The sequence below is a fragment of the Brassica napus genome, chromosome C4 (genome assembly GCF_020379485.1).
Source record: "Brassica napus cultivar Da-Ae chromosome C4, Da-Ae, whole genome shotgun sequence".
Classification (NCBI taxonomy): Eukaryota; Viridiplantae; Streptophyta; class Magnoliopsida; order Brassicales; family Brassicaceae; genus Brassica; species Brassica napus.
The window spans coordinates 42,214,049-42,274,996 of NC_063447.1; the positions used below are offsets into that span (position 1 = coordinate 42,214,049).

Genomic DNA, 60,948 nt, shown 5'->3' on the forward strand with positions numbered 1-60,948 from the left:
AAATCCAAGAAACGGATTCGTGAAATATGCATACCAGATAGTGGAACAACGCACACTATTCTGAGACAAAAGAGATATTTCTCTGATATAAAACCGACAAGAATTGTCGTCAATACAATATCAGGTCCTGCAGACGTGATTGAAGGAACTGGTAAAGCAAACTTTACTTTACCGAATGGAACAAAATTTTCCATAAATAATGCTCTATATTCTCCAAGTTCTAAAAGGAATTTGTTGAGTTTTAAAGACATATATCTTCACGGATATGATACTCAGTCTGCAACTGAGGATGGAAAGAAATACATGTATGTAACTTCTGAGAAATGTGGCAGAAAACACATATTGGAAAAGTTTCCAGAACTTCCTTCGGGGTTACATCATACTTATATCGATGAGATCGAATCAAATCTTGTAGTAGAACGGAACCCAGAAGAGTTCACGTTATGGCATGATCGCCTTGGCCACCCAGGAACTACAATGATGCGTAAAATCATAGAAAGTTCACATGGTCATCCACTGAAAATCCAGGAGATTTCTCAAGGGAATAAAATGACATGTGTTGCATGTTCTCTAGGAAAATTGATCGTAAGGCCATCGCCAACCAAAATCGATAAAGAATCACCAAAGTTCCTTGAAAGAATTCAAGGCGATATATGTGGACCTATACACCCACCTTGTGGACCATTCCACTATTTTATGGTATTAATTGACGCATCCAGTAGATGGTCACACGTTTGTCTATTATCATCTCGAAATGTGGCATTTGCGAGATTTCTAACTCAGATAATCAAACTGCGAGCACAGTTTCCTGATTATACTATTAAAAGAGTTAGACTAGACAACGCTGGTGAATTCACATCCCAAGCATTCAATGACTATTGTATGGTAATGGGAATTGAAGTTGAACATTCGGTTGCTCATGTTCATACGCAAAATGGTTTGGCTGAATCTTTAATTAAGCGTCTGCAATTGATTGCAAGACCATTGATCATGAGATCAAAACTTCCAACCTCTGTATGGGGACATGCCATTTTGCATGCAGAAGCACTCATTCGGATCAGACCGAGTGCATACCATAAGTATTCCCCACTACAGTTAGCGTTTGGTCGAGAACCAAACATTTCCCACTTTAGAATCTTTGGTTGTGCGGTATATGTGCCTGTAGCACCACCACAACGTACAAAGATGGGACCACAAAGAAGATTGGAATATATGTTGGTTTTGATTCCCCATCAATTATAAGATACCTAGAACCACAGACTGGTGACGTCTTTACAGCACGTTTTGCTGATTGTCATTTTGACGAAAATGTATTCCCAGTTCTAGGGGGAGAAAACAAAAATGTTGGAAGTGATATAAAATGGAGTGTACCATCATTGTTATATCTTGATCCTCCCACTAAAGAGTCAGAACTAGAAGTTTGACGAATTATGCATTTACAGAGTATAGCTAACCAGCTACCTGATGCATTTGTAGATACCAAGACGGTAACTAAATCTCATATACCAGCTGCAAATGCTCCTGCTCGTATCAAAATGCCAAATGAACAAGAAAAGGAGGATGACACACGAGAGCCAAAAACACGCCTGAAGCGTGGTAGACCTGTTGGTTCTAAGGATAAGAATCCTAGGAAACAGAAGAAAGCTGAAATATATGATGCACCCAAAATAGCAGAAAATATTTTGGAAGAAATAAATGATAAGGATTCTGATGAATCAGAGCATCATGAATCAGAGCATCATGAATCAGAGCATCATGAATCGAAAGATAATCATGAGATTTCTATTAATTACATCCATAATAAAAGGATATGGAATAGAAATGAACAAAATGACCTTGATGATGCTTTCTCATATATTGTGTCAAGTGAAATAAATGAAGAAATCGATGATCCAGAACCAAAATCTGTCTATGAATGTCAAAAGAGACATGATTGGGAACAATGGAAAAATGCAATACAAGCTGAACTTGATTCGCTTAATAAACGAAAAGTATTTGGATCTATTGTGCTCACACCTGCAGATGTGAGACCAGTTGGGTACAAATGGGTTTTCGTTCGAAAGCGAAATGAGAAAAATGAGATTACGAGATACAAAGCTCGTCTAGTGGCTCAAGGTTTTTCTCAAAGACCTGGAATCGATTATGAAGAAACGTATTCTCCAGTTATGGATGCCATTACATTTAGATTCCTGATGAGTCTAGCAGCTGATAAAAATCTAGAGATGCGTCTCATGGATGTTGTTACAGCTTATCTATATGGATCATTAGATACTGATATCTACATGAAAGTTCCTGATGGATTTAAAATGCCAGAAGCATTAAGTTCCAAACCTAAAGAGTTATGTGCAATAAAATTGCAAAGATCATTATATGGGTTAAAGCAATCTGGACGTATGTGGTATAATCGTCTCAGTGATCATTTAACAAAAGAAGGATATGTGAATGATCCTATATGCCCATGTGTTTTCATCAAGAAAACAATATCCGGATTTGTAATAATCGCGGTATATGTTGATGATCTTAACATTATCGGAACTCAAAAGGAAATACAAAAGGCATCAGACTATCTCAAAGGAGAATTTGAGATGAAAGATCTTGGACAGACACAGTATTGTCTTGGCCTACAAATAGAACATTCACAAAATGGTATATTTGTGTACATCAATCCACATACACTAAAAGAGTGTTGAAACGATTTAACATGGATAAATCAATCCCCTTAGTACTCCGATGGTCGTCAGATCACTTAACATTGAAAGTGATCCATTTCGACCACCTGAGGAGAAAGAAGAGATACTTGGTCCGGAAGTACCATATCTAAGTGCAATTGGAGCGCTGATGTACCTTGCAAATTGTACACGGCCTGATATATCATTTGCTGTGAATCTTTTGGCAAGATTCAGCTCATCTCCAACTCGAAGACATTGGAATGGGATTAAACATGTTTTTCGTTACCTCCAAGGGACCATTGATTTAGGCTTGTTTTATCCTAAAAGTTCAAAAGGTCAAATGGTTGGTTTTGCAGATGCAGGATATCTTTCAGATCCACACAAAGCCCGATCGCAAACAGGATACGTTTTTACGATCGGAGGCACTGCTATATCTTGGCGTTTCCAGAAACAAACGCTCGTGGCTACTTCTTCAAATCATGCTGAGATCATTGCACTCCATGAAGCAAGTAGAGAATGTGTATGGCTGAGATCAATGAGCCGACACATCTGTTCAAGCAGCGGGATTGGCGAAAATACGGAGCCAACTATTCTATATGAAGATAACGCGGCATGTGTTGCTCAAACGAAGGAAGGATATATCAAAAGCGATAGAACCAAACATATACCTCCGAAGTTCTTCTCATACACTCAAGAGCTCGAGAAGAATAAAGAGATTGAAGTAAGATATGTTCGATCATGCGACAATGCAGCCGACCTCTTCACAAAATCACTCCCTACCTCGGTATTCAGAAAACACATCCACAACATTGGAATGCGTCATCAGAAGGATCTATGACTGTTCATTCGAGGGGGAGCTTACGTAGTTGTACTCTTTTTACCTTACTATAGTTTTTCCCATTGGCTTTCCCTGGAAAGGTTTTTAACGAGGCAACAAAGACGTTAAGCGAGAATGGATAGTGACACCGGCCCCCAAGGGGGAGTGTTACGAAAGTCAAAGAAAGCAGCAGCCACCGTTTTCGTTGAAAATATAAAAAGATGTGGGACCCGCTGCACTATTTGCACAGTAAATTTATTTTCTATATATATGATCGATTTCGATCATTTGTAAAATCATCATTCACTCTTCTCTTCTCTCTATAATAATCTTTCTATCAGTGTTATAAATTCTACGGGTATAAATTTTGCCCTTATTTAAATTCCCGCGATATAATAAAATTCCAGTTCTTTTTATAACATATTATAGTTTTTCGACTTCGTTATATATTAGCTTCTTTCTTGTTTCCTTGTGAGTGTCATTCCATATTTAGGAGCTCGAATCCATCATTTTTTTCAAACCATACTTTCATTAAAAATTTAGAAGAGTTTAATCCACAAGGTCAAGAAGAATACATCAAAACCAATAAAGACTGAACAAACTCAAATACTGAAAATTTGAATAAGCAAAATATAGATGGACAATACACATCATAACAACATATCAAAAGAAATCCTATAACAAAAGCTTATAATCATCTTGAATAATTGCATATCGTGTAACTTGAAAGATCACAAACACTACAACAAAGGCATGAGAGCATCAGCCAGGAAGAAGATCCTTGCAAAACTAGCTCGAATCCATCTTAAATGAGAAAAATGTTTTCTACCAAAAAAAGAGAGTGGAATTAGATTCTGTATGATCCCTGAGTTTAATCTGACGCTCCTGGCAAAACAATTATGCGATTGGTACAGTTTCCAGATTTTCTATTAGCTCGTATTTTGCGGGGAAAATACTACAAACTTAGTTCGCCATTTCGAGTAAGTTCTACATATAATCCTTCCTATGTATCTAGTATTTCAGCGGCTTGACATTTATTATTGCTGGATGTTTTCATAAGGAAGCCATCAAAGGCTTTCCACAAATTGAGATTTGGCCGTAGAAAAGTCAAATTGTATCCAGGAACAGGAGAATACAAAAGTAATAAGAGAGGCACACAGAGAGGGCACTGAGAAGTCGGCAAAAAAGTGAGTAGACATGGATATCGCGAACAGACTGACGAGCATTCAACAATAAATACAAACCGTGGAAGACAAAAATCTCCAATGTGGGATTCGACAAAAGTTCATTCAGGATATGAAGTTAATATGTGGGAGGATCGTTGGATTCCTACAACACCAGCTAGACTAGCACGGCGTAATGTCCCGGTGGTACATCTGAGATTAATTGTCAGCGGCCTTATCAAAGGAGAATTGAAGGAATGGGACGTCGAGATGCTTAAAAATTTTGTTTTTAAGATGATATGCCACTGACTCATAATTTGTCCATAAGTCAAACCACTTATCGAGAAACGTTTTGTTGGAGCTTGAGAAAAATGGTCAATATGCGGTTAAGTTTGGGTGGGGTGGCACGGAATATCCTAAAGATGGAACATAACATGTCTAATGGAGTCCAGTATCACCGTGTTACAAGCCTTTGCCTAGAGAATAACGGTTCTACATAAGATATGTTATATTATTTAATAGCTTATTACTAGCCATATAGCGGTAACAAGGAATCTGATATGTTGCCATATATGATGCGAAAATCATTGTTCTCAATGTGGGGACCCTAAGGAGTCAGTAACTCATGTCATCTTTGAGTGCCCACCGACCTAACAGACATGTGCTACCTGCAACTCCATCTATCCCGAATATTTTCCCGCTATCAAGTGTTTATGCAACATGGACTATATTTTTTTGGAGAAAACAGTTTTAATGACCCAAAACTAGATAGAGATCTGTATCTTTGGATAATTGATATTCTTAAAAAAGTTGAAAACGATAAATTATTCAGAGGGATAGACTGTACCTCCACGAACTAATCAGACACACAGTGGGAAAGTGCCAATCTTGGTTCTCAGAAAATGTGATTGTTCCTACAACATCACAACTAGTAAGTAACTCTGAATCACAAGCCACATGATTGGAGAACATATATTTGGTAGATGGATCATGGACTACTACCTCTAAATTCAATGGTTGCGGTTGGGTATGGATAGACATCTCTGAATAAAACCAGTTAATGAGGACAAAGAACCTAAGACACCATGATTCAGCTTTAGATTCAGAATTAGAAGCACTGCTTTGGGGGATAGAAAATATGCTAGTACATTCGACTTGCTAGAATTTTGGAATATACTACAAGGACCTGATCACAATGATTAAAGAACCACATGCATAACCAAATTTCTGAACAGAGCTGAAGGAGCTAAAGACTCTTCAAATACAATTCCAAGCATTCAAGATTTTGTACGTTCTTCAGAGGCAAAATCATCTAGTATTGCTTCATTTTCATATTATGATTGCGTTTAGAAGCATGTAGTATTGCATTCATTTATTTAAGGAGCAAAGATAAATCACCTTGTAAAGAACTCATGTTTAGAAATCAACATGGTACCCTTGTTACTCTCTTTGCTCTTTACTGTCCCTCTCTCTCCGTTTTTCTCTCTCTAAGTCATGAATGCTACAAAAAGTGGATGCAGACACGTTAAAAAATCTGTCTTTGTATAATAAACATGTTTATGGAACAACCTTTTTGTTATAAATAAGGTACTTAAAAAAACATTTTGTTCTTCTTTTTCTCAGTTTCATGTCAGATCAGATTAACAAAAAAACACAATAACCGTTTCAAAACTCATTTCTTTTATAAATTTTAGAGAGGATATGCAAGATAACACTTAGTTTACATATTTACAATTACAGTATAATAATATAAAAATACTTTAAGGGTTGAAAAACTGATATTAGTTTTGTTTTCTCAACATGAAACTATTAGAAAACATTGTGTAAAATGTTTAGATTTGTCTTTTCATTATAAGAATATATTTTTACATCTAAAGAATTATGTTTTCATTCTCTAAAATATATAAGTTTTAAGAGTTGTATCTTTTCACTATAAAAATAAATTAATAATAGGAATCGTAATTAATGTTAAAAGTTGTTTCTTCATAAAAAACAAAGATTAGGTTTGTTTTGCCGACATCAAACTATTGAAAAACGTTGTATAAAAATGTTAAGATGTGTCTTTTTCATCATAAGAATATATTCTTATATGTGTCTTTTTCATCATAAGAATATATTCTTACATCTAAAGATTGTATGTTTTCATTCTCTAAAATATATTAGTTTTAATATTTTTATTTTTCATAATAAAAAATAAATTAATAATATGCATCTTAATTAATGTTAAAATTGTGTCTTTTCATAAAAAAACTGAGATTGTTTGTGTCTTTCTAACATGTAACTATTAGAAAAGGATTATAAATAATGTTTAGATGTGTCTTTTCATCATAAAAATATATTTTACATTTATTTTTCATTATTTAAAATTTATTAGTGTAAAGAGTTGTGTCTTTTTATTATAAAAGACAAATTAATTTTTTTCTAAACTGAAATATCTTAATATGTGTCTTTTTATAAATATTGTCAATTTAATTGTGCAATGTTTATAATTAACGTGTCTTTTCATTCTAATAATGTGTTAAACTTGTATATGTTTTAAAATGATTTTCATAATGCATTAGAGTGTCAAAATATATTGTAAAAGTGTTATCTTAAAATAACTACTTTAAATCTGAAAAGTCATGACTATTGACATAGATCTTCAAAAAGCTATAAATAGTTCATGTTCATAAGTCTCTCATTGTAAATATTTCATAAATTTACTAAAATAGTGAAGAAAGAAAATTTTGTGAAGTTACCTGCTTATTAATTGTTAGAAGATAACGCAAATAATCCGAACCCTACTGGGTAATAACGCCAAATAACCTCCAATATCGTCTTCAAAGTAGTTGATGTAATATCAAGAAAACAGAAAAGATTACTAAGAAGAACATCACTATCGCAAAATAAATTGAATTAAACCTTCCTTTTGATCTTATTATAAATGTAGCCACCCATTTGACTCTTCGTTCACCAATTGCTCTAGGTGAAGATGGTTCCCTTTTTCTTTTTTCTTGCTTTTATGGTAGGTTTTTTTGGCGTAGTAATCAAGTCCCTGAGGCAGCAGCCCATCCACCATCTTCTGGTTCTTTCTCTTGATTATCCTCCTCTCTCCATCTCTAAAAGGAGTTGTTTACATTCAGGGTCACTTTGTGACTTTTAATTACACCATAAGTCACTTGTTGCTCCTAGGGTAGTTTTGAGCAACTTTTACTTACTTTTCCCTAACTAAACGCAACTACAAAAAGATTTCAGTTACTTTTTTGTTTCTTTTTGTGTTAATTACTTTTATTAACTTTCTGACTTTTTACTTTCTTCTTTTTTTCATTCACCATAAGTCATCTTCTTCTCCCACAAACACCATAGCTTAGGGCCAAATCACCTTCTTCTTCTTCTTCTTCTTGACCTTCATCCTCCGAAAAGCACCGCCGCGAAAACAAGATTAGAAATCGATCGGGAATCGTCTTCGTCTCAATCTCAGTTTGTGCCTTATATGAAAGTAGATAGAGAAATCTGATGAAGTTCCGCCGCAGGCTCAATCTCTGGCTCCGTTTCCGATCTCCTCCTTCGCGGCGAGTCTGAAATCGGTCGTCACCGGGTCGTAACTCTCCGTGCCATCTCGTCTTCCTCTGCGTCTTCAAATCGTTGGCTCGTCAAGCTCTGTCGTGCCTTCCTCCCTGACCTCTCCTCCTCTCCAAACGTCGACAAACCAAACCGGGGTCGATCCGATCTGTCGAACCTCAAAGGGATCGATTCCTAAACCAAGTTTCTTATATTTGCACGACTGGTCCTTTAACTTTTGTCTGTCTGTAATTTGGCCCTAAAAATTGCAAATTTGCACAACTGCTTTTCACTTAGGGTCCACAGTTCTAAGTATGCAATATAACCCCTACTTTATGAAGATTAGTATGCAAATCCAATCCAATCTTAAAATGAAAAGCTAAAACCATGAAATACATTATTATCTTTTAAATATTAGCCATAGGTACGACGATTCTTGTATATTTATATGTACATGACAATGACAATCGATGTACACAAATTTTTTATTATCCATATGTACAAGAATTCATACGTACACTATTTTTTATATCATTATAGAAAGATATGTTAATAATGTGTTAACTTATTATATAAAATAATGTACACTGTATACATAAGTATATAAAATAACGTGTTATCTTAACTAAATAAAAGGTTAAAATTCTAAAAATAATTTTTATTTAAACATCCAATAATAAAAATAAAAATAAAAATATATGGTAACAAAATATAGTTTTAATGTCGAGCTTTAATTTTAACCTTTATAAGAGTTTATATTTTTATGGTACATGACCAATCTTCACTGTAAATATACATTAAACCGATTTCAAATTATAATCTTCATTAAGAAAAATACAGTAAACCGATTTTAAATTATAATCTCATTTGATATAGTGTAAACAACATTCGAGTATAGTAGTAATGATATAATAAATGTCAATAGGTTCTAAATGATATAAAATACATTACCAAATAACCGGTTAATTCATTTGTCTACATTGAGAGTGCACGTTACCAAATCATACTATTAAAACATTATGCTAAGCTACAATTAATGAATAATGGTAAAGAATGTAATAAATCTAATAATGAATTGAGTTTTACTTAAAAGGGCTGAGAAGAAATATGGTGTTGCCACATAGGAAATGGTATTCTTGTTACTAACACATGAATATATAAGGTTAGTCTCAAAAAATGTTTCTACTTTAATATTAAGGGGATTAAGACAATGGTTACGTTTAATGAAGAACATATAAACATAAATGGGAACTCGCAACTGTAAGCATATAATGTATACGTACTTCTAGTTTGTATTTTGGTGTATTTAAAGACGTCCAGACGAGAAAAATGTTTCTCAGAAAATTAAAAAAATTTATATATCATTATTCAAATGAAAGTAATTTTGTTATTCAAAAAAAGCTTGAACTAAAGTTCAAAAAAACAAAAAAAAGCTTGAACTATATATCGATGAACTTCTCGCGGTGAACCCGAATAAAAAGCTTGAGAGGAGGCCAAATTTCTAAATTTGGAGAGTCATTATTGGAGGGGGGGGGGGGGGGGGGTTTGAAAAAAGGATTCAAGTCATTGTGGTTTACGTGATTTAAACATCAAGTTTCGGTGATGGTTTGTTTAAAAAGTATGTCTTTAGTATGGTTTCGTCTGTTTTATTTTGTTATTTATAATATATTTTCATGAACTGGTTTTGAGAATATTATTATTTTAATGTTTGGAGTTTTTATTCAAATTTATTTCTATTATTAAAATGTTTAATTTGGTATTATAACTCAGTGATTATAAATTTAAACAAAGTTTAAATTGGCTGTAAATTTTACAATTGTTTTATACAAACCCTAAATAAAAGATAAAATGTATTTAAATCTTAACTATGTTTAGTTAACTTTTACTAAGCTTACTTATCATTCTATATATGATTTTCAGTAATGACGACATCAATTGTGAATTAAATCATTTTAAATTTGTTAGACAAAAATAATTAATAAATACAAACCGATTTAAATTTCTACCAATTTAATAGTTCAATTTTAATTTATACATATATATATATAAGTGTAAAATTTTTAGCTTAACAAAAAATTATACGAATCCGCGACTTGATGTTTGGTACTACCTAAGTTGTAAGGTGTGTGCAAAGAAGGTGTTGACAGTGCCTAATGACATTGAAGACGGAGACGAGTTCAATGTTAGTGGTCATAATTACTATTGTGTCAAGTGCAAAGACAAAAATCCACAACTATTGCCAAGGTATATAGTTGAATAAAATATATCATATATGAATGAAAAAGCTCATTATATTTTAAAAATTAATATGAACATTTTTTTTATTTACTTAGGTACAAGTTGCATCTAGTTGTACTTGACAGTACAAATGACACCAAGTTCTTGCTGTTTGATAATCTTGCCATGCAACTGCTACACAAACCATGTCTTGAGCTGACTGGTCCGGTTACTAATGAGGTATTATTGTTATCTATAATTTATAGAAAACAATTTTTTTTATCAATTGAAAGATATATTGAAACTTATTATGATTTACGTGATTGTATAAAAGATACAGGATCCTGACATGTTGCCACCGATTCTTCAAGATTTGGTTGGGAAAACTCTTCTTTTCAAGATTGGAATTGAAAAGGAAGAATTATTTATATAAGCATCCCACTTACAAAGTTCTCAAGATCATGTCAAACATTGGGATGATTAACGAGTTCGACGCCATTGGATCACCAACGGTATGTGTTTCAATGGATTCAGTTGTTCTAAAATGGTTTATAATATTCATTTTTGTTATGATATACAATTCTATTTTCTATATCCTAGGAAAGTCAGAACACTTTTGGAGGGACATATTCCGCTTTGTCTGATGCACCTGAGGTCGTATCATTAACATTATATACTTTATAAACAACTCTGGAGATATGCACATAGTTAGTTATTGAAAACTGATAGTATTTTTTTATTATTATGAAGGGGTCCCTGATGTTGCATGGCGGATCGTCTCAGTCGGATAAAACCGGTGATCTGACACCGGCTAAGCGGATGCGATCACCAATCATTAACTTGGAGGATGCTTTTGATCAGAATTCTGTTACAAGGTCTGCGGGTACCATCAAAATCAAGCAGGAGAAGAATGAAAAAAGTGGCTGAAAAGTTGGTGGATCGAGTTGATGAGTAGAGGCTTCGCTCTGAATTTTATTATTATTGCTTTCAAGTTTGGCATTATTTCTTGAATTTCTTACTTATTAGTTTCTGGATTTTTCTCTTTGATTCATGTTTTTGCATTTTGAATTTTCCTTTGGTAATATGAAGCCTCTACATTTTTATACCTTTTATCCCTTTATTATTTAAATTCTACACATTTATTCCTATAACCAATTTGAAAGACAAATCCAATATTACAACTGTTTCAATAGATACATTTTCATTCACGAATAAATATAAAATTGTTTATATGGAAAAGATCAAATCACTAACTTGAATATGTGTAAAAGTAGTAGAGTACATACGTGGTCATGAAAAAGCCCTAATTAATAATTCAACTAAAAGATAATAAAACAGTTCTCTTGCTATCTAAACGATGGCTATCTAATAATCAATACTGTTTTCCTCATATTAATGAAACTATATGTGAAATATAATTAGAGATCTGCGCCTTCATATATATTTATAAGACATTTGAGAGTGACTGAATAGTATTCTCCATTTACTCAAGAATATATTTTATTGTATCTAAATTATAACTATTAATTATAAGCATCCTTTCCATTTATTATACTATAAAATAAAACACAATGCATAGTAAGCATTGTATTGACTAAGGTGCGGAGTTTCCTGAGCATATCTACTAATTGATTGGACTTTCCATTGCAGACCCACGCCAATTAGTTAAAAATCCATAAAAAAATATTATTGAGTACGATGCACCATATACAAGCTCTATTGTTACCCTTGCCTAATACTGAAAGTACAGGAGAACCTTTGAGCTCTGGAAGAACCGAAAGCAATTCACTCGATATGAACAAAACTACTAAGAAGAAAAGGGGGGGAAACACAGATGTGGCTACGCATGCGAAGAGAAGAAAGCAAGGTACACTGTTACTTAATATAATTGGCAGTTGAAATTATGTATTTTGCACTATAATATCTGAAATTCTATGATACTGCAGAGACAAACATAAGTGGAGACCGTCTTCCTGATGCTCTACATGACATAACAAATTCGAGTAACAACATCACAAAAGATGCAAGAACAGAAAGGCGTCTCAAATTGATTCAAAAACGTAAAAATGCGGAATTTGGAAGCCCAGAGGTTACTCAATCAGAGATTGTGAACGTCCAATCTGTAGGATCAACACTACTAGGTTCAGCCAGATCAATTGACGGAGGTACAATTGTTACAACCCCCAACCTTCTCTTACTGTGTTGTTCGACTGTGATCAAACAGTCGGTTGGACAGAGCATCCATCATTATTTGACAATCTTTTTTTCTGGGACCACAAATTAATTTGTATCTTATACTCTTTGGTTATATATAGAACAAACTGTTTCTGCCAAAAACAAGAGCAGACGATTGGAGAAGGCTGAGTTGGAAAGGATGCTTTGCGCGGGTCAAAAATTCCAATTGCTAACTTGCACCGCTGGTAACTCTAACAAGATTTCAAACCCAGCAAATAACATTTCTCAAGCAACCAACGGTGACTTTAAACTTAATCAGAGATGAAAGATATAAATTACCAAATTTAATGTCTGTTACCATTTAATATAATTTCAAAATCAAAAAGTCTTGTTGCAAAATTTAAGGGATTGAAAAAATTTAATATGAAATTCCTTTTCGAATGTATTTTACAATCACGCAAGATATTCAATAGATTTTTTATAGACAACATTTTGATTTTACAATATAAAAATGTTTATATTGATGCTATTAAAATAAATTCCCAAAATAAATTTCATGTATCCCATAATAATCCAAAAATATTAATCAAAATAAATGTCACATAAGGAAGTTTTATAGAAGAACGTAATTCTGAATCGTTTATATTTTTTCAGTCCCAAAAAAGGTCATGTTTTATTTATGAATCGTAAAGAACATGAATCTTATAAAACATGAATCGTATATATATAGTCAAAATCCCAACAATTTTTATTAAAAAAATTATGTATGATAGCTTCTATGAAATAATACATCATACACATCGAAGAATCCACTAATATTATACTAAAAATTTGTAAAATAATGAAGCATACACATCGCTCAATCCACTAATATTATGCTAAAAATATAAATAACTATATTTTGCCATTCATTTTGTGGCTATATATGTTTTGTTCGATAATTATTAAAATCCATTGAAGTGAGTAACTATACCTTGAAATGTTTCATGTTATATATGCAAGGCTTCTTCTCACTGATCAAAGAGAGATAATGTTGTAGGCATAACCATCGGTTACGTCTCGCTTTGACCAATAGAAGAACGAAATTTAGCTTACTTATGTTTTCACGCAATGGTTATCTCGGGTATTGTCTACGTTTTTAGTAATGCAATCACAACTCATATAGTATAGTAATATAATCTCTTCATATTATTAAATTTAATGAGAAATGGTATTATATGTAATTAGTCTAGACAATAGAGGGCGAGAATGATTCTCATAATGACACATAGGAAATGACATTTTTGTTAATCACACATGGTGATAAAGTTAATTGTTTAAAATGCTCATTAAATAATAAAAAAGGATGTGTCTGAGCAAGTGGGTCGGTAAACATAATAATTAACAAAGAAAAAATCAAGAAAAATGAATAGAGATTCATCTAAATAAATGAAGAAATTCTGAGTTCTTCTTCTGGTCCTAGCAATAAGGCGTTGAGATCTGCATGGTGAATATATATATAAAGAGTGATAAAACATCGAGATCTATCATATAGATTCAAATTTATTATATGTAGATTAATTGTTTTGCTTTGTTTTATTGGTTTTGTGTGCACTTAAATCAATAATGGTTTAACTCTAGATATTAGGAACGTGTCTAGTTAATTGAATAGCCATGTGATGTGTCTGAGCAAGTGGGTCGGTAAACATAATAATTAACAAAGAAAACAATCAAGAAAAATGAACAGAAATTTCATTTAAAATAAATGAAGAAATTCTGAGTTATATCTTTCTGTCAACTTTATTTTTTATTTTTTAAAAGCTCAAAAGTACAGAAAAAAAAAAAGAACCTAAACAAAGCCCGAAGTCCAACTAGCCCAAACAATTAAAAAAACTTTAAAGAAGAACGTGACTGACTCGAACTCCACTTGTTAACATTTGGGGTGACAGGAACACATGTCCACCATGCGAGTCACCACAGAACTTCAGCCAACAGATCGACTCCAGCGAAGGTCTAATCGACTGATCCACCGGAAATAAACCGGAACAGAATCCCGTTCAAAGAACCTCGCCGGACACAATAACAGTAATTGGAAGCGCCACCATTTACAACGCCTTAGACTTGAGCGTGAGACTTCTGATCAAACAAGGGAATTAATCAGCTGAAGTCGATTGAATAAATCCATGAAAATCGTTAACCTCACGAGATAGAGCTAAAGCCAAAGGATCTCTCGCTTCTTTGATGAAGTTCCAATCGAGAGAAGCATCGATCTCAAACCAACGAACATCGAATCGATTGAAACAAAGGAAGCATGAAGAAGTAGAAATCAGACAAACCGGGAGAAACTCTGGAGAAACTCGGGAGAAAACCATCGTCAACACCACATGGAAAGGCGAGACGAAGAACCAAGAGCTGACGAAACATCGAAGGAGCTGATGTGCTTCGGAGCCAAAAACCGGCCGACCACCATGAAGAAGATGCGACGCCGGAAGGGAGGGCCAACAATAAGCGGAGAGTCGTCGGAATCACCGGCCTAGGTGTTTTCTCATCACTTTTCCTCTGTGAAAAATTGAAGAGAGAGAACAGAGGAAAAGGAGAGAAACATATGTTTTTATTCTGTCAACTTTATATTTTGAGCTATTAATTAAAATCGCGCATCCCTTTTATATTAAAAGAGGAGCATTCCTATAAATTAACCTTGCAGTCATGTGTTATTAACCAAAATGTAATTTCCTACATGTCATCACAAGAGCTCTTCTCACATCCTTTAACTAAAAGTTCTTTTTTTACTAGAATAATTACATGTATTGCCATTGTTATAAACCTACCTTATTACAAATTTGTAATCATTAATTGCATCAACGATTTTTTTATCATGGTTATGTTTGTATATTATGTTTGTATATTAAACTTAGATAGAACATGTTTACAATGTCCATATAAGCCGCCTTGATATAAACTAAATTATGTAGTTATATATTTTTATAAATATATACAAAATAATTATATTATATAGTTGATATAGTCGTACAATATAGCAAAAAAAATAATTATATAATAGTTATATAAATATATATGCAAAACATTAATATTATATAGTTGATATGATCAAATTGTCTATAAAAATAATTATATTTTTTTTAACGCTCATTTATTATGATTTTACAATTACAAAAAAATAATTATATTATGTATATAAATATATACAAAATAATTATATTATATAATTGATATGGCCGTACTATAAATCATAAGAGTTCTTTATATCAATTTAAATTAAAGGTTGGCCCAATCATATATGTAAATGGTATATTAAATCTTCACGTATATAACTTTGGAAAACTATTGGCCATTTGGTAATATTTCATACCCAATTTTCATAAATACATTTTGCCTAAATTATAGTGATTAATTTATGAGCAAGAATGAGACGAAAATTAGCATTGCCATATATGGACTTTTAATTTGAACATCCTATAATTTTGTATATTCCTTAAGGAATATATATGACACATTGAATACTAATTATTAATTAAGAATGAGGCATGATACCACTGTATCTTTATCATAAGTAAATTAGGAATTTGAAATTTTATTAATTTATAGAGATATTAATTTACAAAAAATTTCTTATTTAGATTTTTTATTTTATGATATATTTATTCTAAGATAGGAAAAATATTTGATTTTAGTGTATAGACATTAATTGTTATTTTTTGAAATTTGACATTTATATTAATTTTATTATATTATTTTGTTTATATATTATATATTATATAGAACTTAAATGTGGTTTTAAATATAATATTACTAAATTTCATCAAAAATATATTAAGTGTTAAGAAAATATAAAGATAATTCCATTGTTAATATAAAACAAATAATATAATAATAGGTTCTTACTTATATAAAATATGTATTCATATTATATAATTTTATTGGAACCATATATTTACATAGAATTTGATTTTCTAAAAAATTATTATTTTATCGATTTGTGTCAAATTTTGAACCGGCCTAAATTGGGACCGAGAAAATTTATTAATTTATAAAGATTATTAATTTTTCGATTATTAATTTATAGAAGTTTTACTGTACATGTATTATAATTTTTAAGAAAATTATACTGTATTGTAAAATTAAATTATATCACACATATTTATTATTATATAACATAAATATTTTCATACATTATCTCATCATGCACAAGTCATTATCAAATCTTTACATTTTTATCGGATTATACTATATTCTTTTTAATGTTGACAAAAAAATACTATATTCTTCTTAAAAGAGTTGTGGTCGATTCATTATATACGTTTTAAACGAGTCACATCAATTGAATCCTTGTGTCCTTAACTTTATCAAATCTTTAAATTATTTTTTTTTCCACTACTGAATTTACGTGATCCGTGGCTGTATGTAAAATAAGTTTAAGAATGAAAACTTTTTATTTACATCAAATTACGTGATCAATAGGGTATATGGTCTGTTAAGGTAATTTGGGCGATAATCTTGGAGCGCAAGTTTTGGTTAATGAATTTGTGAATGTTTTATATAATTAATCACATACGATTTTATCATTTAAAATCTAATCATTCCTCATCGTATATATAAATAGGATGTTTTGAGCACATCTACTCATCACATTCCTTTTCCCAAACCTTCATTACAAATTCGATCTCGCAAGCAAAATACTTATGGTGGGTCTCAACTCATTATATAACATGTAATTTTGTGACTATGGCTTTTACATTTCTAATTTCTGAAGATTAAAAGTTATAATCTTTTTTAATCCATTCACTCCGTGCAGGGCGCGGGTATCACCTAGTATATTTTGTTTTCAAAAAAATCAAACATATATAACTATATATTATAGTTATGGAAACTTGAAACTTCCAATCTTTTTATTAAGTGATGATGGACAATTGGTTCATACTTGCCCTAAATCATGTTAGACTTTAATCGAATATATTAAACGAAATACTATATAAATAATCTTCTCTTCATATGTGATTACGTACAGATTATACCAATGAAAATAAGTTCTACCCTAAAGATATCTATACTATTTAAGTAGAAAACCCCTAATTTACAAAGGAAATTAATTTTCATAATGGCAATTTCGGCTTTAGTTTTTGGGCTTAAACTATGTCTACCCATTAATTTAATTCATTGCATCTAATACCCATTAAAAAGCTAATTCCATCAATCATAAATTTAATTTTTTTTACTAATCTAAACCATTATATGTTTCTAAACAAAAATAAATAAATTATATACATTAAAATAATAATAGTGTTGATCATAATAATACCTATAAATTAGAATGCATAACATAAATATAATGCATTTACTCTATATGACAAATAAAATAGTTTATTCAGTGTTATATACTATTATAAAATATAAATTAGAAGTTTGATCATTTAAAAAATATTATTAAAATGTAAAAACATTTGCCAAATATGACTCAAAACTTAATTTTAACCCCAAAAGTATACTCAAACTTGAATCAAATGCAAAATTAACCCAAAAGCCTAGTGAAAATACAAATATCTCATTTTTACAAACAAAAAAGCAGAACTCATTTTTTTACGAATATAACTCTGTAACTTCGTCTTCTAAGGTTTTTAAGTCTTCTGAGGTTTTGTAAATCTTCTAAAAGACTTCCAAAAAGTCTTCTCATATAATAGATCTTAAAAATAATTTATAAATTTTATAAAAAAATATTTTGATGGGGGAAAATTTTAAATCATGTAATTATAAACATTTGTAAATTATATAAATTAAGATTTAGTAAAGTTGAATTGTTTTCAACACAGATGAGTGACTGTAGTATGTCATGGTATTCTTTGATTAAGGTTTTGGTAACATATGTTGTAGTATTATATGTATTCTTAGGGTTCACAGTTTAGGTGACTTAAGTCTTTCAACAAGTAATGCACTAGAAGACTTCTTTCTAGAAGATTTTCAAGTAAGTCTTCTATGAAATCTTTTATCAGAAGACTTACTTGACATTCTTTTGAATCGAAACTATTTAACCTTATGTGAATTTTTGTCTCCCTATATAAAGAAAATTTACACATTTTCTCTCTTCCTCTCAAATGGCTGCAACAAAAATATAATATTTCTCATTCTAAAATTATCTAACCTCTCTTTAATCTCTCTGAACTTAAAAGCACCAAACTTTATATCAATTTATTGTTATCTCATGTCTTCTCACTGATTCATTTTGTTTTACAGGTTTTTCATTACATTGTTCTCATCTTCCACTCTTTTATAGAAAGATCTATAAATCATATTTTTTTTTTCATTTGGTAACCTCTTGTTTCTTAAAGTTCTTACCTTTTGAAAATTCTTTTGGTTGTTTTAAGTTTTTACTTTATTTATAAAAAAAAATATTTGTTTTGAATGTTTTTGTATATGTGGGTTTTTCAGATCTAAGACAGATTTGTAAGACTTCCAGAGAAGTTTTCTTAGGAATCTTCTGGCGTAGTCTTCTCCTATGTCTCTTCTTTTATAACAGATCTAAGTGTTTTGTTATAAGAATCGACATGTTTTGTTCGTTTTGGTTTGAAAAAGGAGAAGAAAATAGTCATGAAACTCTAAACTTTTAAAATTTTGGCCATTAAAAGCACCAACTTACATTTGGACCATTTAAAACATTAAATTGTGTTTGAATTTCATTTTAAATCTCATTTTTTATTGACTGAGCCAAACTAAACACATTATTAAGTAGATTAACACAACATAAAACAAATTTAGATAGTCATAATAAATACGTTAAATAGGTTTTGTTAGTTTCATTATTTTTTGTTTTTCACTATAAAATATATCTTATTTGAATTTGCATAATGGTTAATTGATTATACATTGATAAAAAAATATTTATAAAAGTAATTAAGTATACATAAAGTTTTACAGTATATATATTGACTATTTCTTAGTGTTTTATTTGTTTTCTTAGTTTCTATTCTAGGAATAACTTGGACTTATCATACCTCGTCTTTGCCGTCATTCGTCGTATCAAAAATCTTTTATGCTAATTTTCTATAATTTACTTATAATTAACTGTATAAATTTTGGCTATTGAAACATTATTTTGACGTATATCTTATATAATAAAAATATGTTCCTTTCTCTTGGTGAAGCCAAAGACAAAAATAACACTAAATCAAGTTTATGTTCCCAAACTAACACTCAAGGTCAAAAGTCACAAAAATAGCACTTAATGTTTTATCAAAAGTCACAAACTTAGGGTTTAGGGTTAAAAGGTGGGGTTTAGGGTTTAGGGTTTAGGGTTTAGGGTTTAGGGTTTAGAGTTTAGGGTTTAGGGTTTAGATTTTAGGGTTTAGGGTTTAGGGTTTAGGGTTTAGAGTTTAGGGTTTAGGGTTTATGATTTATGGTTTATGGTTTATGGTTTAGGGTTTAGAGTTTAGGGTTTAGGGTTTAGAGTTGAGAAATGAGGTTTTGGGGATAAGATTTCAAATTTTGAAAAGTAAAAAAATTAAAATTTTCAAAGGATAAACTTAGAAAGGTGCTATTTGGTCATTTTAGTTTTTGAGTGCTATTTTTGTGATATAAACTTTGAAAAGTGATATTTTGGAGATTTGCCCTGATTTGAATGTCCATCGACTTTTTACTTCAGTTTTTCAGAAAACATTTCCAGTCCAACACGTAGTTTATTCAAAGCCGAAAGTCCATTACAAATGATTGTCGAAGCCCACTATATTGTTTAAACCCAATAAATATAAGGGCGGGTGAACACGTGTAGGCATATGGAAGCTCCAGAGATGAGACGGAAATGATTCGTCTCCACAAAGCACTTTCATCGGAATCTCGGTCACCTCCGTCACACCTTCGCAGTTCATCACCGGCAATCTACATCTGATTTTAGGCACCAAAACCACCGTGCAAAACTCCACTTGCGGTAAATTTCAGTAACATCCGGTATTAGCTTCCATTCGCTGCTTGTTCCGAGTACCACTGAAGTGATCTTCTTTACCCTTCTTTGAACTCGCCATCGAGATTAAGTGAACTTCCATCATTTCATCGAAAATGACTCACTCAGCTATAAACTTCAGATGATTTAGCAGTTGAGCTGCACTGAAACAATCAGTTATCGAACAAATCAATTCTTTAAATCAGATCCACTTTGCTTAATCCTCTTTCCTAAGTCTAATAAGGAAGCACAGATTTACGGACTCTCTAAAAAGAAATATCAAGTAAAACACAGAAAGATTCAGCCAATTCATGGAATGAGATTGAAAACAACAGACTAAGGAAAAGACAAGAAAACAAGAAAGCTGAGTTATCTTAACATTTACACACCCAAAAAAAAATAGCTGAGACACTAAACATAACAAAAAATCCAGATGAGAATCCCTCAAAACAGAAGCAAAATTCCACTAAAATCGAAATTACAAAGAAGAGATAACTTTCTCTAGGATTCAGAGACTAAACGAATTATGTTTGTCACATTTACTAAATGGACTTTTGTGTCTTATTGTAAACAAGCTTGAAACTAAAATTCAAAAGCAGATATGAAATCAAAGAGGTGAGAAACGAACTGATAGTAACGTCTCCGTCAAGCCCTAGAGGCATCTTGGCCATTCTTTTAGGTACGAGAGAGGACAAAAGACCAAGCTATCTTTTTGCCATCAGAAATATTCGCTTTCTAGGCACCAATTCCTCTATCACCAGTCTTCTGATCCTGCTCCAACATTATAATTAATGGCGAAATCATTGAACGCCAATACCATTTTTGAGTTTCAAACTTTCCTCAAACCCATCGAAGTTAGTTCTTTATTTTCCTCACTACTACTACAAAAAAAAAACACAGCGTCGAGAAGGTATAGCTGAGTGCAAAAACCTAGAACAGTATTGTAAATAAAAGTATATTCAGGGGCCTGAGAACATTTTTGGGCTTACTATAAAGCTTATCTATCTATCTAAATTCAATCTCAAGGATAATATATGGCTGTAACTCCATTTATTGTTATCATGTAACATTTTATTTATTTTTTCATTTACACAAGATAACTATATGGCCTTTAACTCGACCAACAAACATATATAAATGGAAAAATAAAGTAGAACATTATATGATTTGCACATAATAATTTTTTTTTTGTAAAAGAGTTTTCATAAATAATTTTAAATTATTATGAAAATTCTTAATGTATAATTAAAACATAGATTACTTAACAAAAGAAAATCATCTTAAAACTTTTAACCAGAAAAACCATATATTTAAAACAAGTAATATTTTCCAGATAGCATGGTTTATTTAGTATTCAAATACAATAACATGTACAAAATTTAACTAATATATATACTTTTAATTAATAAAAAATTATATTAAATATTTAATCTAAATATTTAATTTGTAAAAAAAATGTATCCCGTCGGTAGGGCGGGCCGGTCTTAGTATCTATCTATCTATCTATATATATAAAAGACTGTTCTTTCACTCCTAAAGCCCTCCACGTCTAATTCCAGGTCAGAAAGTCGTTGATCCTGGTGCCGACATGTGTTATTCTGGTGTACATTAGTTTGAGCTTCGTCTGCATTCATAGTCCTTATTTTACAAGCCCATCTATAGAGAGTGAGTAAATATATTTGAAACGCGTCGTTTTTTTTTATTATATGGGTTAAACCCGTTTTTTTCATCTCCTTCTGAAATTGCCTCTCTTCTCCAATCCCTAATTTTGCAGCCGTCTATGTGAGAATGTATCTGTAACGTTAATCGTCATTCAAACATGTCATAAAGAATCTCCTTTTAACTCTCTGCTACCGTCTCTCCCACTAAATTGATTTTAATTACTCTTTCCCACCACTACTTTGCAAATACCTTAATTCGCACATCTATAAATAAGGGATGAAGAACTCTCCAAATCTCATACTTTCACCGTATTATTTATACTACCCCTTTCAGAAAAGAGCTTCCAAAGATGGTAACCGCTCCAATCCTGCTTTCCATCTGAAGAGTGGCCGTGCTTCTAAGAAGGTTTTGACGCGGCTTTGGGAGGCAGAACATCAAGAAATCTGGAGAACTCATGGGGTTTGACTTGCTCTTGATTAATGAAAATGTACGCATATATCTACTTTTTCTTTATGATCATATAGATAATTTTCTCTTTTTTTTTGTAAAAACACTGAGATAATCTTGACCAACTTCTTCAAGCTTCTTACTGACAGTCGACGCTGCTACAAGGTTCAATTCCATCTCTGTCGACTGTAATAATATGTTTGTGAGGATGCTTCCACCCGTGATGAGGAAGAAATAAAGAGAGAGCCTCTGTGGTGGCTCTGTTCTTTAGCAGATCATGGCGCCGTTCCCTGTTTCGTAAGGAGTTTCATGAATTAGTTCTGAATTGTACATCTATGACTTGATTTCAGTCGCTCTATCGTGGGATAATCGCGGTACCCCCACTCAGACTGAACCTAAAGTGTTTTTTTTTAATCAGGATCTTGGTTCTGCTAGCTTAGGAAAAAGGAAAATCGGGAACATGGATTCTTAGATATGAGTTGAGTCTATGTTTAAGAAGATAATCGATCTGGGGAAGCCCCGATTAGTTTCAATCCTTACGGCGGGAATATGGAGAGATTATAAAGTCGCAACACCGTTCCCGTACCGAGATAAGGTTTTCAAGATTTAATACACTATAATAACTGGAAATAATTGTCAGCTGAAAAGATAGAGAAGTGTTTTTAGAAATAGATTAAAGTGCTTCACAGTTTCATGACCTGGTTTTGTAAGTAAGAAGCCTTTAAATATGTATTTGATCACGAGCGAGTATTTTAGAAAGAGCTTCAATCGATTAGTAAAGGTCAAAACTTTCGTTGATCTTTAGGAACTTATTCACAAATGAACAGAGTATCCTACATGCCAAGTACGACATATGAGAGATTATTTATCATTTGATATAAAGATTGGTGTTAGTTAAATATTTTATTGCTTTGGTGAAGCAATATAGAATGTATTAGTTATTGATATCATATATTGTATGTTTTCTCTGTTTTACATCACAATACTCTACAATTTTAAATTGTTTCGAAAAGTATTTATAAAGAGGTTAATTAAGAATATAATGGGATTCTGGAAAATACAAACGTTAAAACACCACTAGCTATGTTTCTAATATATTAATCCAATCAAAATTAATCATTATCATATTCCGTTAGGGTATAGTATCGTGAGAAAATTTTGACTTTTATAAATGCATTCATTATTTGTTTCTAATATGTTTTGTTTCACCACTATTACGTTTCTCAAAACAATGGAATTCAACATCAACAAAACTGTCACAGCATGGGAAGAAATGTTTAAATGGAAGAATGAATTTGGAACATATCGCATTATAAAGGTATGTAGGTAAGTAACTGATATTATATTTGGTCTTAGATGTTACAGAAAGGAGTACATAGTAGCATGCCCAAGTTAATAAAGTTTTTGGCTTTATTGCTCGAAACAAGATTTCAGTTCAAAGAGTTGGTCAACATCATAATGCACTACTATCAAGGAAACCATGAAATTTATGAAGATGGAAGGCCTATCTATATCGAGTGCGTAGGACAAGTCATCCCAGTAAGTTATGGGTATTACAACGAGGGGTACTTGAAGTATCATGTACATGAATTCGAAATACCTCTGCAACAGAAGCTTAACCAACGTTTATATATGCTTTGTAAAGTTCTTTAAGAACTTAACCAAAAAATATATTGGTTTAAATTCCATTAACGTAAAGATACATTATCTTTTGTAACATCGAAATTTACTATAAGGAATTATTAATTTCACAGTAATAGAATTTTAAAAAATCCTGCTTAAATGAACGAGTGTTACTTAATCCAAAAGTGTAGTACGACATTGGCTTCTTCATATGGTTTATTTGATAAAAGTTTGGATGATATGGTTTATTTGATAAATGTTTTAATAAAATGTATGTATACTTAAATAATCAATTTTAGATTGTTATGTTATTTAACGAAGTTTAGAAAACAAATTGTAAATTGATTCATTTTTCACATTATCTAAATCAATAGGTTTAAAAATATATAAAAAAATACCAACACACTCAAAAACAAATATATAAGAATGAACATAATTCATAATTTATGTATTGAATTTCAACTGTAACAAGTATTTTTATTTACTTGCTTTTATAATAAAAATATAGCAAACACTAAAAATGTAAAATAATTACATTAATGAAAAAATAATTTTTTAAAATTAATTTATCAAACCTTTGATTTCTAATAAGACCAACAGAAACAATAGTAAAAACTAAAATTGTTTAAATTTTAGAGTAAACTGCATATTTTTACATATACATGAAATTACAATATATCTTTTAGTTGATTTCCATTTGCTTAACAAAGATTAATATATCATTTGTTTTTCTGATAATTTTTTGTAGTGTATCATACATATCTCTTTCAAATACAAACCTAAAACACAATCCATAAAATTATACAAAAAAAAATAATCTAAATCACCAGTAAAGTATATTCCGCCCGTAGGGCGGGCCGACCCTAGTATTGTTTAAATTAATGGATAATTAATTACTTTAATTACTTATATAAATATTACTTGATCAATATATAACTTTTCTTAGCGTAATTATTAATGACTAATTAAATCTATTTTAAGTCATGTTAATCTACTTAATAATGTGTCTAATTCGGCTCAATAAATTTCAAGATTTAAAATGAAATTAAAACACAAAACTTGCTTAATGATCATAGTTGTTAATGACTAAATAAATCTATTTTAAGTTATGTTAATCTACTTAACAATGTGTCTAATTTGGCTCACTCAACACAAGTTTAAGATTCATATCTAGTGTGATTAACTTCTGGTGTACAGCATTTTTATTGCCAAAAGCATGTCTGAATGAAATATAAAGTCTTTGTAGTGCATTTCTGTGGTCTGGTTCGCCTAACGATCATCATAAGGCAAAAGTATCTTGGGATGAGCTCTGTCTTCCTAAGTGTGAAGGACTTTGGGAATTGGGAAGCTAAAGTCTTTGCTTTAGGGCTTATCTTGAGATTTTTCTCTTTATCAGGGTCTCTATGGGTCGCTTGGGCTCGGATTAAATTGATTGAAATGGGATCATTCTGGGATGTAAAGGAATCAAACAAGGACTCTTGGCTTTGGCGTAAACTACTTAAACTCAGACCTGAGGCTTTTTCATTTATGAGATGAGAAATTCGTAATGGTGAGTCCACTTTTTTCTTGTTCGGTGACTGGTTAGGCGCAGGAAGAATTATTGATGCAACAAGGGAGTTGGGGATGCGATATCTCGGTAGTCCTCGTCATGCAAGCGTTTCTGAGACCTGCACTAATGGAATTTGGACCATGAGGAGTCGTGGTAGGAGAGTTTTCTCTACTATGTACGAAAAAAATAAGAGTGCTCAGAGACCTGATGCGAATTTGGGAATGGATGTCATTCTTTGGAGACATAAGGATGATGAGTATAAGGATCACTTCTCTACTGTGAGAACTTGGGAACAGATTAGAGTGAGAGGTCAGGAAGTCCCTTGGTATCAACTTCTTTGGTATCTTCAAGGAGTCCTACGGCATGCTTTCATTGTCTGGCTGGCTTTTAAAGATAGGTTATCCACTGGTGTGCGAATGCGAAAATGGGGCATCATTCAAGGTTGTATGTTGTGGAGAAAGAGAAGAGAGCAGTGATCACTTGTTTTTTGCTTGTCCTGTCACGTTTACTATCTGGTCTTCATTAACAGCTAACATCCTGAGATCCTCTGCGTCACCGGACTGGAATAACACGGTGACATCAGTGAAGCGGCTTCACCGACCGAAACAAGCTGGATATCATACTACTGCGACTGGCGTTTCACACTACTATATATCTGGTATGGAGAGAACACAATTCACGTAGACACCAAGGACCTTGGCTGACCACAGAAATTATGGTGCGACATATAGATAAATCCATTAGCAATAAGATTTCTTCTTTGAAGTACACAGGGAATCATAAATTAGCAGGACTACTTCGCTGTTGGCTGGAACTCTATACTCGTTGATGTTCAGAGGGGTTTATATTTTTTACCTTTCTTTGCAAACAATTATAGAGGTCTAGTCTTCACTTTCTATATGTAAATGCCCATCCATTCTTTGATTAATCAATATAAGATTTGATCAAAAAAAAGTTTAGGACTTAAAATGAAATTAAATACAACTTGGTTCTTTAAATTGTTCAGACGAAAGTTGGTACTTATAGAGACCAAAATTTTAAAATATCAAGCTTTTTATGACTAATTTTCTCTTTCTTCAAACCAAAGCGAACAGAATGATATCGTTTTGTTTGAAAATAATTTTTAACTACTAATTAACTCTATTTCTAAGTTCTGTTAGTTTACTTAACGGCATGCCTACTTTGGCTAGTCAGCAAAATTTGGGGGATTTAAAATGAAAGTCAAACATAACTTGGTGTTTTAAGTTGTATATGCAAAAGTTGATAATTTAAATGGCCAAAAAATTTAAAGTTGGGATTTTATATGACCATTTTCCCTTTCAAGTATGTATTACATTTTTACTCAATCCTTACTTTACCACTATATTAAATATTTAATCTTGAGTATAAATCATATTCAATAAGACCTATTAAAACAGAGGTTACAAGCCTTTTCATGCGTGATTTTTAATGTTTGATCATCAATTAATTATTTGTTAAATATATCTTTATCAACCTAATAATATATCTATCGTATCGTGACAATTATCCCAACCTATTATATCGTGATTCCATATATATTGTCCCCCTTAGATATTAATATTAATAAATTAATCGCTTGCCCACATTCTATATTTATCCACTTATAATAACTAAAAAAAATCAAAAACTGCCGTAAAAGAATGGTGAATTTTGTCCGTGTATTATTAATAAATAATAAATGTTCCTTATATAAGGATTATAAAGTATAGGAAAAATGAAATTATCCAAAACATAATACAACATGAAATATGAAAAGATCTAAAACAGATAAATGGAAAACATCCTAGATCTAAGGTCGGCCAAGAGATAGGCCGACTCTCTCTCCTCAGTCGCCGACTCTCTCTCCTCCAGACGCCGACTCTCTCTCCTCTTGGTCACGGCCACGGCTGGGCCTAGACATGGGCCTAGACATGGTCATTGGTTATGGGTCATCCACATAATGATTTATAACACTCCCCCTTGGATGACATAACCATATGGGTTTGTATCATGCACGACGTTGCCTCATTAAAACTTCTCTAGGAAAACCAAAAACCCAAGGTGGGAAAAAATGGAAACCGTAGACAGGAAAAAGAGTACAACACATGACACTCCCCCTGATGAAGGTATCACTGAAGATCCTTCAACTGGCGCATTCCTATCTGATGAACCAGCTTCCTGAACGTTGAGGTTGGCAGAGACTTAGTGAACAGATCGGCCGAATTATCACTGGACCGAACCTGAACCACTTCAACTTCTTTACCCTTCTGCAGGTCGTGGGTGAAGAAGAACTTAGGCAAGATGTGTTTTGTTCTATCTCCCTTAACGTATCCATCTTTGAGCTGAGCTATACAAGCTGCATTGTCCTCATAGATGATCGTTGGTTCTTCCTTTTCCTTTCCCACGGCCAAGCCACTCTCCCTTAGGATATGGCCGGTCATGTTCCTCAACCACACAAGCTCTCGGCTTGCTTCATACATGGCTATGATCTCGGCATGATTAGATGATGTTGCCACTAAGGTTTGTTTCGTGGACCGCCAACTTACCGCAGCCCCACCGTGTATAAACACGTAACCTGTCTGAGATCTAGCATTGTGTGGGTCAGATAAGTACCCATCATCTGCATACCCGGCCAAGTTATCTCCTGGTTGGCTCGTATAGAACAAACCGAGGTCGGTTGTTCCTTGCAGATATCTGAACAGATATTTTTTTCCGTTCCAGTGCCTAAGTGTCGGACATGAACTGAATCTAGACAGTAAACTCACGGCAAAACTTATGTCCAGTCTAGTATGGCTAGCCAAATACATTAAGGCTCCAATGGCACTTAGATAAGGTATTTCCGGCCCGAGCATATCCTCGTCCGGCTTCCTTGGTCCGAATGGGTCCTTCTCAAGGTCTAAGGACCTCACGACCATAGGACTCGACAAGGAATGAGCCTTGTCATATTGAACTGCTTGAGTATATTTTCTGTATATGTCTTTTGATGCACAAGGATTCCATTATCCACATACTCAAATTGCAGTCCCAAACAGAACTTAGTTTTTCCTAAGTCTTTCATTTCGAATTCTTTCTTTAGACATTCGACCGTTTGGGAAATCTCTCCAGGGGTTCCAATCACATTCAGGTCGTCCACATAGACAGACATAATCACGAAGCCCTTGCTGTCAAATCTCTTTATAAAGATACATGGATTTTTGGATCGTTCTTATAACCTTCTTTCATTAGGTACTCTGATAATCGATTGTACCACATTCGACCTGATTGTTTCAAACCGTACAAGGCTTTGTTCAGCTTAATACAATGCTGTTCTCGAGAACCTTTCTTATCTTTGAGCTCAATACCCTCTGGAACTCTCATATGAATTTCATTATCCAGTGGACCGTACAGATACGCAGTTACTACATCCATTAGGCGCAGATCAAGCTTTTCTTTCACGGCCAGACTGATCAAATATCGTAATGTAGTTGCGTCCACCACAGGGGAATAAGTTTCCTCATAATCTATTCCTGGTCTCTGTGAGAATCCTTGTGCTACAAGCCGTGCTTTGTATCTCACTACTTCTCTTTTCTCATTTCTCTTTCTCATAAAGACCCATTTGTATCTCACTGGTTTGACATCTCTAGGTGTCACGGTTATAGGGCCAAAAATGCCTCTTTTCTTTAATGATTCTAACTCCACGTTTATAGCTTCTTTCCATTTGATCCAATCTGATCTTTGCATGCATTCATATATGGACGTGGGTTCTAGATCCTCATCTTCTTCCATGATCTCAAGTGCTACTTTATAAGCAAAAATATCATCGACGTCGATATCATTTCTGTTCCATTTCGTTCCAGACATTATATGGTTTATAGAGATCTCTTGATTGTCCGGCCCTTGTGTCCCATGAAGTTCGGCGTCCCGAACCCCATCATTTGGAATGGTCGGATCATTTGGTATGGCCGGCTCACTTGGCTCGACCGTCTGGGTCGGCTCGGCCGGTCCATCAATGTTCTGGACGGTTTCCTTGATGCTCTCGGATCCGGCACCTCTCTTGGACTTCCGAGGCTGTTTATCTTTGGAACCAATAGGTCTACCACATTTGAGACGTTGTTTAGACTCTTTAGCCACTTGACTTTGTCCGTTCTGGACATCTATTCGTATTGGTGCATTACAAGCCGGGATATACGATTTTGTCACTCTATTTGGGTCAGCAAATGAATCTGGCAGTTGATTAGCTAGCTTTTGAAGATGTATAATCTTTTGGACTTCCATATCACATTCTTTAGTCCGAGGATCTTGCCAAGATATTGATGGTCGAGACCATTTGATTTCTTTGCTCAACCGGCCGTTATCTCCCCCCTAAGGTCGGATATGTGGACTCATCAAACTGTGAGTCTGCGTATCTGGCCTTAAACAAATTACCGGTTGTTGGCTCAAGATACTTTATAATGCTCGGGGAGTCATATCCTACGTATATTCCCATCCTCCTTTGTGGTCCCATTTTCGTTCTCTGTGGTGGAGCAATTGGAACGTAAACGGCACATCCAAATGTTTTGATGTGGGACACGTCTGGCTCATGACCCGTGAGTAACTGGGATGGCGAATATCTATGCTCACTAGATGGCCTGATGCGAATCAGTTCTGCTGCATGTAATACGGCATGTCCCCACGCCGATACTGGGAGCTGAGACCGCATGAGCAATGGTCTGGCTATCAGCTGGATACGTTTAATGAACGATTCGGCCAAGCCGTTCTGCGTATGTACATGTGCCACGGAGTGTTCTACACTTACCCCCATGGACATACAATAGTCATTAAACGTCTGGGACGTAAACTCGCCAGCATTGTCTAGACGTATAGTCTTTAAAGGAAAGTCTGGAAAGTGTGCTCTCAGTCTTATTATCTGAGCAAGCAGGCGTGCAAATGCCAAGTTCCGTGTGGACAGTAGACAGACATGCGACCATCTGGTCGATGCATCAATCAGGACCATGAAATACCGAAATGTCCCACTAGGTGGGTGTATTGGTCCACATATGTCTCCCTGAATCCTTTCCAGAAAATTTATAATCTCTTTATTAACTTTGGGTGGTGATGGCCTGGTTATGATTTTCCCTTGTGCACATGCTGCACATGTGAGATTGTATGGGACAACTCCTTTGAACGTGTGCCCTTGTGAGTTCATCATCAACTTTCGCATCATGTTAGTATCGGGATGGCCAAGCCAGTTATGCCATAAGGTGAAATTGTCGCAGGCATTAGCCTTGATCATACTGACCTTTGCATAGTATAGGCCAGTAGACATTGAAGGTAAGGTTTCTAGGATCCTTTTTTAGCCTTTGTTGATCGAAATTATGTTAAGGAATTCTTTATTTCCTTCTTCCCATGTTTCAAGATGGAAACCATTCAATCTTATGTCTTTGAAACTCAATAGGCTCCTTTTAGAGCTTGGGGAATACAAGGCATTTTTGATCTCTAGATGAGTGCCCTTAGGCATCAATACATATGCCTGGCCGTGACCTTCAATCAGGCCGGCTATACCTGCAATGGTGTGTATGTTTACACTTTGCATTGTGAGATTTAAGAAATATCTTTTGTCTCTAAGTATTGTGTGACTTGTGCCACTATCCACCACGAGTATGCTCATCTCGTCATTCATTTCTATAAGTAAGATTTCATTTCTCAGAGACTTCAAAACTTTCATTTATTTAAGTTGCAGAACACCGAAATTAAAAACACCAAATCAATCATAAAACAATCATAAAGCAATAAAACAAGTCGTATCGAAAATTTTAGTCTTTGAGACAATCAGAAGTCTCAAAATCCATCAGGTCGTCATTTGCAACATCGGATTCTTTATCAGCCTCATAACCAGAATCATGGACCATATGAGCCTCCGGGTTCTTGTCCTTAAGACTCTCTTGGTAGAGCTCACATAAGTGCTTAGGAGTTCTACAGTTCTTGGCCCAATTGTTGCTCATCCCACATCTGTGACAGACGGATTTGGTTGAGTAAGACGGTTTGGATATACCGCCTCGACCTCGTCCATAACCGCCTCGACCACGGCCGGGATTGGAACCACGACCACGGTTATTGTGGTTTCCTTTCCGGCCGGCCAAGTACTTATCTTGACCGTTCGAGTAATTGTCACGTTTCTGTATCCACCACGGCCTTTTCCATGTGATCTCTTATCATTTTGGATGTAATTGCACTCGTTGGGATTTTTCTTTTCAACTTCATTGGCCTCTGGTAACGTGGCAGATCCGACAGGTCTAGCTTCACTGTTCTTCATCAGGAGCTCATTGTTTGCCTCGGTCAGTAGCAGGCACGGGATCAGATCAGTGTATATGGCGAAGCCTTTCATTCGGTACTGCTGCTGCAGGATTATGTTTGAGGAATGAAACGTAGAGAATGTTTTCTCGAGCAACTCTTCTTCGGTTACTACTTCACCACAAAGTCTCAGCATCGAGACTGTCTTGAACAAGACCGAATTGCACTCATCCACTGACTTATAATCCATGAATCTTAGATTCTTCCAGTCATTTCTGGCCTTTGGGAGTAACATTGTTTTCTGGTGATCATATCTATGCTGTAAAGCATCCCAAAGCTCTAGTGGATTTTCCATCGTAATGTACTGATCTTTTAGACCTTCAATGAGGTGATGGCGTATAATACTTATAGCCATGTACCGATTCTTATCGGTCTCATTGTTGCCCTTGATGATTGTATCACCAAGTCCTTTTGACCTTAAGCTGATCTTTGTATCTAGCGCCCACTGCAAGTAGTTATCTCCGGAGAGATTAAGGGCTGCGTAGTCTCTATTTGAGATTTTCGACATCTGAATCACATTATCATTTTTAATTTAGGTTCACAATGTGATCATGTGGCCGCATGGTATAACAAGCTCGGCCACAAACTTGTCTTACGCATCTATGAGAAAACAATCAATCTAATCGACCATGGTACGAACAAACAAGCCGCACGACTAGGTAAACAAGTAATAGGATCGTACATGTAAAACTAAATTGACCATGGTGCGAACAATCCTAATATTTGGTTCTACAAGTGCTAGAGGGATTAAGGCCACACGGCCATATGAATTTCAATGCAATCAGATTCGAATTCATTATGTTTCTACATGTTGGTCGATTTCATTAAACAATTTGAATGCAATTCAATTCAAATTTATATGTATGCAAACAATCCTAGGGTTTCCGATTTGAACACCAGTAGGATTCAATTTCAAGATTAAGGTTTCAAGGCCTTTAGGATTCAAGTTCTAGATCATATTACTTCAATCAATCTAACAATCCTAAAACCTTAGATCAACAAACATTCAATCAATTAAAATCGGATTCAGTCCTTTAGGGTTTAGGGTTTCGATTCCAATAATTAGGGTTTCTCAAAATCAAATCAGGAACAATCAATTGAGTTCTAGGGAATCGATTTCTATATTACTAGTCATAAGATTGTAGATTTTAGATTGTAGGTTTTAGGGTTTTGATCAAGAACAAGGTTTCCATAATAATGGATTAGGGTTTTGATTAATCTAGGTTCTCATATCAAGTTATACCTTTGCTTTGTAGAGGTTTAGAACCGGACCACCTTTAGATAGAGAGAGAGAATCGATCGGACGCTTGTGGACTCCAATCGGGTCGCGGATGGGACGATCGCGGGCTGGACGTGTCTCGGCTGCGAGCTGCGCGGAGATCGGGTCGTCTCGGGTTTGATCGCGGACTGCACGGGTTCTTCTGAGCTGAGAACGTGATCTGAGAACGTCTAGGTATCAAGAGGGATCAACTGAGTTCTTGATTGAACTAAGAACGAGATTAGGGTTTTGGGTTGTGGTCGCCGGTTTTGGCTTTTAGGGTTAGAGGTTTCGATTTGTCTCAGGGATCTAGAGACGATCGTGCTGATAACGTGTTGTAAAAGAATGGAGAATTTTGTCTGTGTATTATTAATGAATAATAGAGGTTCCTTATATAAGGATTACAAAGTATAGGAAAAAGGAAATTATCCAAAACCTAATACAACATGAAATAGGAAAAGATCTAAAACAGATAAATGGAAAACATCCTAGATCTAAGGTCGGTCAAGAGATAGGCCGACTCTCTCGCCTCCGGACGCCGACTCTCTCTCCTCTTGGTCACGGCCACGGTTGGGCCTAGACATGGTCATTGGTTATGAGCCATCCACGTAATGATTTATAACAAAAACTTCATTAATAGTGTTCACTACTCGATTCATCAAATTGTTTTCCGACAAAATTGGAATCACCGGGGAAGTATACATTGGACAACATGCTCGTCAAGTCATTGATCGCTGCGGACCACATTACTCATTTGAAAGAATGTTTACACACCATGAACGAATATGGAAATAAGCTTAATTTGAGTAATAGAATGAACCTTTGATATCCAAAAACGAAAAAAAAAAACTGTTTATAAAGTAAAAACTTGAATCAACAATGTCATATTTCAGCCGTAAAAAACAATAAATTGCAAATATCTCTTTGAAGTTTTTTTTTTCTCCATTTATATATAAGAGAGGAAAATTCACAAGCCTAAGAATCTGATATTCTTAACATTCCATCTTCTGCATCTTGTGACCACCATATACAAAGACATAAGCACAAAACTTTATGTGACCTAAATAATTGAAATTGCAGCTAAACGGAAATGATGTATTGCTATTATGTACACAGGTTGATTGGAAGACCATGAGAAGTATTTGCGCGCAGATCGTTTTAGATTTCCAGACATTTCTCGAATGTAAATGTTGAAATTCACAAGAAGTTAACTACCAAGAAATTCACAAGAAGTTAATTACCAAGCAAATCAGAATCATCAATCACTGTATTAATTTACAACCATGTCCATAATTAACAAGATAAACATTATTCCCAAAACTGATGGGCTCTTCACGAGATGTTCTATAAATGGGTCCCTTGATAGAAAATAACTAACAGCCTTATTAACTACTAAAACATCACAAAATATCTGTGCTTGGAAAAGTGTCAACTGTTACATGGAAGGATTGGTAAAGAGTAAAATCAGTCTAGGAAGGTTCTCAAGAGCTACGGTGAAGAGACCACCAAGTATAAACATCAAAACAAATGCAAACATTATCCTCCCAATGTATTTCAGACTTTGATCTCCTTCAAATTCTGCTTTCATAGCTTTTGCAGGCTTGGAATCTTTGGAACCCTGCAAAGCAAACGGACCCGTACAATGCTGAAGCATAATATATACAATAAGGTTGCAATTTGAAAAAAACAAGAACATACCAAACAAGATCTAAAGGGTAGAAAACGAACTTAGAGAAGTTATGTGAGGGGAATAAATTATTAGTGAAAGAAAAGCTTATTCTGATTTTACTGTCTCACAAGTCGCTTTTAGTTTTGAATGTTCTTACAAGTCGAACTTTCTCACAAGTTGTATTTGTTACACTTTGACTTTCATTTACTATGGTTGAGAGAGTTGAAGATTCTCTAAAACTAACCCTTGGCCCTTTGGTTAATACCTCTCCTCTGATTCTTTGTACTCAGTTTGGTAAGAGAAGGTGAAAAAGATGATTCTCTATTCTAACAGAACAAAGACATGCAATGTCCACTAGGTAAGATACATACCGTTGATAACACAGAAGGAAACTGTCTCTGTAAAGGGCCCTCTTTCTCAGTTCCTGCATCAAAAGATAGAGAACTATTAGCAACAGTTCAGCCTGAGAAGCAATTTGTAGACAAAGAGCAGACACATGTTTCTGGAATCTGAAATTACCAGGCAAATCAGAATCGGCAATCACTGTCTTAAGCATCCAACCATGTCCGTAACTCACAAGAGAAGCACCATCCCCGAAACTGATAGGCTCTTCACCTTCCTTTGACGCTTCGATGTAAAGTGCTTTGGATTTGGATTTGGAGGAACCAAGTTTCCGATTGATGACGGAGACAGCGAACTCGGCCTTGGTCCCAGCTGTGAATCGGTACTCTTTGCCGGATATTTCACAAAACACCTCCACAAACTAATATATATTTACACAATCAGCAATTGACTTTTGGAATTGACACAGAATCTAAGGGAAAGGTCACTTACGGGCTGGGGCGAGGTATCTTCCGCCATTGACATATCCAGAAGAGGCCAAATCTGATCGGGGAATAGAGAGGAATCGTAGAATACGAGATCTCGGGCTGGTAGAGAAATTCTATGTGTTGGTAGATTCAACTTAGATAACCGAATTTATTTAACACCAGATAACCGAATTTCTATTTCACCTTTTTTCTCTTTTACTTGTCAACATTTGTGGATTCGCCCACTACCACTCGAGTCGTTCGACAACAATCATTCAAAACACTTCTTTTAATATTACTAGAGATTTTTAGCGCGGTTTATATATTTTAAATACAGTAAATTTATTATTTTACTATTATTTGCATTTTTTTGAATTTTCATTTATGTTAGTTCTTTATTTATTAAATAATTTTATTATTTTTACTTTATATTTTAGTATAGTTATAGTATGAGCTGTTAATTATTGTACTCTATTGCATGTGTCTTTCGATATAATAAAATACATTTACTGTTTATGAAACTGAAAAATGAATAGCATGACTACCCCACTAAAGGTTGGAAATTTATTTGATGTTTGTTTTCTTCGCCTCAGTCTGTTAACCTTGTGTGATTTATACTCTTTTGTATTTTTTTTTGTTAATCTCTATTTGAAACTCTAAGTAATGTTTGTGGAGTATTATTTATTTTTAAAATAAATTAAATATGATTAATTAATGTGATTTCTCAATCTTTATATATTTTAAGATTTATGTTCAGTACCAACATAATTTTTCTTTCCACTTTTTAATGTTGGACATTTATGAAAGTACCGTTTTCATCTTACATAATTAATCTTACAAATGTAGCCTACGATAAAATTTATTTATTGAATTTCACTTTTATCGTATATTTTTATATTGTATATTTACTTAGATATAAATTTATTTCCGTATTGTAATTTAGGTTTAAGTTTACGTCTACCTTTATTTTAATCTCTCTAGTTCGAAAGTTTATTTCTTATATGATTTATATTTACCATTTATATGTTTTCAATCATTTTTCTATATGTTTAATTATATTTAGTTTAAGTTATCTTCATTTTTTATACTTAATGCATTTCTCTAGTCTTTACTAATATGTTTACTTATATATTTGATGTTAGTTATTGTTGTTTCCAGTTTAGCCCTTTGGTTTTATAACTTGGCAATCTTTCGTAATGGTGATGTAATTTTTAAGAGATTTTTTTCCAGTTTATATTGATATTGATTTTATATTTATAGGACATATTTTTTTTTTGTTAGTTAACATATTTACATAAAAAGTACATTTCAGTTTTATTTATATCTGAGTTTTATTTTTAAAGACTTAATTAATATATATATATATATATATATATATATATATATATATATATATATACATGTATATATATTTTTAATGAAGTAACTTAGATATCAAATTAATTTTCTTCTGGATAATTTTTGCTAATGATTTAATACAGAATTAACTTTACTGTGACAAATATATTTTGAAACTTATGCAATTTTTAGAGTTTTTATTTCGATAGTTTTTATATTTAGTTTCCAAACATTATTCTAATTATCTTTTTTTTTAGCTACGTAGTTAATAACTATTTTCTTGAAAATTAAAGAGCATCAAAACTTTTCGTGTACCAAATCAACAATCAATCTTTTGTTTTTTGTCAACTAAAAAAAGTGAAAAACGAATGTCATCTTGCTATCATAATTATATAAATATTGATTTTATTAAAAAGATTTTCTGTTAGATAATTGTTTATGCTTTATTTTCATACATCAGTCTAAATATCTATATTTTTTTCTTCTAATGGCTGTGTATTTCATTTGTTATTTTCTAAGAAACTAAAAGCCAATAAAAAAATTTCGGGTACCAAATAACTAATAATCGATCTTTTGTATTTTCTTAGCTCAGAAAAAGTGAGAAACAGCTATCACTTGCGATCATAATCATATAAATATTTAATTTTATTATTTTAGCATTAGGATTTAGGAGTAACAATTTCGAGAACATATATATAATAAGCATAATTTTTTATCAACATATATATAATAAGCATATACATTGTTTTTGCTTGTAACAATAATCGGACATTGTAAAATTCATAGGAGTGGGGAGCAGAGAGGGATCGATCTTAAGCCAAGCTTCCAAAGAACCTGCAAGAAGCCTAGAGGGTTGAAACTTTCTTCCGCTTATAATCTGGGTGTGAAAAATAATCCAAACAAAACTGGTCTATATGTTATCGACATCAGTACATGAATTCTCAGCAAGAAAAGAGAGAGAGAGCGACATAGAGCACAAAACATAAAACCAAACATAACTTAGACTCTTTACGAATCTTAAAACGTAAAACTTAAAACGGTAAAACGCAACAGCTAAAAACTTTAGGTTCTTTTGTAGTTTATATCCATTTCAGAACATGGGAAACAATGTCTCCTCACCAAGGTCATGAATAGCATTCTGGTTCCTTGGTCAGAACAGAAATATAGATTGGATATAAGGACTCTAAAGGTTCAAAATGTTAACATTTACATGAAATATTTAAAACACTGGAAAGAACGATGGTACCTCATATATTTCACTCAAAAGAGGTACACCAACTCTATCCTCTTCAACTTCGTATAGAGTAGAAGCCACAAAAGCTTCTGAAGGAGTTTCCATGGACTGTTTATTCGAGTTATTTAGGAACAACTTGTGGTATACGTCCGTGGCTGCATTCGGCATACTTGTTCTTGATGATATTTCTGTTCTTGTTGTTGTTGTTGTATGGGAAAGTTTGGTGAAAGAGACAATGCTGTAGCGACGGAGAGGGCATGGGACTGAGCCTGGTGTGGGTGGCTTGTGATGTCTTTGATGTTGTTATGTTTGTGGTGCTTAGGTCTAACGCACATTTTGTGCAGAACTCATGACTACATCCTGTTATGTCACACAGACACACAATCAATTCAGTGTTCTAATTAAGGTTAGTAAAGAAGAATCGATACATTACCATCAGCAGCTAGGTTCCATTTTATTTCCAAACAAATGGTCACTACATGGTCCCATGGAGTTAGAAATCATTTCCCCGCCAGCAGCATTCTTTGAAATCCGCAAACAAACCAAAATATCAGATCTCAGAGTTGCCTGATCATATTAGGTAAAAGGTTTACTTACTGAGCGATCTTGGCAATGCTCATTAGAGGAAGACAGAGGTAAGGAGAAGGGGCTTTTGGTAGATGGCTTTGTAGCTGATCTGTGGTTGAGTTATATATTTCCTCGAGCCAGTTCGTGTGCCATGAGGGAGAAACCATCAATGACATCCATCTAAAACCAATAAACTAAACGAACAAAGACACTACGGTACTGAACCAAACTCTCTCTGATTGAGTTTTGCTGGCAGAAAAAACAGAGAGAAGATCTAACTCGATAGAGCTTTCGGCAGTCAAAGAGGCAGGCACCTTTGCCCATCAAAAGCTGATAAAAACAAATGTCAAATGAATTGATATCTGAGTTTTAAACAACACTTTTCAGAAATGTTATCGGGATGAGACTGATATTAACTTACTCAGCATGGTGCAGTCGGTCGAGTTCATGTGAATTGATATTGATTGACTAGATCTTCATCCTCAACGGCATCGTCTAACAAAACACTGACGATTACAGAGATCTAACTTCTCTCTGGCTCTTCACCAATTATGATCCAAGCCAATTTCTCGATCAAAGTAGCTTAGTCAAACCAGTTAAAATTAAATCAATCTCGCCATCCGTTTATAAAGTTAGGTTGGAGAGAGAGAAGATGTTGAAGAGGGTTTGATACATTATTGTTCCTAAATGGTAGATGGCAATAACGGAGGGTGGTGATTTGTTTCTTATGAAAGCAAGAGAGACGAAGAGGAAAACGCATAGCCAATTAGGGTGTAGAGATTTTTTTTTTCTTTGGTTTAGCTTCTCTGGCATGGCTAAATATGTTTGGTGGAATTTTTAAGGTGACATAGCCAATTAGGGTGTAGAGAATTTTTTTTTCTTTGGCTTAGCTTAGCATATCTCCCTTTTAATATTGTAAGATTCTTAAATCTCTAAAAATCATAAACTTTAGAATATATTTGTCATGGATATATACTTACAAATTATTTTAACTTATATTACAAATATGTAAATACATTCATATTGTTAACTAGTATTTAGTAATTATTCATCATAATTTAATATTTTTAGCATGTTAAACTATCTATATTATTAAAAAAGAAGTACCCATTAAAAAATACCCCTAAGTTTTCTAACTTATTTACAATTCCATGCCACTGAAAATTAAATTAAACTACCTCTTTTAATGTTTGTCTTTTCCAGTTAAATTAATGAGTTTTCATTTAATCAAATTTAAATTTAATGTCATTAAATGAACCTACCTATTTTAATGCTTGTTTTTTTCTAGTTAAATTAATGAGTTTTCCTTAATGAAATTTAAACTTAAAGTCATTAAATGAACATAAAAATACATCATATTTAACGTAGCTTATTACGGACGAGTACGGCCCAATAATGAACTTGAATTTTATTTTTACGAAAACGTGAATCACTTGACTTATGTAATATTTAAAATATATTAACTACAATATAACAAATGCATATAATCTACCTATACTTTAGTTTGAAATGATCATGCTCAAGTTTTATATAATCAACTTACATCATGCATCGATTGATGTACAATAGTCAAACCACCTATAGTTTTCGTTTTTTTATAGGATGTATCAACCAACCAATCATCCCACTGATTTTCTAAGCTTTATAAAAAAACAAATCAATAAATACAAACTTAAAATCCAATATCTTCTATTAATCAAAACATAATATCTTCAAAGTCTTATCTTTAATGTACCTATTAAATATAGAAACTGTAACCATAATTACACTAATTATAAGAATAGATTTGATTCCAATCAATTGATCTAGTATTTCGGTAATTGATTTGCTTGCAGAAGAGGAAACAATAAATTTAAAATTTATAAGAATATAAAGATATAGAGATTCCAACCAATTACCTATATTTGCGTATAATTTTTGCATAATAAGCTTCAAATTGAACATTGAAAAAGATAGAGAGATTTTTTTTTAATTTTTTACCGACACAGAACTTAAACAAAACGAAGATTTAAAGGTAATTTTTTTTTGTTACACTTCCCGGAAAAAAACGGTTACAACATGGGCTTTCATAATATGACCTTTTAACATATTAATGTTATGGACATTTAATAATTATCTTGACGAAAAACAAAGACTATAAATAATTTATTATTAACAAAAGTATGAAATTATTTACAATTTGATGACTAATTCATCACCCTTTTTTATATGTTAAATTTTTCAAAGAAGTTTAAAAATCATTTTATTTTCATTAAACATGTATAACTAATTTATAATCTTTTATGTCATACTAAGTCATGATATAATATTTCTTCATATTTTACATTAATAACCATTATTTTTATATATCGTCTACAATTCTCTAATTACGTCTATTTGTTCAATTTTGTATATGATATCGAATATTCATCATAAATAAATGGTTTAAGATGCCAAAAAAATTATTTACTTGGTGAATATAAATATAATACATCAAATATTACAAATACATCATTTAGTTAAATAAATAACCATAAACCAAAAATTCATATTCGCGCTAGCGCGCGGGTCAGGGTCTAGTTTTCTCTTATTTGAATCGATTGTTAATTATGTATTAGTTTAACAGTTATAGTTTTCTAAATTTAACATTGGTTTCCAAAAATTTATTTATTTTACTTAAATTCAATTCTCAGAAAGATAGTTACTCAAAGCACCATCTTTCAATTATGGAAGCAACGCAACAACCTGCTCCATAACCGAATCTTCATTCCTGCTAGTACGGTGTTCCATAACCGAATCTTCTTTATATGATATTAACATATTTAGCAAAAAAAAAAAATAGTATAAATAATATTTATATGATTTTCACTACTTAATTTATCATTACTTCGTTCTTAATTAACAGCTTAACCCATTTATGTTTCTAACTGCACTGCACCAATTACATAAAATTCAAACTATTTTATGCTGTGTTTTGAACAGAGACAGACTAATATATTTTCTCTACAGATTTGAGCTCCTTCATAAACGACAAATTAGAGTTCAATACAACGAACGAGAAATAACATTGGAATCTTGGGGAACAAGCCAATCAATCTATTTGTAATTCTTGGTCACCAAGCCTTACTTCAATATAAAATCACTTCTCTTCTCCTTTCTTCTTCATCTCATACAATTTTCTTCCTTCTGCATCGGAAAAGATTTTCAAGACATCTACACATCTTTCAGTTAATGGATCAAGTGACGCATATTCCACTTCTTGGATGTGTCATGGATCTTTTTTGTCAACTATTTACATCATTCAAGGCATCAGATTCAAGTAAGGCTTGCAATGAAATCGTTGTTGACACCACGATAACAGGAAATCTAGAAGCTCAAAAACACTTCACACAACTACAGTGTATCAAGCTTAGTTGATTGGCATGTGGCCCCAACTGTATAATATGTAAATAGTCTCTCAGGATTTATTGTATTTGAAATATCATAAAAGCATATATGATTATATCTATTGTGACATAGCTTGTAACATTATAGTGTGATTTTGTATACGTGTGCTTTTTTTGTTTCTTTGTATAACTAGAAAGAATCAGTATAATCTGCAATATAGAAACCACGAAATCTAAGAGTAAATGATAGTTGGACGTCCAATATATGAATCACAAAATCTTTGCCTACATGCCTTATAGTGAGAGATCAAGCTATTCATAGTTCATATAATTGATGGTATCTAGCCTAGGTAAGTGTGTAGACTTGTTCAGCATGTGTATAAAATGTTCCAAAATTTTAAACATAAATTTTAAACATCGTTTAACAGTATTAAAAGAGAGTTCCGAGAGTAATAAATGAAGGGAATTTTGCAAAAAGGAATAAGTACACTAAATTAAATTTTGTCACTTTTAGATTTTTATTATCCTTCTTGTAAATAAAATTTCATATTAATATATTTAAAATGTAAAAAAAATTAAGAAAAATTAAGAAAAATATAAAATATGAAATAGTTAAGCATGTGCATATATGAAAAATGTTTTTGGAATGAAAAAAAATATTTGGAAAAGTAAATTCAAAAATAGGCTAAATGTGTTAGGTTATGAATGGGAGGCAGGAGAAAGGCAGATTTCCTACATGCAAATTTGTCCACTACACATTTGGAGATGTTCACCAATTTTTTTTATCTTTTTGACCAATAAATGATTTTATTACAAATCGTTAATATATTTAATATTACTCTATGAATAATACATTTTCATTATATTTTGTTTACATCTTTTATAATACAAATTTTTTAACACTTATCTAAATTATTTATATGATTTGTGTGTTTTTAATTATGTATATATATATATATATATATATTTATATATTTATATATTTATATATTAATGACAGATAGACATATTTGGTTAATCACTATTCATATTTTAACTTTTAAAATATAGTTACGTAACTTTAGTGAAATATTTATTGTTATAGATGTATTGTATCAGTATATTATGTATTTTATTGTAAATTTTATTATTTTATTATATCTTTTATTTTTAAATTGCTTTTATCATTATAAACTGTAATCAGTGTTTTGAAAACCGGACCGGTGGAACGGTGGATCAAACCGTTCGGATTGTGACTCGTTCTTCTAACTGGTCTCAGTTGTGTTAAAATCAGATTTAAGTTAAACTGGTAGTTCAGTCAAAACCGGTCAAACTCGATAAAATCGTGACATGGTTCGATATTAGAATCCAGTTTTCTTAAATTCAAATTTAAAAAAATCATAGAAAATTTATATTATTTTCTAATATCTACATAAATAAATTAGTTTTAGTCATATTTTATATCATTAAAAAGGTATTTTATTTATATCATTTTAGATTCTAACAATGATATAAAATTGTATCAAAATAATTTATAGCTATACTAGCTATAATAATTGTAATATCTGCTTGATCTGCACTTGATCCATTTGATCTGCATGATGATCTGCTTGATCTGCTCTGCTTGAACTGCTTTTACCATTCGAAGCCTTAGAATATCAAATCTACCATCTACGAAAACTTAGAATGCACAATACACCTAAAACATTTCGACCTACTAAGACAGAAAAACAAATCTATGGCAGAACATACTTTCTTCGCACTTTTTCTTTATCTACGATCTCATTTTTCCACATCTGCCACTTCATCTCTTTTATAACTTTGGTAGAATGTAAGTTCTACTAGATTTGTAAACAAAATCCGAAAATCTAGGAAAAAACCTGTAACCAAATATTCCCTAAATCTATTAAATTTTTTTTATTTTTTTTTAAATGTTTTTTCCTAAATTTGAGTCTTCTTCGTTAACATAAACATATTTTTGTTAGATATATTTTCACATCAGGAATCATACATATGGGATCCAATTTGACTCAGAACCATATTAGCCATAGCTAGAGTTCATATGTACGTAGTAGGTTACTTGAGTTGGAAGAAAAATCTATCAGACTGTAGACGCAAATGCCATTCAGCTAGTGGAACACAATGACATAGCACAAGTGAACAACACGTTCTACTCTGAGAATTACTTTTACCTGTCAATGAGATTGCAATTAACTGATTCACGTTGTCCGTATCTCAAGGGACCATTAACGCTAAATGTTTTCCTAAGAAGCTCATTTCTAATAAGGTAACGTAGTGAAACATCTGAGTGAAACTGTGAGACCTTCATCAAATAATTCAAACAAAGAGTGGTCTTCTGTGTTTGATAGTTAAGGAACCAAGAAGCACTGCCATTCATCGTTCTAAACCTCACTCACTCTTGCAGCAAAAAGTGATAGTCCAAAAGTGATGGAAAAAGATGAGAAGAGTCGGAGGCGAGGGTTCTATTTTTTTTACTTCTTACGCACCTTTTTTACTTCTTTTTTTTATTCAGCCACAATGGCAAGATACTGTGATTGGTGTAACATGTTTTTGATTTATTTCTATGCTCTTACAAAAAATGATGACAAACAAGATTTCCATTTGTTAAAGTGAAAGTTTACCAAAGCTAGCAACATTAATATAGACAATCAGACACTAAGATGAGGCTGTGATCAAAGCCAGCAACTGCTTGAAGAACACAACCCACAACGTCCTCCAGCAACATCGGTTCAGGTTCATCAACCGAGCTTCCTGAACCGAGTCTACTATTCTTTTGTTGGAATGAAAAACTTTATAAGATGGAGAAAGTGTTTAAGTGTTTGAAAAGAAAGAAATTTTGTGAAAAGAAAACTTTTATAATTTAGAAGATGATTTATTATTACTTGAAAGTTTGTTACAAACTTGATTATTTTTTGATGATACAAAATGAGAAGAGATTGGAGGTATTTATAGCCTCCAAATTACAAAATATCTTACATATTTTAATCTTAAATCTAGAAAATTCTACTTAAAAATCTAGATTATTTTATCTTAATTATCTAGATAATTCTATAAGAATATCTAGATTTTTATTTTAAGGAAGTGGATGATATTTCTAAAATTTGGGCTAAGTTTTGGATCAACACATGATTAACCCAATAATGTTTGATCCAAATCAAGTTTATTTTTCAAACCCAAGCTTCTCCTTTATCTGTTACACACAAGGAATGCACACGCCCTGCTGATACAGAATCCGGAGTTTCTTCATCTAAACTATCTACTTATCTTGGCAGCTCTTCTGGTTTTCCCCTACCAAGCTGCTGGCTCCGGTTCCAACCCCATGATGAGACAACCCTCCTTGTGTTGGAATCTGACTGAACATTGCAGATCGCTAGAGAATGATCAAGACCACGTATCTACTCCGATTCTCCTTCCCCGTCTCCCTCCTCCTCCCCCATCCACTACGCATTTCCAAGTTCTCTGTAAAATTCACAATACGTGGTTGAAGAGGGTTCACGTAATCCCACAGAACCTACTGCACCTTCAATTCCAGTTTCCAAATCTCTGGCCTCTCAAATCAATGAAGCTCGCAAGTGTTTCGATTCTCTGCGCTTCAAAGCAACCGGTTCCTGGACCTCCATCGTTTCTGGATACTTTCCAAGCACGCCACATATTCAATGAAATGTCCTGAGAGAAACATCGTTTCTTGGAACGGTTTGGTTTCAGGGTATTATAAAATACGGGATATGAATAAGGAAGCCAGGAGTGCGTTTGAGATTATGCAAGAGAGGAGAAATGTTGTCTCCTGGACAGCAAAGGGGAGGTTCTCATAGGTTGATGATATGATGCATGTGAAAGATGTTGTAAAGTGTACTAAAATTTAAAATTGAGAGATAGAAATGTTATTACAGGTTACTGTCAGAGACTCAGAATAACGGCATAGATGTTGCTAGGAATCTGTTTGAAGTGATGTCAGAAAAAGACTGACGCTTCATGGACTCAATGTAACTGCATACACACTGAGTGGGAGAATCGAAGAAGCTGCTGAGTTCTTTAAAGCGATGCAGGTGAAACCGGTTATTGCTTGTAATGATTGTTGGGTTGGGTGAGAGAGGAGAGATATCAAAAGTGAGGTCAGATTTTGGAGACAGAGTATACGCAACAACATAGCAAGTGGAAGATTCAGCTTTGTGGGAACAACTTAAACTTCAGAAGCTTCAGCTAGATATGAGTTCTGCTCTCGCAAACATGATGGGCTCTTTCAGTCTCATTTCTTTCGTTTAAAGTATCTTTGTTTTACTGCTATGTTGTCTTTTTCAGTTTGTTTGATGTGATGCATTTAAAATTGCACACAAAAACTTGAAATTGTCTCTATTCTTGTGTTCTGAAGTTATATGGTCTGAATAAAAGTCCAATTTAGGTTTCTTCTTCTTTATCTTAATACCTTATACTAATAACTAACAATGACATGATGATTAGTTACACAAAATATTGATCAAAATGTTTTGCGTTCACATCTGACGTTTTTCTTTTCTCATCTGTGCAATGAGTCTCTCACAGAGGCAACTTCACAAGGAGCCTGCTCGATAAAGCTGTGGAGAAACGCTCAAGTACATTTATTTAGAGACAATGACAATAGAGAATCAAAGTAACAGAGAAGTTGCATAAGAAAACGTTGTAGGGGAAAAAGATTGGTTAATGAAAAAAAAGTTATTTGCCAAAGGAAGCTTGGCGTCATTTGTAGGTTTGGTAAATATTTACTAACCATTTTAAATGATTTGCAGGAGATTTGTCAACACCTGATGCAGAATTCACAATCTACCAAACATAGACAAGATCAAAATGTAGATGATGTACTATCTCAGCTTCGCAGATTAAGAAGATGTTTGTAGGATTTATACTCCAGTTAACGTAGTTTCACTACAAGAAAACAGCGGCATACTGAGGGAAAAAAACGTCGGTATGTCGTCGGAATAACGCTATTTCGACGACATACCGACGAAAAAAGTCCTCGGAAATAACTCCTCGGAAATAACTCCTCGGAAATTCATCTTTCCTCGGAAATCCCTCGGAAATTTCCGACGGAATTCTGAGGAAACCCTATTTCCTCGGAATTTCCGAGGACCACAAGTTCGTCGGAAATTCCTCGGAATATTCCGAGGAAGATGTCGTCGGAATATTCCGAGGGATAAACTTCCTCGGAATATTTCCAAAATTAAAAAACAAAATTATAAATTTATTTTTTTAAATTGAAATTCGAAAATATAAAATTAAAATTGAAATAGAAAACATATTTAAAATACAAAAAATAATAAAATAGTTTTTATAAATAAAAAAATGTTTTATAAATACAAAATTAGTTTTAATAAATATGAAATCATCTTTTAATAAATACAAAATAGTTTTTATAAATACAAAAAATAATAAAATAGTGTTTATAAATCAAAAAATGTTTTATAAATACAAAATTAGTTTTATAAATATAAATATTTTTATAGATATGAAATCATCTTTTTATAAATACAAAATAGTTTTTATAAATACAAAAAATAATAAAATAGTGTTTATAAATAAAAAAAAATATTTTATAAATACAAAATTAATTTCAAAATATGAAATCATCTTTTATAAATCCAAAAAACGAATTTATATACAAAGAACGGTTTGTATATTTAAAAATAGTTTTTATAAATACAAAAATAAAAAAAAATAGTGTTTATAAATCAAAAAAATGTTTTATAAATACAAAATTAGTTTTAATAAATATAAATATTTTTATAAATATGAAATCATCTTTTATAAATCCAAAAATCGAATTTATATACAAAAAACGTTTTGTAAAATCGAATTTATATAGAAAAAACGTTTTGTAAATACAAAAATAATGAACAATTTATAAAAAAACTTCTAAATCAATTCAACACAACCAAATCACAATTCTAAACCTATTACACAACAAATCACAATCCTACCCAATCACCCTAACAAAAATCTATCAAAAACCTTCTAAAATCATCAAATCTACTTAAAAACCTAACAAATATGACCTAAGAGAGTGGGATATGGTCCTTACATGATTTGTAAGAGAATGGAAAGGATTCGCCAGGGAGATCGTCGCGAGAGAAGGTGGAGAACGCCGGAAGGAGAGAGAGATCGCCGGAAGGAGAGAGAGATCGCCGGAAGGAGAGAGAGATCGTCGGAAGGAGAGAGAGATCGCCGGAGAGGAAGAAGAGAGAAATGGGGAAGAAGATGCGTTTCGAGTTTATAAAACCTTGGGTCCGACGGATATTTTCCGTCGGAATTCCCTCAGTATTTTCAATTTCAATTTTCGCGAAATATTTGGCGGCTTGTTTGCCCGGTTAAATGAAAATATTCCGAGGAAATTCCGACGGCCACTTAAATATCCGTCGGAATTTCCTCGGAATATTTTCATTAATTCGAGGAAAAAGAATATCCTGTGCATGTTCCGAGGAAATTCCGAGGAACTAGTGTTTGGGGTTTCAAAACATCAATTTTTTTTGCCGTATTTCATTTCTTATACAATTGTAATGCATACCGTTGAGGATTATTTGTATAGATGAGCATAAACCATGAAATAACAAATTTCAAAACGAATTGTAAGTATTCCCTTTACCGTTCATTAAAGTGTATAAGTGTTTCTCTTACGTTGTGGGGATTTCGTTCATACAATCGGAAAAGTGTTTATTATAGGGTAAGGAACAAATTTTTGACTTCATAATGAACGTAAGACACTTAATAAGGGTTATATAGGTGTTATTCAAACCACAAAACGTTGTTTTCGGTTTAAAAACCCTATTTCCTCGGAATTTCCTCGGAATATTCCGAGGAATTCCGAGGAAACCCTTTTCTTCCTCGGAATTCCGTCGAAATATTCCGAGGAAATTCCGAGGAACTAGTGTTTGGGGTTTTGTCAAATTTTTTTTTAAACGGATCGATCGATGGATATATGTCCAAAAATGCATCGATCGATCACTAAGATGGACCAAAGCGTAACAATGTGATCGATCGATGGGATTATCCCATCGATCGATCGAGGATATCAAGTGTTTCCGAGGAAATTCCGAGGAACTAGTGTTTGGGGTTTCAAAATCTCGAATGTTTTTTTATAAACGGATCGATCGATAGATTTATGTCCAAAAACGCATCGATCGATCACTAAGATGGACCAAAGCGTAACAATGTGATCGATCGATGAGATTATCCCATCGATCGATCGAGGATATCAAGTGTTCCTTGGAATTTCCTCGGAATTGGATATCAAGTGTTCCTTGGAATTTCCTCGGAATATTCCGAGGAAATTCCGAGGAACTAGTGTTTGGGGTTTCAAAATCTCAAATGTTTTTTTATAAACAGATCGATCGATGGATTTATGTCCAAAAACGCATCGATCGATCACTAAGATGGACCAAAGCGTAACAATGTGATCGATCGATGGGTATATGTCCAAAAACGCATCGATCGATCACTAGTTCGTCGGAATTTCCTCGGAATTTCGTAAAATCCCTATACTATTTCCTCGGAATTCATCGGTCTTTTCCGAGGAACACATTTTTCCTCGGAATTTCCTCGGAATATTCCGACGGATTGATATTTCCTCGGAATTCCGTCGGTATATTCCGAGGAAAGTCCGAGGAAACACAAATTCGTCGGGAAATTCCGAAGATTTCATTTTCCGTCGGAATGTCCGTCAGAATACCGATGTTTTCTTGTAGTGTTTGGTAAATAAACTTTAGAAAATGTGATCTGTCGGATTTTAGATAGGTGGGAAAACCGTATATTATGTTCCTAGTTTTCTTTTTGGTCTAAATGTTTTTTTTTTGGGTCTAAATGTTAAAATAAAGGAAATTAATAAATACAAAAGTAATTGGCCCATAGATAAATGGTTTATATAACTATTTAATTAACTGTAATTACATTTGCTATACCTGTAGACGGTAGATTGAACATTCTGGTTTTTGTAAAACAAAAATTGATTATTTTTTTTGTCATCACAAAAAGTGAAATTATTTTTTTAACAATAATTACACAAGACAAACATTTTTCGGACGAGTGTTTCTAGTTTATACATTATTCATGTTATCCATATTTTTATGAATCATAAAGTATCCTTTAAATATTATTTGTAAAGTGATTTTCATATGTTTCATCACCAATTCGGTCTCAACAAGAAAATATGATATGTATAATTTACATTATAAAAAATTTATATTTTTTGCAAAGGTTTTAAAAATATGGTAATCACTACTACTTTCTATGTCATCATTAATATAAATTCTATATATATATATATATATATATTTAGTGAGACTATTAAAATATATTAATAACTAATAACTAATATATCACCACTTAATTAATATATATATATATATATATATATATATATATCACATCAAAAAAAATAAACTAAATATAGTTACACATATAAATTTTTACATCAACTTATATATCATGTTTTGTATAAATATATATACATTTATCAAAATTAATTGTAAGTGTGCATCAACAAATACAAAACTAAATTAAGCAACACTAATCAAATAAAATTTTGTTCATATTGAAATGATTAAAATTTTATTTAAATTTATGGTTCATTAAGTTAATTAATTTTTTTTACCAGTTTAATATATTTTAACTAAAATAAGTAAAAATCCAAAATTATTAAAATTTTATATTTAAATATAGATTTTTTTAAATATGTGATAACAGAAATAATTTTTAAAATAATCATTGAATGCAATATAATATAAATAAAAATTGTTTTATTAAATGTAATTTTAAATATATTGAAATTTGAAAAGTATCAAACTGAAATAGTTAAACCAAATCAAATAAATAAGACTAAAAATACATTTTTCGTTTTATTAGTATCAAAAGTCCAAAATTGACCAGAAACGTTTTGCGGCAAGGAGAAAATTGTATTATTTTCTGTTTTCTTTTAGAAAATTTATCAAAAATATACACGGTTATTTTCATCAAATTGCTTCTTTTCTCTTATATCTCTCATAATATTTTTGGTTGCCTCTGCATGATTAGACAGGATCTCAACAAAATTTACTCACCATGACAATCTGAGTTTAGTGGACAAATTGATGTTCCATCAAAATGTTCATAGATTCAAGCCCCCAAAAGAGAGGTTGTAAAAATTAACCCAAAATCATTTTTTCCGTCTGAACACCAGCAAAAGAAAATTTTGGTCTTTGATGTTATCTTTGATTGCTGGAAGATGCTGAAAAACATGAATGTCATCAAGCATCTCACCTTCTATGTCGTAACGAGCTCTAAAAGCAGCCAAATGTGCATAGTAAAATTGGTGTAATAAGTGACACAGATCTAATAACATTGGAAAATCTGCAAAAAAAATTTGATGTATTTAGTTTGTAATCAGCATGTCCTAAGTGAGATGTTATGCTTGCTTACGTGTAGCAAAGAATGTTAGTGAGCTTTTGTAACATCATCAGCAGAAAAATGGTTCTCGTCGAAAAAACATGGTAATGAGCAGGTATGATTTACCCTGGAATACTTAGACAATGAGAACTTGATAATTAGTGGGAACCATCAAAACTAGTGTGACTAGCTATTCAAATAAAAAGCAAACTTGAATGGGTGACAAATATTGGTGTCAACGACAGTATCTAATATAAATAAGAAGGAAATGCAATATGTTTTAAGTTGAGATCATCAAAAGAATTTTTAGGTGGATATAAGAGCAGAATTTCAGCAATCTTTGAAGACTATTGCCGCTATTATCAGTCATATCTTGTTGAGTATGAAATTGACAAGTATAGTGTCATTTCTACACAACCAAAAATATGACACTTAATCTTGTCTACTCGATCACTGCTTGGAGAATTACAATTAGGAAAAGAGATTGTTGAATTCAAGCACAACATGTCAATATGCTTTACCGGAAGAAGATAATCCTTTCAAGTTTTAGGCTTGTTTTTCGATAGAATGTTAAGAGATGTTCCTTGCATTTAGAAATATTGTTATTTGTGATCTTAGATATCAAAGGGAAATTTTTTTTTTGAGATATTTGATATAACCATTATTGTGATTGTCTCATACCTATGTTAGTGCTTGTTTATTAGTGTTATTAGGAAAACCTACCTTAAATGGAGAAAAAGAAACTAATCCTCTTCACAAATTTGATGATTCATACATTCAAAAACAAGGTATCAAGAAGCTTGCAATTAACTTGAACTAAACTTGCACATACCAATCAAGTAAAAGCTAGAATATCAACAAAGGCATCGCCTAGAGTTAGCTAAGACATTCCGTCAAGAATTGATTGGGAAGTGCTCCAGTTTAGGAATGGTCTGAATTCTTAATCCTTTTGGTATCTGTCACACGATTTGCTTATATTTAAAAAAGTCACTAACTGACTTTTTAACCTTGATACCAGCAATGCGGAAAGCAACCTGTTATTCCAATCATCTCTTATCAACCTGAAAAAATTGAAGACGCACTGTGAGAGATCCACAAAAAGGCAGCTAACCTCCAAATTTTTATTGTGATATTGCATGATAAGACTGGTAAGTTTGCAAATTGATTGGTCTCTAATTCTATGTTAATTATAATGAAAATCTGGTTTCAACGTCTCAGTATTCTTTTGCAGGAAAGATCAAAAAGATATGTGAGACAGAGCTTGGCATTGTCTCACAGTGTATTCAGAGAAAAAAATGCAATTAAGCCAAAAAAATGTTGTCTGGAGTCTCTTGCCGTGAAGATTAATCTCAAGGTTTTTGCCATCTCTCTCTCTCTCTCTCTCTCTCTCTCTCTCTCTCTCTCTCTTTCTTGTTGCTTACATTCTTGCAAATTTCTTGTGTTAAATAATGGTTTCTTGTATAGAGGGCGGACAACTTTCTCTCGCTGAGGTATGCATCTTATTTATTTTACTTGTATCTACCTTCACAAGTATTATCTCTCATTTTTTATATAACCACAGGTTGTTTGCTTCCATGGACTGGCCTGAGATAATCACATACCGAGCATTGGTTTCTGCTCAGACTATCATCCGCATATAGCAGGTGAGACACCAAAGGGCTAGCATGTGTGCCTGGGATTGCTGCTTTAAATCTTTATATGAAATATTGTAGCGACTTTTTTTCTCGTTGACACATCTTCCAAGGGTCATCTGCTGGTGCCGCCATGCTTTCTTTGATGATTATAGTCTTTACATGTTTCATTGACAAAGATTGTACAGATGAGAGCTCTTTAGAATCAAGTTTGCGGGTTCTAGCTGTGTGTTTCACGTAGCGTATCTAGAGGGATATTTTAATGAGCCTCCCTCTTTTTCTAGGGCCAAATGTTAGATCCTAAAATCCACTCAAAAATATGGTTTTCATTTTCGGTGACTTGTCTAAATAGGAAAGCCTAAGCTATGATCAACTAAGGAAGTGTATGTTTTATTAATAACGAGGTCAAAAACAAGCGATGGATACAAATGGTGTTTAAGCAGGGGCGGCGGATCTACAGTGTTAAGTACGGAGGCACGTTCCTCCGACTACTTTATATAAATTATTTAGGTAACTAAGAAATTGTCAATGCATGTAGGTCAGTTGGTTAAGGTGCTCCCGTAAATTAGCGTGGACATAAGTTCGATTCTCATAGATACATATCTTATGCTTTATTTTTATTTTGCTTTACAGTTCTGACTTTGTAGCTTGTCACGTTTCCATCATTCAATGGAACTATTAATTGCTCTGCACCAAGATTTGATTTATTATTAATAACTTTCTTTTATTTTCGTTAACCTAATTGCTTCTTTGGTTTATTTAACTTTCACCAATTGTTTTCATTTTATTCGCTCCTAGATTTCATTCTTTTTCTGAAACAATTTTTAAATTTATTATTTCATACAACTGACATTATCAATTGCTAATAAATAAGAAAATATTATATTAAATAGTAAACTATATATTTACTTTGTATTTAATATTTCAGAGTTTATTTCTGCATGATATAGTGACATGTATAACACTGTAATACAATGTAAAATTAAATACTACATTATATATATACTATATATATTTAACTAGTTTTGAATGTAGAATTTTATTATTTTGATTAATAAAATTTGTAGATTTTTTTTTTAAAAAATATTAAAATAGTTTATAAAACTTGGTATAACTTGTAACAATTAGTATATATTATATTTTGTTTACAGGTTATAACTAATAATTTTTTATAATATTTTGTATATATATATTAATATTTTAACAGTTTTTAATGTGAATTATTTTATTAAATATATTTATTGTGTTTCCGCGTCAAATAATTTTTTGGATTTGCCACTGCCAGTGTGTTTAACAAGAGAGTATGAATGTATTGAGACTATAGTTTAGCCATGGAGAATTGGGATCCTCTCTTCTTGGCTTCTCCTCCATTTATAAGTCTTCGGTGTGAACCATAATGTTAATGCGATCTCGTGCGTGGAGCAAGGGGTCTTTATGGTGGTTTTTAGGCTCTAACGTACGATCATAGTACCTTTTTGAAAATACAATCATAGTTTGAGGCTTTAAATCGTTGGCCCAAATAAAGGCCCATTAACTCACAGATTCGTGTCACTTTCCCTAGCCGCACAGATAGAAAACAACAAGAAGATCGAGATTATATTCACAAAGTGGAAGAAGGACAAGAAGAAGAAGAAGAGATCCACAAACAAACGCAATGGGTGTAGGAATCTTAGCTTCTCGAGCGATTCGACCAGCTTCTCGTCTTGTTCGATCTCAACCCTCCAATCTCTTCCTCCGCACCATCGTCTCGAAACCAGAGCTCCAATCTCCCGAAGCCGCCGCTGTCTCGCAGCCTGAGCCTCCGAAGAATCAGATCCTCCCTCCGAGGAACCCCGTCGGCGGAGCGCGCGTCCATTTCACCAACGCCGAGGATGCGATCGAGGTCTTCGTTGATGGTTACGCGGTCAAAGTCCCTAAAGGCTTCACTGTTCTGCAGGCCTGCGAGGTCGCCGGAGTTGATATCCCGAGGTTTTGTTACCATTCTCGCTTGTCGATTGCTGGAAACTGCAGGATGTGTCTTGTTGAGGTGGAGAAATCTCCCAAGCCTGTAGCTTCATGTGCTATGCCTGCTCTCCCCGGTTAGATTCGATCTGATCCTCGATTGATTGATTGCTTTTATTATTGTTTGATTGATGATGACAGATTAGGTTGTTAAGTTTTCATGAAAAGTAGTCATTTTTGGGATCTTTGTTTTAAGAGATTGTTTTCTAAACAGGGATGAAGATTAAGACCGATACGCCAATAGCAAAGAAGGCGAGGGAAGGAGTGATGGAGTTCTTGTTGATGAACCATCCTCTGGATTGCCCTATATGTGACCAAGGAGGAGAGTGTGATCTTCAGGACCAGTCTATGGCCTTTGGATCTGACAGAGGCCGTTTCACCGAGATGAAAAGATCTGTCGTTGATAAGAATCTCGGTCCTCTTGTCAAGACTGTTATGACTCGGTGTATCCAGTGTACAAGGTTAGTGAAAGACAGTTTGATTCAAGTGAAATGCGATGCATAAGCTGTTCGTATTGATTATGTTTATGTCTTTGTAGGTGTGTACGATTTGCGTCGGAAGTTGCTGGGGTTCAGGATCTTGGAATGCTAGGCCGTGGAAGCGGAGAAGAAATTGGAACTTATGTTGAAAAGCTTATGACTAGTGAACTCTCTGGAAATGTTATTGACATCTGTCCTGTGGGAGCCTTGACCTCAAAGCCTTTTGCTTTTAAAGCCAGGAACTGGGAGTTGAAAGGAACTGAAACCATTGATGTTAGTGACGCCGTTGGTTCCAACATCCGTGTTGATAGTAGAGGACCTGAGGTGATGCGTATCATTCCACGTCTTAATGAGGTATGTTCAAAAACTTTGTTATTGATCTTTTGGTCTGGATGTTGAACCTGTGGTTGTTTTTGTTTAGGATATAAACGAAGAGTGGATATCTGACAAAACCCGATTCAGCTATGACGGTCTGAAAAGGCAAAGGCTGAGCGACCCTATGATTCGAGATTCAGATGGACGATTCAAGGCTGTGAGCTGGCGTGATGCCTTGGCCGTTGTGGGTGATATCATCCATCAGGTCAAACCAGATGAGATTGTTGGAATAGCAGGTCAGCTATCTGATGCTGAATCCATGATGGTATTGAAGGACTTCGTTAACAGAATGGGTTCAGACAATGTCTGGTGTGAAGGAACAGCTGTTGGTGTTGATGCTGATCTTAGGTACAGCTATCTAATGAACAGTAGCATCAGTGGGCTTGAGAACGCAGATGTTTTCCTTCTCGTTGGTACCCAGCCTAGAGTTGAAGCTGCAATGGTGAACGCTAGGATCTGCAAGACAGTCCGTGCATCGAATGCCAAGGTTGCATACATTGGTCCGCCTGCAGATTTCAACTACGACTGCAAACACCTCGGGACTGGACCTGATACCCTCAAGGAAATCGCTGAGGGACGTCACCCGTTCTGCTCGGCTCTCAAGAACGCCAAAAACCCTGCAATCATTGTTGGCGCTGGTCTCTTCAACAGAACCGACAAAGATGCTATCCTCGCTGCTGTTGAGTCCATTGCACAAGCCAACAATGTCGTCAGACCAGACTGGAACGGTCTTAACTATCTCCTCCTGTACGCTGCTCAAGCAGCTGCCCTTGATCTTGGTCTAATTCAACAGTCTGCTAAAGCCCTTGAGTCTGCGAAATTCGTCTACTTGATGGGAGCAGACGATGTAGATGTTGACAAGATTCCTAAAGATGCCTTTGTGGTTTACCAAGGTCACCATGGAGACAAAGCGGTTTACCGTGCAAACGTAATCCTCCCTGCTTCGGCCTTCACCGAGAAAGAGGGAACCTATGAGAACACAGAAGGATTCACCCAACAGACTGTTCCCGCTGTCCCGACGGTTGGTGATGCAAGAGATGACTGGAAGATTGTGAGAGCTTTGTCCGAGGTATCGGGTGTGAATCTTCCATACAACTCAATCGAAGGTGTTAGGTCTAGGATCAAGAGCGTCGCTCCAAATCTAGTCCACACAGATGAACGAGAGCCAGCTGCTTTTGGGCCATCATTGAAGCCTGAGTGCAAGGAGACAATGAGCACAACGCCGTTCAAACCAGTGGTCGAGAATTTTTACATGACAAACGCCATCACGAGAGCATCAAAGATCATGGCACAGTGCAGTGCTGTCCTCTTGAAGAAGTGAGAGCTTTCTCTATTTCACTTTTTTTTTGTTTGCAAAAAAAAAATAAAGGTACCGAGTATTTGTTTGCTCTCTTTGTTAAGGCCGAGTATCTGATTGTCTCTTTAATAAGCACATTATTAGATGCAAAACACTGCCGTATTGAATTTCATCTTTTAATTTGTTGGCATCTTGTGTTTGTTCTTTGTACTGATTCAAATTTTCATGTGTACTCTCTCTTTAGTGTCATATACAAGTTTTCTCATCGCCGAACATTTTCAACATGAAAACTCCAATTCTACTTCTGTACCAAATCCATCAAAAGAAACGATTCAGTTTTCTTCTTCTAACAATTTGAGAGCCTTTGTCCCAATAAGAAGAGGAAGAAAAGAGTTAAACTCTTTGTTCGTTGAATCAAGCATAACCGATAGATAAAGATGATAATCTCTTCTGACTTCTGAGCATGACAGGTACCGACAAAGATCGGGATCGTTTATAGCCAAACAAAAGGAGGAAAAGACCATTAATTGGTTTGAATGGAAAGAAAATCAATCTAATTTTCTGTTAACTCGCTAAGAGCACACCAACAGTCAGATTCACGTCTGACGTAATTTTGAGTTGTTTCATGTTAAAAAAATTTCCATGCAAATGTTAAAGAATTGGTTTGAATGGTAGTTTAATGGTACGAGCTAACTGGGTTCCTGGATATGGAAAAAGATTCTTAAGCTCTGGGATATGGCCAGAGATTTTTATAAGGTGGAGATAGGTGATGGAAGAACCACTTTTTTCTGGTATGATTTTTGGTCTGAGCTGGGGGTTCTATCAAAGCTGCTAGGAGACAGAGGTGTTATCGATATGGGAATCAGAAGAGCTGAAACAGTGGAAGAAGCCTTATTCACGGATGTGAGAAGGAGAAGTCATAGAAGTACAGCTGCTAAATCAAGTTAAAGAAGAGTTGAGTCTTTTGAGAAGAAAACATGATCCGGGAAAAAAAATATTAGTTTATGGAGAAATAAAGCTGGCTATAAGTCCCAATTCTCTTCAAAAGAGACCTGACATCTTATGAGAGAAGACAGAGAAGAATGTAGTTGGTTCAAAGGGGTGTGGTTCTCAAAAGCCGCTCCTAAATTTGCTTTCATCACTTGGTTAGCAATGTTGGATCGTCTATCAACCATTGACAGAGTGTCACGATGAATAAATGGGGTGGATCAAAAATGTGTTCTCTGCAACTCCTCTCCGGAGACACGAGACCACATGTTCTTTGACTGCTCATACTCGTCCGAAGTGTGGGAGTACCTCACTAAAGGGATACTTAAACAGTCTTACTCACCTTAGTGGCTTGAAGTCAAGAAGATCATTTCTGAAAAAAACTATGGCTGTGGAGAAAGGGTACTGTGTCAGATATGCAATGCAAAGCGTCATTCATGCGTTGTGGCGGGAAAGGAATAAAAGGAAGCATGGGGAGCCTCATACACATGTCCATGTGTTTAAGAAGATTGTGTAGAAGAGCATAAGGAACAAACTTAGCTTGAACAGCAAGAATGGATGGTCCCAAGAAGCTTAAAGGAACTCTTTCTTTTTGGTTTGGCAGTAGAGAGTAGAAGTAGTATGAGAAAAACAATCTTTTTAAATTCTGACACATTCTGATGTAAAAATGTTTTTTGATGAATAATAATTTAACATTCATTCAAAAAAATAATAATAACAATTGGTTTGGGTAGAGAAGAAAACTGTTTTCATTAAAAAACAAAATTCCCTTCATTTTTAACTTTCCATGGTTATTGGAAATAATATTTGTAAAAATCCTATCAAAACTCCCCTTATTGAAAAATATGGATTTGATCAATAATATATATCAAAGATTATTTTGGATTATTAGAAAAATTGATTTAAGCTACAAATTCAATAGAAAAGAATACCACCTAAAGAGATGGAATTTAGAAAATAAAACACACACACTCGATTAGGGCTTATTGCTAACATGAGAAAATAGTAGAGTAGAAGATAAGATAACCTCGTATAGCTCGCAGCTTGCAAATCAACATTAGAATTTCTGGCCTTGATATTTATCTCGACTGCTTCCTTATTATCCTCTACACATTTGAAATCAATTGAGGCCAAAACTCACAACCCTTAACGAATCAGTCACGTTCAATTCATTACTCACGTAAGAGATCGAAACAGGAATACCAGTGGAGTCCGAAGCTTGTGTGACCGGAGTATCTTTTACCGCGGCGGAAGCGGAGAAGGGCCTGACAAGTAAAGGCTTACGTCAGTGAACATGGCGGGAAGAAAGACTTGGGGCTCGGAGAGTGTTGAGGAAGAGAAAAAAGGTAAATGTGGAGAAGGGCAGAGGAACCTTGGAGAATCTCAAAGTGTGGAAGCTGAAATATTTCTGGCTTCAAGGTTGTATCCTTTGATAAGTGCATGTGTAGGTAGGAATTGGTTCATGTTCAGGGAACTTAAGACATTCGTTGATTTATTTGGGTCCATGTTTCCAAGGAGAATGTTGGTTATTAGTTATTGCTAAACCTATTGCACTACACTAATCATTTAAACTTTTGTATTGAATGTGTCAATAATTCAGCTGGAAAAATGTTATTAGCTAAATGGTTAAGCAATAAACTCAATTACAGTTCTGTATCACACTTCTCCAGCTCCAACGATATACATGAAGCTCTAAAAGGCAGTGCTCGTTGCTGAGAAAACATTAAAACCTGAGAAAATATGACTCAAAAACCATACAAGAGCTCCATTGTTTCCAATTAACTGAACCATAAGTCTTAAAAAAGATGATCTTCTAGTGGGAGCATAGGGAGAGAGAGCACATAATAGTTTCACCTTCCCACGCATCTAAAAGCAAAGGCCAAGACGTCAAAACCAGATGACTAGATATGCAACACTTTTGCAAAATATATAACAGATTTGAATACTTATCTGATGAGCTGCTATTCGAGAGTATATCTCTGCAACATCATACAGTAGTTATTTAGTGGGAATGAGCTTGCCTGCCGTTCTATCTTATCACCACAAGAGCGAGGTAAAAAAAACTCGATGTAGTTCTTGGAAGAATCTGTGGAAATAAGATAATATTGACCAAGATTTAGATATTTCATAAGAAGCTAAAATATTAATATGGCTGAGCAACCAATTCTCCATTTCGTCAATCCAAAGAATGCATCAAAATGGTTAGACAAACTGGTCACTAGATAGGTACACTTAAGGTTCTGATATCAACAACTGAAGGAAGATTTATACAAAGGACAATCTTGCAAAGGAGTATACACAGTAGTTGTATCCTGCTTCTTCTCTTTCACAACTCACAAGTAATCCTTGAAGCTAATTTAACAGATCCAATTCATTACCACCTTATCCCATCTGTCAAAAGCCTGATGCAACAAAACAGCATATTGAATTTTTAGACGATGAGAAACTGGTGAGAA

At 33.5% G+C, this 60,948-nt stretch overlaps 3 protein-coding genes and 2 long non-coding RNA genes across 6 annotated transcripts; 2 read left to right on the forward strand and 3 right to left on the reverse strand.

The window, feature by feature from the left end:
• Nucleotides 1–9,738: 9,738 nt before the first annotated feature.
• Nucleotides 9,739–15,637, forward strand: LOC125585520. Its single transcript, XR_007322492.1, has 4 exons — nt 9,739–11,060; nt 11,157–12,273; nt 12,353–12,571; nt 12,722–15,637. It is a non-coding gene; the product is annotated as an uncharacterized LOC125585520 (long non-coding RNA).
• A 16,105-nt stretch (nt 15,638–31,742) lies between these two features.
• Nucleotides 31,743–32,330, reverse strand: LOC106408443. Its single transcript, XM_013849219.1, has one exon. The coding sequence runs from the start codon at nt 32,328–32,330 to the stop codon at nt 31,743–31,745; it is 588 nt and encodes a 195-aa protein (XP_013704673.1).
• Nucleotides 32,331–34,590: 2,260 nt separating this feature from the next.
• BNAC04G30190D lies at nt 34,591–36,095 on the reverse strand. Its single transcript, XM_013852334.3, has 4 exons — nt 35,857–36,095; nt 35,542–35,785; nt 35,394–35,446; nt 34,591–34,971 (listed from the first exon to the last, which is right to left on the reverse strand). Exons 1-4 carry the CDS (start codon nt 35,887–35,889, stop codon nt 34,789–34,791), a joined length of 513 nt encoding a protein of 170 aa, XP_013707788.1. The 5' UTR covers nt 35,890–36,095; the 3' UTR covers nt 34,591–34,788.
• Nucleotides 36,096–37,796: 1,701 nt separating this feature from the next.
• On the reverse strand, nt 37,797–39,762 carry LOC106409070. 2 transcript variants are annotated; one of them, XR_001281921.3, is made up of 5 exons: nt 39,392–39,758; nt 39,001–39,300; nt 38,837–38,925; nt 38,416–38,763; nt 37,797–38,003 (listed from the first exon to the last, which is right to left on the reverse strand). It is a non-coding gene; the product is annotated as an uncharacterized LOC106409070 (long non-coding RNA). The 2 variants fall into 2 exon arrangements; XR_007322493.1 differs by having other exon boundaries at nt 37,869–38,046; nt 39,392–39,762.
• A 15,173-nt stretch (nt 39,763–54,935) lies between these two features.
• LOC106410157 (NADH dehydrogenase [ubiquinone] iron-sulfur protein 1, mitochondrial-like) lies at nt 54,936–57,695 on the forward strand. Its single transcript, XM_013850651.3, has 4 exons — nt 54,936–55,431; nt 55,569–55,815; nt 55,893–56,187; nt 56,255–57,695. Exons 1-4 carry the CDS (start codon nt 55,008–55,010, stop codon nt 57,527–57,529), a joined length of 2,241 nt encoding a protein of 746 aa, XP_013706105.2. The 5' UTR covers nt 54,936–55,007; the 3' UTR covers nt 57,530–57,695.
• Nucleotides 57,696–60,948: the final 3,253 nt, after the last annotated feature.

Bases quoted from the DNA above. Each gene is read 5' to 3' on its own strand.
- LOC106410157 (XM_013850651.3), top strand. From the start codon at position 55,008: ATGGGTGTAGGAATCTTAGCTTCTCGAGCGATTCGACCAGCTTCTCGT. The intron at 55,432-55,568 runs GTTAGATTCGAT...TTTTCTAAACAG, and splicing joins TGCTATGCCTGCTCTCCCCG to GGATGAAGATTAAGACCGAT. The intron at 56,188-56,254 runs GTATGTTCAAAA...GTTTTTGTTTAG, and splicing joins TCATTCCACGTCTTAATGAG to GATATAAACGAAGAGTGGAT.
- LOC106408443 (XM_013849219.1), bottom strand. From the start codon at position 32,330: ATGTTACTCCCAAAGGCCAGAAATGACTGGAAGAATCTAAGATTCATG.
- BNAC04G30190D (XM_013852334.3), bottom strand. From the start codon at position 35,889: ATGTCAATGGCGGAAGATACCTCGCCCCAGCCC. The intron at 35,786-35,856 runs GTAAGTGACCTT...AATATATATTAG, and splicing joins AAGATACCTCGCCCCAGCCC to TTTGTGGAGGTGTTTTGTGA. The intron at 35,447-35,541 runs GTAATTTCAGAT...CTTTTGATGCAG, and splicing joins TGCCGATTCTGATTTGCCTG to GAACTGAGAAAGAGGGCCCT.